Here is a 72,089-nt window from a genome sequence, read left to right as displayed (position 1 = left end):
CCAGGTCAAGGAAAGGCTGGGTCTTGCGCACTACAAAGACTTTCCTTTGAAGTTTGCCTACTTGAAAGGCAGTAAGGGGTATACATATTGGACCTCTGACACACCATTTTGACTGAGCGCATTCTGCCAGGAAGAAGAGCTGGATACTGTAGGAGGGACTGCCACTCTATTGCTTTGTTGGGCTAGCCTGCTGCTTGCTGCTTCTGTCCTGGAAGTAAAAGGACTGGACTTTACTTTCAATTTCCTGCTTCCAATGTTTTCCAAGGGCTTGTATGTGCTTGCCTCCTGTTCAGAAGTCTCATGGCCATCAAATACTTCACATGCCAGTGCCTGGGCTCTTCTGTTGAGAGTCCTGACTTACCAAGTGCAGCCAAATCCAGTCCATGGGCTCTTGGAAGTGGATTCTGGTGATCTTGAGAAACAAATCCACGCATCGACTCCCAACACTTGTTTTCTTATGCTCCGCTAAATCTCACAATCAGATTATCCCTAGGTTCAAGAAAAGAGCTTGGGCAGGCAGAAATCTTTTGGTTGGGACAAATAGACTCTGGAACTCTCTCCCCCAGAAATTGAAGGATGCGACTCAACTCTTAGCATTCAGGAAGGCGCTGAAGACATGGTTGTTTTACCTGTAACCATTTGTCTAGATCGAACGATGTCTGTCGGTTTTGAGGAGCTAGCGCCTTGACACCTTCGGGTAATTGACTTGTGCTTTATAAATCTCATTTCTTGACGCATCGTTGCAAAAGAGTGACACATCGCCGCTGCCTGTCCAGAAGTGCGGTTCCTGATTGGCGCTTTGAACATGGCTTACACAGCAGACCCCAGCTTGCCATCGCAGCGCATCAAAAAAAAATTACTGAAGTTTCGAGCACTGTGTCACCGACGTCTGTGACACCCACTCCGACACTACTGTAACAACTGCTTTGCGGCTGCAAAATCGCAGCAGCACCTGTTTCGCCGCTGTCTCATTGATGCAGCATGTTTGGATTTTCACCTCTTCGCCCGTGGGCGCTGATTCTTCATCGACACCACACCACATCACCTCCCTTGTCAGTAAGGAACCAACATATCACCTCCCTGCCAGTAAGGAACCAATGTATAACCTCCCTTACCTAGCTGTAAGGAGCCGACAGATCACCTCCCCTGTCAGTGAGGGACTGACGCATCACCTCCCAGTGTAGTCAGGAATTCATGCACCACTTTTCTTTTCCGGTACCTCGCCTCCACTGCTCCTGCTTCATCTTTGATTTTTGATGCATTTGAGGTACTTTGTGCTAAAAGAAATGCATTCATTGATTTCTATGGACTAAACATAATGTTTTAAAAATGATATTGGGACTCATGTATGTTGAATTTTTGTTGTTTTTGTCTTGTTTTAATCAGATAAATATTTGCTATATTTCTAAACTGGTGTGGACTCCTTTTGTAGTGTTTTTACTGTTTTACTGTGTCTGTGTACAAATACTTTACACATTGCCTCTGAGATACGCCTGACTGCTCATGCCAAGCTACCAAGAGGGTGAGAAGGTGTTATTTTAGCTTTGTGACTCCCTTACCCCGACTAAATTGAGAGTCCCCTCTTGTATAGGGGGCAAACCACTGCCAAATAGAGACCCCATTTCTAACAGGCATGAATAGCATGCCCTATTGATGTGATATGAGTTGGTCAGTAAAGGCTTTAGTCTGATGTTTTTAGACTCTATGAAGTGAGTATGTATGGATGTTGTTTTAAATAGTTTGCTGAATTCAAGAAGTCTGGCTTTGCGCCTTCTGGAGGGATCTAATGATTTCCAGTCCTTGGACTCCTTGCGATCTGCCTTTTTGTGTCTGAAGCGCGATTCTTGGTTGGGTCATTTTAATGATATCTGGTTAATGTGCAGTGAGTAACTATATTCTCTGGATAACGCTGCCCCAGGTACCAGTATGTTTTGCACATTGTACATAGAATTCCAATTTCAGCCCATATTAAGTCATAAAATAGAGAGTTTATGTGCTTGCATCTTTATACGTTGGGATAAAGACTAACCATGTGACTTCACTCATGTAAGTCGATTCTTCAAGCTTTTTGGTAGGGTGTGTAAGTGTAAATATATATATATAAGTTTATTCGATCAATAGTTTGATCATTTACATCAGCATAAATCACAACCAATAAAAATTCATTGCAGCGTAAAAAGTCAGATTTACAATAAAACAGAGTTTTGCATCTCTCCATCAGTGTAAAAATATATGACATTTTAAAATTCCATATAGGATTAAAAGAGGAGAATTCCAGATTTATATCAAGTCTAAAATGTGAGAGTTCAAAGTTTCTAAGCCTCAGTAATCCACTAATAACCCTAAAGCCAGGTTGCTTGCATAATCATTTATCTTTACTCAGAGTAATTTATTTATCATTTTTTATCTTGTCCACCAGGCGTGAAGCAAGTATCTCGAAATTGTATATACGATCCACCTTGTAGTATCAGACCTAAAAATACATAGGGTTTCAGAGGGGCGTGAAAAAGATAGCAAACGACAGGCAGGAATTATCCAGGTTTTCCTGAGACTAGCATAGGCGGGACAAAGAGACACAAAGTATTCTAGGGTCTGAGGTGAGGAGTGACAGGAGGGGCACAAAGATGTTACAGAGGCATTTGCCCAGGAACTTTTCCTAAGGTTAAGAGGGAGTTCCCCATACCTGAATTGGATATTAAGCGTTCGTGCATGCAGTGGTTCAACATCATCCATAAACATTTCAAAAGCAAAGCACCCCTTAACATTCATACAACTGGAGGTTAAAGTGCCATGTGCATTGACATCAGTGCATTGTAGATCAACGTACTCCCAGTACCTTTTTTTAAAAAAGGGACCATTTTTTTCGTAATGGGCTTTGGGTCCTCCCACATGAACCCCAATAATTTAGTAAACCAGTCCTTGACCTTATTGAACCAGGCAAGGCGTCCTGATTGTTTCTGTAGTATCAGTAGCTCTTCCAAGGCCACCTTTACTGGGACCTGTGTGCTCCTGGTCCATAATCTTACCCAAAACAAAAGTGACCTGAGAATAGCAAAATAATTAATGTGTTTAAGACCAAGGTCAAGTTGTAACGGCATTAGGGGGGTGTTCACTGGTAGATTAAGGATTGCCCTTATGAATTTATTCTCAGCAAGTACTAAGTGCTTCAGGCTCTGCAGCCCCCACAACTCAGCCCCATATTAGGCTGCGCCTAGCGCTTTTGCCGTATGTAGTTCCAGAACCGGAGAAGAGGGTCGAAAGCTTAAACCCTTTACTCTCCTGGCTATTGCACAATCGACATGCTGACGGGTTAGAACGCTGTTTTCTTTTTGGGGTGTCCACGCTAGACTGTCACTGATTCGGACTCCCAAGCAATCAAACACCTTAACCTGTTCCAAGACCTGGGAGCCCAAAATCAGTTTGCCCTTGATGGATTTGTAGGGGTTAAATGCCATATATTTTGTTTTGGAGCAATTGATTTCTAGGCCCCTGTATTTTCACACTTTCGCAAAGTTGTTTAGGACATTCTGGATCCCCATTGGCGTCTTTGATATAAGCAGCATATTGTCTGCAAATAGCAAGGAGGGCACAACTCTCCTATAAGCCACTTTATGTACAGGGTAAAAAGGGTTTGGACAAGAACGCAGCCCTGTAGTGCTCCCTTAGAGACCAGAATGTTGTTGGATAAACTGTCATCAAGATTCCACCTGACTTTGGCGTAATTATCTTGGTGCAGGCAATCAGAAGTTTGAGTAAATGTATAGGGAGTCCTAAATCTCAGAGGGAAGCCAGAGATAAATATGGTCTATGGAGTCAAATGTCATTTTAAGATTAATGAACACAACATACAAGTGACCCCTCCTAATTGTCACTTCTTTCCATATAAGCAGGAGAAATCTAAATACCTGGTCAAGAGTGCTTGTGAAAGCCCTAAAAAACCTGCCTGCAGATTGGATAATATGTTATTTTCCGCAATCCAATCTTGGAACCGAGGTAAAATAATTTTACTAAAAACTTTTTGAGAGACATCTATAAGGCTGATTGGCCTGTAATTCGCTGGTGTTCCCTTATCTCCCTTTTTAAATATCGGGATTATTCCCGCACCACTCCAGGTCGCAGGTATGACTCCACCATGCAGAATAGCATTGAAAACAGTTTGTAGCAGAAGACCCCACATAATAGGCTCCGATATGAACAAATCTCCCGGTAGGGTGTCAAACCCCAGAGCTTTCCCATTCTGCCAGGAGTTAATGGCTATAACAGTTTCCTCTACTGAGAAACTAATTACATCAGATTGTGCTAATTACTCTAGAAAACTGTTGATCTAGACAGGAATCACCCACTTCACCTGTGTAGAGCTTCATGAAGTACTCCTCCCAAACATGGGGCTGAATATAAAAATCTGTTTCAATTTTCTGCTTGCGTGGCCCTTTTGACAAGAGGTGCCAGAATAATTGTCAGGCCTTCTGCTTTGAGGCTTCTCCAAGGGTACGCCAGTTCTCTGACTCCCAATCCCTTTTTGCCTCTGCCTGTGCCTTTTTATACAATTTCCTTCAGTTTATAATGTCTATCCGCATTTCTTTCTTAACTGCCATAACTAGTTTGTCTCTTGCTTGTCTACAAGCATCATTCTGCCATGGGGCAGTGCTCCGTTGGATTAGATTAAGATTGCACTGTTTATTGAAGTAGGGTTTTAGGGTAAAAGTTAATTGATGAAAAGTGGCCATAATATCCCCGTCACTAGAGTCTGGATTACTCATGACAGGAAGGTTCTGTGCCACATAGGCATAGATTTTGAGGAGGAGACTCCCATTGGCTAGTATCTGTGGCCATTTTACTCTTTTGTTGGTATCATTGGTAACAACAGGGGCCACCATCTGTCGGAATTCGCCACACAAAATTGCAAGACTAGATACCGTCAGTGCCAGAGCATTGTGATCGCTATCCTTCCGATTTAATACGATCATGTAGTTTACATTTGGCCATAGGTCAAGATCTATCCGAATATAATTGATCCTGCTCCTAGCTTTCCTCCTCTTAAATGTAAAGCAAGCATTTATGTCCGAGTGCGTACGCCCATTACAGGCTTGGACTCCATAGGCAAGGGCAAAAGATAGTACCTGTTGCCACACCTTAGTGCATTTCTTATTCGCTGGAATCTGGAGCTTGTTGACCCCTCTAGCTTGATCTTCATCCTGCACTAACTCCTGTACGTAGTCAATTGGCTCAAAAGTTGTGTTAAAATCACCAGCGACTATGAGATGTTGCTCTTTCCTAGATGTATCAAGATAGTGGGTTAGTGAGGTTATCGTATCAGAGGGCTTGTGGGGGCTCCTAAAGCGATTATATAGATTAAACAACCTGATATGGATATTATCTTTCAGTGATGTCAGTTCTGAGCCAAGTATCTCCTCTGGTCCTAGTTTCAATAACTTAATTTTGCATGCCAGGGTAGTCGTAAACCCAGATGAATAATCCACCAGCTGGACGACCAACTCGAGAAAATGTGGCCTTATTACTAAAAGTAGTAAACCCCAATCTGTGTACCTGCTCCTCCGCCCAAGTTTCTTGGAACAGACATGGGTGGAATCCATCCACTAAATTACACCATTCAGGGTCGTTTAGTTTTGGCCTTATTCCCGCAATATTCCAGGATAAGATTTTCAAATCCTGATAATTTTCTATGCACTGCTGGGATTGATATCTCGTTGTGGGATTTACTCTCTCTACGTCTGTTTTAGTTCGGGGTGACATAACTTGGTAGCTGGACCACAATGTACAGTTTCACTAGAGTTCTTAATTTTAGTAGCACCTTCCAGCTGGATAGCAGGGAATGCCTCACAAGTCATTAATATAATTCCGTGGATTCAGGGTTTAGTCAGTCGGGGGTGTCCAGATCAGTGAGGGCTTGGTATCTATGTCTTGTTTCGAGCTGGAAGAGCTCAGGGCTCGACTTTGGGTTCTCAGCGTTAAACACATTTAGTTGGGAGATTGAGCCTGTGGATTTAAGATGCCTATGTAAAAAAAACAAGTGGCACAATGCTAATCCCTGGACTAGGCCCCTGATTAGATGAAATCGCAGCTGTCCTGCAAGCATTGGTGACCTGCAATTAACAACTACACAGTCTCCAGGTGAAGTCTTGCGCAAGTGTGTGCGGCAGTTGCGGTATCTTACCGCATGGACCCTATTAAATAATTTTTTTCCACGAGGATCGTTGTTTACAAACAGACTTCGTTTTTCACATTTATCAGTCGCTGTTTCTCCTTGCCGTGCGCTACAATTACCAGCGCCAGCTTGTCTAAGTTGTTCCTTTACCAACGGAAGAAAGACCCTTCACTCAGTGGGAGAGGTGTGGCGCCGCGGCCAGGGCGACTGACGCTGGAATCTGGGGATCACGGTTCGAACCCCGGCTCCGGCGGCAGGTTAGCCCAGCACCATGTGACTCTGGGCAATAGCTCGCTTAATCTTCCCGACGGCCCCCAGCGCCTAGAGACCCTTACGGGTGATTGTGCGCTTTACAAATGTGGATTACTCATATCTTTACCTGCTCCAATCATCTGCAGATTCCTTTCGGACCGCCTCCGCTCCCACACCCGTCGCTTGGGACGCCTTCTCCTTTCACTCAGCACTAGTACCAAACCAAGTAACCTGGTCCTGCTGATGACCTGAAGTCAGACTGGTCAAAACGCCGTCGACCATCCAGCGCTACTTTTGGGTCCAATGTGGTCAATTTAAATAACTTAAAATAACTAACAACATATTTACCTCCTTTTGGTATTAAGCACAAATGTTGTTGTACTTTCTGCACCGTTCACGCTGTTCACTCACCTTTTTGTGTCACTGCGCCGTTCACTGTCAGCAGCACGTTCAGTGCACAACCCACTTATAGTTACTTATACATACAATGTACTGTAGAGCTGTTATAACTACATGCAAATAAGAACCTTTGTTTCTCTAAGAATTTCTTTTGGGCTCCCTTTATTCCATTCCTCCTTGTGATTAATTCTGTTTCTGAATTTGCCATCTGAAATAATTTCTAGTAGAGACATTGTTCTTTGTACGCATACTTTACCCGGGTCTCGACTGGTTCAACAGGTATACTCCTCAGGGCTGCATGGGAGGCGGATGTTGAGGTTCTTGGGAACGAGGACTGTAGAAAGGCCCTCGAGGCGCCTTGAATGACTGCAGTAGTGGCTCGGCTCAGGCTGATCCAGCTTAACTATCTCCATAGGGTATATTTTACATGCCAATTGACTCTAGTGCATGGGTGTGAACGACTCCCCAAACTGTCTTCAGAGTGGCACTGGGGAAGGCACATTTATTCATACAGTGTGGAGCTGACCTGATTTGCAGAAATTCTGCCTGTTATAGCAGGGTTTTCTCTTGGTCGTTCCCAATGGATGCAAAACTTACCCAACTACATCTCACTGATGATTTGGGTGGCAATAGGTACCGATTATCTCTCATGTGTTTGGGACTGACTTTAGCAAAGCCTGACAAGGCATGGGAATGGATGGCTGGGACTCCTCTGTCCTGGCTGTTGGAAAGATAAGAATGTTCCATTCTATGGGTCTGGACGTGGCAGTATTTAAAGCAAGGGATTACCCCCAAAAGCAACGCAAGATAGGGCAGGGATGGGCGGATTACCGGGGCATAGAGTTGGAACCCGTTCCTCTCAGGTATCAATCGATTAATGATGATGACATCCAGGAATTTATGAGTTGAGGGCGGACGGGGTGGGTGGGTGATACTGATTGTCACATATGGCTTTGTGTTGCATTTTGTCGATGGATGTCGGTTGGGGGGGCATGTGTGTGCAGGCATATGAATTGTCCTTTGTAATTTTATGTGTCATTTATCTGGTGATTTGGCCATTGTGTTTTCTGTTTAAATTGAAAAATCAATAAAATGTGATTAAAATTAAAAGAGCAATTTAATTTTGGATCTCAGGACGACCGCGTTACCTACATTGGCCAACTGCTTGTCCACTTTTTCTATATCTCCTGTTCTAGAAATATGCAGGGCTAAGGCTGTCAATACAGTGCTCTATGGTTTGGACCTCTGGGGCCATCACTGGTTTGAAGTGTTAGATAAAAGAAAGAATAAACCCTTTTTGAAGGTCCTAAGAAGCACTCAGACTCTTCCATTGAGATTTGATTGTGCATGAAATCCCATTTCCCTTATTTCCAAAGATGAAACCTCTCTTGTGCTGGATATGCTTGTGTACTGTAGACGAGATGCCGATAGAGAAGCAGTACTAGATGTCATAACCAGACCAGGCGCCCTAGAGATTATGTGTATATACAGGAAAAACAGTGGTTCCTGTGGAATGATATACTATGAGGTTATGATACATAAGCACAACGTAATATAGAGGGTTAGATAATGGCACAGCGCGAAGGAACCACAAACACACCAATTCTAGTGTAGTATATTTTATGGATTTTTTTAACAATAAAGTTAGGAGTAAACATTATACATCAAAACAACATTTGTGCATAGTGTCCCAAGTGACAAAGGGAACCTCAACCTAAGTGACAATGTGAATATTATATACAAGGTTTCCACAGTTTGTACAAGTCGACCATTATCAAAAGAATTCTATGTGAACAGCAGCTACATACAATGATATGTGCTGGGAAAATGGTTTGCTTCTTCTGTTTGTCAACAGGTTTTCGACCCTCAAAACAATGTGGGGTCTCTTAAGGACTATTGATGAAGGGACATCTGAATTTATGATTGCGCAGCCTTGTGAAAATGATGTGCTACACGTGATCAAGCTGACGGATGCGGCTTTTTCTGAATCTACATGCGGAGCACTGTCCCACTTTTCTAATCTTCTACCGAGAGAAACTCCCAGTGTATTGTCACTGTTAATCCACAAAGGGATTCTACAACGCTACAGCTTTGGCATAAAATTAATTGAGCCCCTCTGGCCTACCTACATACCCCATTGGATTGACAGCCTCTCCTCACATTGAGTACCCTGACGGGTCCTCATGTGAGTGAACCCTTTTTAATAATAATAATAATAAAACCATTTTTAAAGCGCTTGGTTACACCTATGACGGTGTGTCCCCGCGCTGTAATGCTACTACTCCCAGATGAGAAAGAAAGTACAAGGGTATTATTTATTTGGGGAAGAGATAAGTTTTTAAATATTGTCTAAATCTCGTTTCGGAGGGCTCCATACGAAGGTTTAGGGGAAGGCTATTCCAGTGTTTGCAAGCCAAGAAACGGAAGGAGCTACCTCCCATTCTGGTTTTGTGAACACGGGGAAGTTGGAATAACATCACTCCGGCGGATCTGAGATTTCGGGTGGGGCGGTGGATAGTAAGGAGTCTTTGCAGATAGTTGGGGCCTTTTCCCTGGGCAATACGATGGGCCATACAAAGTGCCTTAAATTTAATGCGCTCCACAATGGGGAGCCAATGAAGTTTACGCAAAGCTGTCTTACCGGATGCCCTGCGTGGGAGATTGAGTACCAAGCGGGCTGCGGCATTTTGGATACCCTGTAGCTGTTGAATGCCTTTTTTGCTCAAGCCAAGAAGAAGGGCATTACCATAATCCAAATGTGGCGTGACCAGGGCATGGATAAGTTTCTTCCTGGCACCGAAGGGGAGCAGATCGAGAACTTTACGGAGAGTTTTCAGTATTCCGAAGCATTTTCCAGTAGTTTTATTAATTTGTTGCTTAAAGGAAAGCTCAGCATCGATCATAATTCCCAAATTTTTGACAGCCTCTGCTGGACGGGGGATTGGCCCCAATTCCGTCGGCCACCAATCCTGCGACCAGGTGGAGGAGGCCTTACCGACCACCAGCAACTCCGTTTTATCGCCATTTAGGCGGAGGCAGTTGCTATTCATCCAACCTGCCACCGCCCGCATACAGTTGGAAAAATTAGCGGCTTCCTCAGGCTGGTTGTTGGCGAGTTGGATTATTAATTGGGTATCGTCAGCGTATGTGACGATATCCACACCATAGGATTCCACAATATGTGCCAGAGGCTCCATATAAATATTGAACAGCGTGGGGCTCATACTTGAGCCTTGTGGAACTCCATGCCTCAATTTACGAGGGGATGATTTGTAAGGAGGGCAATGCACCTGAAAATTCCTATTTTCCAAAAAGGATTTTATCCACTCCAAGGCTGGACCCTCTATTCCCATATCGGAGAGGCGTGACAGCAGCCTTTCTCTATTCTTCACGTGTGGCACATCATTTTGTTTTGAGGGTCGAAATGCCCTCGACAAACAGAAATAGCGAACCATTTTCCCAGCACATATCATTGTATATAGCTGCTGTTCACATGGAATTATTTTGATAATAGTCAACGTGTACAAACCGTGGAAACCTTGTATATAATATTCACATTGTCACATAGGTTTATGTTCCCTTTGTCACTTGGGGCACTATGCACAAATGTTGTTTTGATGTCTAATGTTTATTCCTAACTTTGGGGTCAATTAGGATGATGGACGGATCGCCACTGCCATGCAGGCGGTGGCGATCCGTCCGCCATCCTTGCCCGTCCGCCACCTATTTCCCCCCGCCATATTACAATGGCGGGGGGACCGAGGCGGACGGGAAGACCGTCCTCCGATTTTCCGCCGCGGTCACCTTGCGACCGCGGCAGAAAAGCTCTAATATGGTGGCGGTGTCTATCAACCACCGCCAGCCATATTAGGATGTGCTGGGGTCTATGCCTTTCCGTGGCATACGGTCCTTGCATTGGGGGCCCATTGCGGGCCCCCAGGGTGAAGGGGGTGGTGGGGGGTGCCTAGGGTACCCCCCTGCAGTTGCATGCACAATGCGGCAGGCACCGCGCGGTGCCTGCCGCTTTGTGCATGCAAATGCACAGCATGCACTTTTACCTTTGCGGGGGTTGCTGCTTAAAGCAGCACCCATCGCAATGTTAAATATACGGGATTTGACCGCCAGAGTGGCGGTCACATCCTAATTCTAAATTGAGGGAACGCCGCTGCCCCTGCGGACGGTCCCTCCACCTCGGGGGTGGCGGACGGACGCAGGTCCGTCCGCCATCATAATCGACCCCTTTATTGTTTAAAAAAATCCATAAAATATACTACACTGGAATCGGTGTGTTAGTAGTTCCTTCGCGCTCTGCCATTATCTAACCCTCTATATTACGAGTGTACTTATGCATCATAACCTCATAGTATGTCATTCCACAGGAACCACTGTTTTTCCTATATAACTATTACCCTGGTTCATTAGTGAGTAGGGTTCACCTGTTTCTCTTGAATTAGAGATTATCTGGGCTGCCTATGTAAAATCCTCCTTAAAAACCTTGAGCCCTGACTGTTCTGGTTGGATCCCTAGCAGATTCCTAGACACGGTTCACTAATATTGCAACTAGATATTGAGAAATATTGACATGAAAATGCTTGGCATCGCCTGTGAGTTTTTTTCAGATTGGTTTTTACATTCAAATGAGATCTACTAATTGAGGATTTGCTAAATTAGATCACTTCCCCTCAGAAGAAGGTCCTGTCCATCAGATTTAGACTTGGTACACTTCCATTGCCCACTTTACCTTTAAATGGACATGTGATTGGTCCAGCTCTCATCTTTGGCGTGTAATAGCTAGCCTGAAAGTGTGGAACATCTCTTGTTCTTTTGCAGATTTTACCATTACATAAGATCTAAATGGATTGCTCCTTTTGGCCACCTTATGGGAATGTCAACGCGGAGGGAGGCATTGAAGATATGAAAATCAGAGGGAGCATTAGCTATCTTTTTCTGATTGGTAAAAATGCCCACAGTTCGACCCATTTCATCAACCATGGTCAAAAGTTTATGTGTCACATGGTTTGGAAATCTACCCCAACAGAGTTCTCCAGCAGTTGGGGTGCTGTCAGCTCCTCTCAGCCTTTTGATGTTTGCCCTGGGAGTCCCACTACATCTATCTCTAACCACCATGTGTGGCCCATTGAAAGAAATGGACATTACCCACACACCAGTTGTTACATGTCACACGGCACACAGAGGCTTTACGGGTTTTAAATTCACACACAATATATTTTAGTTTTTGATGTGGCTCATTTTCGTCTATTAAACTCGTGTGTGAGAATCAAAATGTTATATTTAATCTAAAGTGTATTTACTGTGTACCCTATAAAGCCAATTAACTCACACCAAATATCTTGTTCGGCTGTTACCCCTTTGGTCGGCCCGGTTGCCCCGCCCGCTCTTGGACTCATGTACTTTGGGGTTTATTTTTCCCGGTTCTTTGTCAAACTGTTCTAGGAGCTGGATTGAGCAGTCGTGTATCGCCCTTGTGTGTTCCTGATAGTAATCTCTTTTTTCACTTAGTTCCTTTAGTTGGACTATTTCGGGTGTACATTCCAACATACATAATGATGAGTGGGTTACTTTTATTAAGGGATACAATGTTGTTTTTCCTCAGGAGACAAGGTCAGGAGAGGATGTTGCCCTCAATGGGTATATCGCATATACCATTGCTGCCTCTCCATCTGATGGGGCGGAACACAGGGTGGGTTAGATGCAGGGGTTAAAAATATCCCCATTATGGTTGGGCAAGGTGTTTATGCAAGCCTTCGAGTCAAGGTGGGGTTGCAGACACGTTATCTTTATAATTCCTTTTTAGGTCGAGCATTTGAGACCTCTTGTATATACTTTAGTATATATTTATTATGTACTTATATGTCAATGTACTTTGTGGGCTCTGGAGATCAGCCTTAGGACTTGTCTGCTTCCGCTTAGGGACTTTTTTCTGTTCAGCTGCCTCTATTTAACTGTCTTGATAGAATACGACCAGAAGAGGTCAGTAAATCACCAGAATTGCTTTCTGCTGAGGGACTTTCTTTTTTTATTTTTCTGGCAACTTCTTCTTTTTAACTTTCTTGATAGAAAATGACCAGCAGAGGTCAGTAAAATACCAGAATCACTTTAGCATTCTCTAGATTCCAGTCCATAGAAATTGTCTTCCACGAGCACCCGCAGACAATAATATTTGTTTTAAATCTTGTATTTTCAGTGATATGACCACTGAAGACCCTGATTTTATATTAAAATCAGAGCTTTGGACTACACCATTTCCCGCTGAAAAGCAATATTTCTCTCCATGTGTTTCCATACCTGGCATGTCACACAGTTTGGTGCTTACTTTCCCTCCATGTTAAAGAACAGTAGAAGTTTCAGCACCCAGGCCAATGTGCTGCATAGCTAAATACATATAAGGTCCCTAAAGTATTTATGAAGCAAAATAACTCGTTTAGCTGATGTATATTATCAAGATTTTGTGCATTTAATTTGCGGCATACATTTTGTATTTACTTACATTAATGGGCCAATGAACCAGAGCAAACAATAAAGTAAAGGTTTTTGGCTCCCACAGGGTTTGTCCATTAAAACCTCACTGTTTACTTTAGTGCGATGTACAGTAATAAAAGCTCTGTGCAGTGCAAACAAGAATGACACCCCACAATGGTAAAGCATTAAGATTTTATTGCGTATTTGAAGTTTCAACATTGGTTTAATCAATTACAGAACTACAAGCAAGGCATTCTTCCTTTCTTCTGAAACAGTAACACAGTGTACAAGACAAGGATATAGATGGAAGACAGACAGAAGGCAAAGTAACACAACACCTGGATATAAACCTACCCACAGCCCCTGCCCTCATCCAAGGGACAGTATCAATGGGAACTCTGCCCTCATCCAAGGGACAGTGTCACGGGGAGCTCTGCCCTCATCCAAGGGACAGTGTCACGGGGAGCTCTGCCCTCATCCAAGGTACAGTGTCAAGGGGGCGCTCTGCCCTCATCCAAGGGACATTGTCAAGGGGGTCAGCTGGTATTGTCAAAAGTAAATCAGGCTTTGTGTCTGGCTCAACAAATACCCTTATCAGACACTCATGATGTGCTGCGGCCTCCGTATGATCCCTAAAGAGCCCCCACCGCTGAGCAAGCTAGTTGGTATTGCCAGAGCTGGGCTATGCAAATCTATCTTCAGAAGACATGGGGTAGATCTTATCCAGACACAAGTGTCTGTCTGCCACAATTAATCTGCAATGTACAATGAGTTACTGAATGCTTTGGGCTCACACAGGGCTGTCTAATATTCTGTCTAAAGGGGTATGATCAGCAAGATGCAGAGGTGTCAGCGAAGCACATCCTTCCCTCATCGAGGGTCCTTCTTGCAGTGGACTCTGGAAAGGATTCTTGATGCCGGTCACAGAAGAGCGAGATCTGTCCGGTGCCTCCAGTGACAAGCGCAGGCGGAGCAGGAGCTTGTCATTGAGAGCTGATGGTGGAGGAGCAGATTAATCTAAGGAGCAAATGAAGAATAAAATAAATACAGTCTTGAAGCTGTAAAGATATAGACAAGCTAACAACCCTCCATTGTAACAACTATCCTCATCTACCTACTGTTCGCTCCTACAATGTATATGCACGAGAGTTGATAAAAACCAATGCTTGAGGGAGTAAAACATAACTTCAGAAAACTGTAGAGGGGATTGATCAAGCGCCATTTTATACTGAACGCACCGCTGGTGTAAATCATTCCCATGTAGAGTCAGCAGTAAGAGAGGCCTTTGGAAGGCACACACCGGTCTCATAAACATGTCCCAGATCCAAGTGAGTGTTGGCCTTGAGTAAAGAAGAGTCTGCAGGGTCTCAGTACCCACCCAGGCATCCTGTTCATGGCCAAGAATAGGAGGGAGTGCACCTGGAGAGGGATGGATCAGGGGGGCAGCAAACCTGCTGAGATCCTTTCTATTCCCACTGGCTGGAAGCAGGTTTACAGATTCTGCACTCTCTCTTCAAATGCATATATGCTTGTTGGTAAAAACCATGGCAGTGGTACATCACCCCCCCCCCCTCATCCTCATCTCCCTCACTCACAAGAGCCATGATGAGGAAGGTAGTACTTGTGTGATGGACGTTAGCGATATTTATTTATTTATTTGTCAGTGCGCTTAACGTAATGCTCAACGGCTGTGCATCTGGATCTCAAACATCATGGTGAAAGGAATCTCATTACAATAACATAAGAGGGAAAAAATATGTTATGACTAATCCTAAATTCAGCATCAGTGAAATTGCAGAAACACCCAGGCTGAAAGGGCGTTAAGTTGGAGAGGAAGAGATGGGAGCAAAATCAGTTGAGGGGGACTAGGAAAGGAGAAAGAAAAAGAGTCAGTGAGCGGGGGTTGCAGGTCAACATAGAGTTTAAACAGGTAGGTTTTTTGTTTTTGATGAAATTTGAATATTCCCAAGACATCAGAGGCCTTTCGGAGCAGAAAACAGGAGCTGCCCCAAAGAAGGAGTGAATAAGAGTTAGTTACATGTTCTTCCTTTCCTTATAATTTACCATGGGGAGAATCCTCAGCTCGGGTGGTGATCTCCCTCATCACTGATGACATGGTCAGTGACATCACTGATAACATCACTGATGACATCTCAAATGACATCACTGACGACATCATCCAGCGACTGTGTGTTTCTGCACACCGCCATGGTCTCCGGTCCTGACGAAAGCCTGGCAATTACCATTCAAAGGCTAAAACATGTAGACCTGACCTTCTAAACCTTGGATGCACTTGAGCAATTTACGCAATCACAGCATCCAGCTTAACTTTTTAACCTGGCCTTACTCTCCACCTGATTAAAATTTTCTTGGGAAGCAGTAAGCCCATTTTAATCTTACCTTATGCACCAGCACTTATCACCCAAAAAAACCTGCTCCGCTGCAATCAGGTGTTCTAGCACACCGGAGAGGCACTCGGTGGCCTCTCTGCCGGGGGCCCAATGATGAAGCATGTCACCAACTAGGTTGGTGAGTGAGGGCCCTTTTAACAAACATGAGTGATTCCATTTAATACGCTCCTCTGTTTTTGTAGCTTCACTCTTTCATTATATATATATAGACTAATAAAGACTAATATAGATATTCACACGGATTAGTCACTAACCCATACATTCAGTAAAACACGTTTAATCACTCACTTATACAGTCCGTCACGCACCTGCTTATACACGCCAAGGTGTATTGAAGAATGAGTGGGTGTATGAGTGTCGGAATGGATGATTTAGTAGGTGTGTGACTGACTGTATAAGTGAGTGATTAAACGTGTTTTACCGAATGTATGGGTTAGTGACTAATCCGTGTGAATATCTGTATTAGTCTGTCAGTAGGTGTGTAAACAGCTGCATGGGTTGGTGAGGAGCTACTCGAGTGTCTATATGGGTAATTGATTGGTTGTCTGAGTACCTGATAGGATGCCTGAGTGTCTGTGTGGGTGGGTGCGGTGTGTATGACTCCCTGCATGGATGTGTGAGTGGGTGATTCACTGGGTGTATGGGTTCAAGAGTGCAACTGCGAGGGGCTATATGGGTAGGTGAGTGTGTGTATGGCTGTGTTGGTGAGTGAATAGATGTCTGAGTGGTACATATGTGAGTAACTACATATGTGAAAGGCAGTATATGTTAGTGTTGGAATATATAAGCTACTATATGTGAGAGTGAGTGATTGTGAGAGTGGCTGTATGGCTGAGTGTGTGCTTGTGTCAGTGATTGTATAAGAGAGTAAGGGCCATAAGTATCAAAAACGCGTTTTGCGATTCTCAAATTGCGATTTTTAGGGAATCGCAATTAGAGAATCGCAAAATGCAAAGTATGTAGGATTTGCTACAAATTTTGCGAATCCTACATATTCCTTATTTGCGAATCGCAAATTGAAATTCGCAAATAAGGAATTCCTTCCCATTCATTCCTGTGGGCTAGGAGCCCCATAGGAATGAATGAGAAGAAATTCTCAATTAGAGAATCGCCAATTGAGAATGCAATTCCAAGGGTGCCAGGGTGTCATAAGGACACCCTGTTGCACCCCTGAAATATGTGTGTGTGTACATGGCGCACATACATGCCCTAAGGGCATGCATGTGTGGCACTTTGAAAAAAGCAAAAAAGTGCTTTTTTCAAAGAATTTGCAAATTACCACCAACTGTCAGTTGGTGGCAATTTGCGATTTCTTATTCCAAATTCGCACAACTTAGTTGCTTTCTTCATCACATTTACGGAATCGCAATTTGTGATTCCTCAAATATAATTGCAAAATAGAGAATCGCAAATTTTGTGATTCTCTAATTTTCTCTGGCCTTTTGGGATGATACAGCCCAAAAGACCTTTACCGGTTCGCAAACGGGCCTATTCAGAGAATTGGCCTGGTTACGAATGAGAAAAGGGCTTGATACAATAGCCCCTAAGTATGTGTTGGTATCTGTATAAATAAGTGAGGTGGTGTTTGTATAACTGTATAGGTGAGTAAATGGGAGTGTGATTGATTGTTTGCATGACTGCCCAGGTGTGTGAGTAATTCAATGGGTGAGTGACGGTGTGTGAGTGTCTGTATGGGTGTATGAGTGCATATGATAGTCACACACATTTGGCATGCCCTAGGTACCACCATTTGAGATCTAGGCAGATAGCTTCTATCTGCAAACAGCTAGGTACCCCCTGTTACAGTGATGCGTTGCATGTCTTAAAACCTGACTCCAGCCTGCTAATTCTCTGTGCAGTTGCAAAATTTCTAGGTAAAATGTGGATTAGTAGATGACACGCATTGACCATGTAACTGACGTAACCCTTTTGTATTTTAATATTTCTTAAATTATGTTATATAAGTAGCTATCTAATAATTTAGTTTTGTACTAAACATGGAATTGAACTGCATGACGGGTCATGCCGTTAACTCTTACGGCATAGACTTTTGCTGCTACACTTCCTGGTCTTGATTATATTTGTTTTTACCGCTCTTATTATTGTCTTAGATAGTTTGAAACAAACCAGATTTTGGATCTTTGTAATCAATCTTCAGATCCTTTTGCACTTTAGGCACTGGCACTTTTAAGGTCCGTATTCGTCAATTGGGGGTCAGGCAGACTTTACTAACTCTAGGCTCCTGCTTTTGTATGATGGTTATTAATTCATTATATCGAATGCACATGCACTTTTGTGAACCCTTTCTCTCCCTCAGAGCTTTAGGAAGTCGGGACTCCAAGAAGGAAAATCCACGTTATTACGGACTGTTTTTAAAAAAAGTTGATTGTTTACTATGCCTGTACTGTCAGTCAGTCAAATCAATTTATTTGAATATTTAAAATCATAAAAGTACAGTACACAATACATAATATAATAAAATCATACGATCAATAAGATGTATGGGCGATGTTAAAAGAAGAATTAATACAACAGGATCAATTATAAAATACATCAAAGCTTAAAAACTCTTTTAAGAGAAATTTGATAGAAGAATAAAACACAAATTTTCATGTAATGTTTAGCATTGGATACCTTTTTTTTCTAAGACGAACTGATGCAACTACAAAACTGGCAATATTAAAAATATCCCATGTATCATTTAGCAGTTGAAGATAAAATAATGCCGGTCTAACCTGTAAAAAGGCCTTTCCCCTCAATAGAGGAACTAAAAATCTCCTGCGAATTTCATTGTAATAGTCACGAAACATTATAAAGTGCAGTGTATCCTGTGATGAGAAATTATCACAAGGATATGGACCTATGTCCTCTGGTTTGCACCAGCCCTGCAGATTACCCAGCGAGAAGTGAATTAGATTAAGAGAAACCTGATTAAAAGGCAGTGATGGAAAGGCTTAGTAACTAATCTCAGTTATGGCTCAATTAGTGGGGTAGTTTTTAACAAGAAATGAGCCCTCACTGAGTGTTTCCTTAACTCCTGTTTTTGTGCTCCCTCATCAATAAGTGCAAAAGTTGGGTTTTAACCCATTTCACATCCTCTTTTTTAATCCCGTCTGGAGCGTTAAAGAGTTCTGGGTGCCCCAATTTAAAGGACACCAGCTTAACATAGTGCAACCACGGAATACTACTGGCTTTATCCAGAGTAACACAGTCCCGAATGATTTGATGATTCAGTGTTAGATCTAGATTAAGCCAGGTCTTAAGCTAGCAAACCACTGGGGCCAACCTCACCAAAGCGGACACTTATCCAAGCCCCAGTTCTTGGTGAATTGCAAAGGTTGAGGTTGATTGAGGTACTGACAAAAGGATACGTAAAAATCTATTTTCAACTGTCTGCACCCCATCCACATGTTTATAGCCCCAGATGGCGGTGCCATTCATAGCAATAGCCAGGCATTTAGATCTATAAAAGATAAGCATGGCTTCCAGGGGCCTAGCCCCCAGGTGCTGGGCAAACCCCTGTACAGCTTCCGTTGATCTAACCATTGCACTTTTTTGGGCTTTTTGTTGGGGGACCCCCAGATAACAAAAAAAGGACACCCTGGACACCTCTACTCCATTACAGTGGAAGGATTTCACTTTTTTATTTCTTTGGCCCATTGACGTGACATGAGATTTTGTTATGTTCACTACAAAGAGGGAGGTTAAGCCTACAGCTATTCGGTCTACTGTTCCTCTCTTGTATACCTTGGTTATGACCGTCCTGATTGGAGCTTCTGCCCCCGCCTGGATCCCCTGGACTACTCCTGTCCTGTTCAATGGGCTAGATTTTGTTCTATCCAGAGATTGCAATTGAGATTGAGTACCAGGACGTTCCTCACCCATATGAAACCTAGACTCACTTTGGACCTGGGCTATTGTAGTTAAATTAGGGGTATCTAATGAGATTTTCGAGTCCCTCCAAAAGAATCAATACCCACCACACAAGTATTCAATGAGTCAATTATATCTTTAGCAATGCTTGTAAGTATAGATTCCATCCGCGAGCTAAACATGTCCTCCACCAGTTTCCGTATTATTAGTTGAGTATTCTTATCCACGACATCCTCATGTGTAGAATTGCTCCTTTTTTGGACCTTTATCACGTTTATTTACTTTTTTGGTGATCCTCCTTTTCCTTAGCCACATGGATGCTGAAGGTCTTCATGTGCTGTGCTGGGCCATAATGTTAATGGGTGTGGTCATGACGAGCTCAGCTCGTCATGAGCACCCTAGAGGTATATCGTCATGAGCATCAAAGGGGTTAGAGGCCCCACAATCGCCCCTTTTGTTGCCCTGTTCAAGTTTGTTAAATTATCTCCGATTACACCATCAGTACCCCTAGACAGAGAAACATCATGTGTTGATTCTCCTCTCACTACATTCAGACTTTTTATCAGCACGCTTGGCTCCAGGGGTACAGGTATTCTGGGGGAGACCTCATTTACAATATTCCCCTCCCCAAGATCTTAACTCATACCCAGTCCCAGTTCTTTTTCTGCATTAGCTATTTCCTTATTTAAGGCTCCTACCGCCAAAGTTAGATATGAAATAATAGACGCAGATTCCCTAGGGATTTCTGCTTTTAGCCCCCCCTCCTCCTGGCAGCAGAGTTCCTTCCGCTTACCCATAGCTGTTGTTGAAAAAATCGAAATTAGGGGGATGGCCCAGCCCAGCCTCTGCCTATCTCTGACGGGCGCAGACGGGCCCGCCCTTAGCCCGGGCTTCGCCCGGTGCGTGCCCGCAAAGCGGGTACCACGAGTTGTTTTAAACACCCCTGGGTGCACAGCAGCATCGTTTGCGCCTCCTGGCGCGATGTCAGGGCCTTCTGGGGGTTGGAGTCCCCTTCCAGTGGCAGGGGTAGACAGCAATTTGCGGTGAAGCGGCTCCCGCAAAGCGGGTGCTGCGAGTTGTTTTAAACGCCCCGTTGGCGCACAGCAGCAGCGCCTGCCCCTCTTGGCGGAAGTCAGGGCCTTCTGGGGGTTGGAGTCCCCTTCCAGTGGCAGTGGTAGAGTGCAATTAGATGCACAGCAGCAGCTTCGGCGCCTCCTGGCTCAAAGTCAGGGCCTTCTGGGGGTTGGAGTCCCCTTCCAGTGGCAGCGGTAGAGTGCAATTTGCGGCGACTTACAGAATTCCTTCCACATATTAGTAGGTCACTTGGGCATGTTCCAGAACTCACTCGTGCTGGTAGCCATCACGGAATGAAGAAGTATCCAATGCGTGGGTTGTGATCTACGAATCTGGTAGGTCTTGAACACGTGTGCTAGCTGTTGCTGCTGGGGGAATTCTAATGCTGCTGGGGTATTGTATGCATGTGATACTTTTATAGTCTCAACGGCCGAAATAAAGTTATTGACTGTTGGAAAACGAGACAGCATCTGTGAGGCCTGCACAAATAACATGACTACATTTGTCAATCACTGGGAACCAAACACCTAATTGTAGCACCTGACTCTCAGAGAGTAGCGTTGAAGAGCATATCTGAGGCTTACTCAAGGGAGGTGGTGTGGGCTAGTAATCGCCATTTGCAGGTGCGCAGAAATAACACTCAATATTTGATTGTCCAGTCTGTACTCTTATAAAAGTAAGAGTACATTTATTAAACACACACACTACTCAATACAATGCACCAATTTACAAATATACATAAGCAGTTGGAATTACTTTGTGACATTGCATAACATCTCCACCCCTCCCACGGGGGGGTCTGGTACCACCACTCCCATGTATGCAGATCATCTTGCCCCCAATGCCATTAGTTGAACATAACCTGGAGTGAGGGCCCTGCACACTGGCACCATCCCAGTGGCGACCCACCCCATTATCTCAACAAGCATTTAAAATAGGTAACCCTGCCTTGGTGACACACAACCCTGACTGAGCATTTCCAACTGACCATGAAGTATGCACCTCTACATCTTAAGGGCTAGCCGTCTGGGTTCTTCACCTAAGCGCAGCAGCAAGAATACATGTTTAAGCATGACTTTAGAATGAGGGTACTCATCACATTCGTGTATCATTAAACTGCATTGCGATTCCAGCCCCTAAAGGCATCACTGATGAAATCACAGGATTACGCATATACAGCCAGACACCCTAGCAGGAATGTCTGGCAACATAACCACACTTTGCTTATGACAACACCTTTATCATGTACTTCACATTAGACACATGAACTTCAGTCCCTCCAAAAGAAATTACAGCATTTCTGGTGCAATTACACCTCTTCACCTCTAGGGGATGCCCTTCTGAAGACATCCCCAACTCATCCTTTCACTCCTTAATGTACTTCTCAATACACCCTTAGCTGTAGAACAAAGGTTCCAGCCTAGAAGGTGTTAAATGCTGGCTGAGCCCTTGAGGGGTTATTCATTTCAAGTCCCCATGTGACTTAGGGAGGGACTTCTCTTCTTGCTGGGGGGAGACTGCGCTCCTCCAGCACCTCCCCAAACACCTTATTCATAATTGAGGGTAACCCCCCTCCTCTGGGGGCCACCAGGCACCAAAAACGCTGATTTCCCCATTCCTCGCAAGGCATTATGGGGCCCTTCAGGCTCCTTCTTATGAATACTATAGCAGCATCTCTCCAGCTGCGTTGGGTAGAGCCGTGATGTGGGCCTCCGGCTGTGGCGTCCCTCGATGCCCCAGGTGAGTGCAACGGCTCGGGGAAACCGAACCCCGGCCGCCTTTTCCAACTTTCGGGGGCCTTGTCCCAACCCTGGAACAGCACTTCCTTGCTGTTTCAGGGTACCGGTCCCAACCGGGACCCCCAAATGCCCGTTCAGTGGAGGGCAGCTCAGGGAGCCCACCCCCGGCTGCCCCCGCCGGCTCCCCGCTTGCCTAGCACCCTCGCCTACTGCCGCGGGAGCCATCTTCCTCTTCTGGTCTGCACGTTCTGGCGGGCAGGTGTTTGGGTCTTTGCTGGCTCCTCCGGCTTCCCGGGGGAGTGCAACGGCACTCCCCCACTCGCCAGCCAGTACCCGGGCCAGGGGATGGGATCCCGGGCCCCTGAACATCTTTGGGGTTGGCGTAATGGCGCTCCCTCATCCAGCATCGGCGGGGGCCAGGGTGGGCTCCTGGCGCTCCACTGGGGGGCATCTTCATGGGGAGCGCGATGGCGCTCTCCTACTTTGCTTTGGGGCTCAGGGATGGGGTCCCCAGCCCCTCTAGACCCTGTCTCCTCTGCATCTTCGGTACCCGGGGTTGGTGTCCCGGGCCCCTTGCGCACATTTCCAAGGGGGGCGTGACAGCGCTCTCCCTCCTATTCATATTTGGGCCCGGGGATGTGGTCCCTGGCCACCTTGCGCACATTTTCGCGTGGGGGGGGGCGCGACGGCGCTCCCCATCCTCCCACATCACCAGGAGCCAGGGTGGGCTCCTGGCCCCCTTCTTGGGTAACTTCACAGGGGGCGTGATGGCACCCCCGAGTTTGCTTCCTCCTGGGGCACCCACTGGGGCCTGACTCACCCGGGGCATAATTGCAACCGGCGGTGGAGCACCACACGCTTCGTCGTTGGTCCCAGGTGGGGTCAAAGGTCGCTTACCTTCTGGGGGGCATATCTCGGGCCCCCAGGCTGCAGATTCTCTCCATTTTCACGTCTTCTTTCTCCTGGTGGTGGCCCCAGCCACTGGGAGAACTCTCATTTACCCTCGGGGCCTCTCAGAGGGAGCATTCAGCAAGGAGCTGCCTTTCGCCTGTCTCTCCCCCTACGCCTCTCTTCTGCTTTCGCAAAGGCCCAGGTTGCTGCTCACTGGCTCTGGACTCTTCTTCTAGCGCTATTCTACCTTCTGGGAAAATCAGGGAGTTCCTCCTTCCAACTGCCCATAGCGCCAGGTTGAAGCACCCTCTGCCTCCGCAGCCAACACCCCAGAGAGAGCTTCTCTTCCTGTGCAAGCACTTTTTTAACATTGAGTAGTGGGCTGGCAGGAAGTATCTGTTTGTCCTATCAAACAGCGACACATCACTTCCCGCCCCTGCTCCCTCCTTCTTGTCCAGCCTCTTGGTTTGTTAAAAATGGAGTCGTCCAGGGTCTCTGGCCACATGGTCTCTGAAAAAGCCCCTTCCCCCCTCGCTGCCTTCCCTCCTCGGTGCAGCCTGGTGCCTGGCACTCAGTGATAGCTGCTGAAGGATGAGCCTGTAGCCCCACCCATCTACTCTTCATGGAGAAGAGGCCTTCGCTTGTGGAAGAAAGGTTATCAATCCATCCTGCTGAGGTCTGGTTATGGCTGGCTCAGAGAAATATGACAGATTTGGATGACCCAAAAGCAGTACAAATATGACTTTGGACTCTGCAGAATACTCTTTCTCACATCCGTTACAGTGGACTTTAGTGCGTGTCTGGAATCTGTAGGCCTTATGAAAGTTACTCTAGCGCATGGGATCCACATCCCCATAGGAGAATAATGAAGTAAAAAACAGTAAAACACACTGACTTTCCCTTGGCATGTTTCTTCCCAGTGTATAAAGCCTGATCCATGCCACTACCCCATTCTGCATAAGTCCTGCCACAACAGTCTATCTGTTCCTGCTCTTTGGCTGCACATGCTAGGAATCTCCCCAGCCCAGCCCCTACACATGTGCGCACGCAGGTACACATGTGTCTACTTGTAACCAGCCCGTGTCCTTTACTCCAGCTGCTGCGCAGTGGCCTGGTCAAGCCAGGGGAACAACAGTAAAATCCCCATGCAATCTCCTTCATCCTGAGTTCACTGTGGGTGAGTCTCAACTTATGAGGTTCCCTCAGAGTAAAAGCTCAACACCTAGGTGCTCAAAAAGCGAAAAATCCGGGCGGCCCATAGTGCCAGAACCACCTTCTAACATTGATTGACTGGCATATGATAGTGGATGTATTGATGAGTGACTCCATGTTTGAGTGACTATATGTGTGAGTGAATAGATGTGTATGTGGCCTAGGAATCCATGAGTGGGTATGTACTAACTGGTTTTTGGTGTGTCTATGGTTTAGAGAATGGTAGTCTGTATTTTAGAGCGGGTGTATAAAAGGTTATATTAGGGTGTTAGGACTAGAGGTGCATCAGATGATCATGTGGATGATGTCATCAGTAATGTCATTTGAGATGTCAGTAGTGATACCATCAGTGATGTCACTGACCATGTCACGAGTGATGTAAAATGGGACTTCATCAGCAGTGCATTGAGGGGGCGCGAGTTATAGTTAGCTCAACTAACTATAACAGACAGATTTCTCTGGTTTTGTACGAGTGAAAGTCCAACTAACTATAACATCCCTGAAGCCTGTGTTTTATTCAGTGAGTTTCTAAGTTTTTTTAAATGCTAATTTCTAACTATAACGTCCCTGAAACCTATAGTTTTTCAGTGATTTTGAAAGGCTTTTTAACAGCTAATTCCTAACTATAACTTTCCTGAAACCTCTGTTCTTTTAGTGAATTTCTAAGGGTTTTTAAATGCTAATTTCTAAATATGCCTACATAGGTAGGACATGTGCAGAAAGAGAAAGAAAGGACTAAAAAGAAGCAAGAGAAGTGCAGAAAAAGGCAACATAAGTCCAGAAAGAGGAAGAAAGGTGCAAAAAGAAGCAAGAGAAGTGCAGAAAGAAGCAACAGGGGTGCAGAAAGAAGCCTACTTTGACTGTACCCTTACACAGACTCATAGAAAGTAGCCTAATCACTAATCCTTCTCCCAAGATGTCTTAAACCTCACTTTTCTCTTGAAGGTTTACTATTCATCGACTGTTCAGAATTTGTTGGCCTACCAAATGTAAAACAGCAATCCTAACCATATCACTTTTGCAAGTCTGACCAAGTTTGCATGTGTCTGTCTCTGCTTTTACCTGTTGACATTTTACATAAAATTAAACATACAAAAACGTGAATATCCGTATTTCAAACAGCATACTCTGTAAATTTGTGTACAAGAAGGTGCATGTATTTCTTTCTCCTCCTAATACAGGGCACATGCATATTCAATAGTACATTTGAGGGGCTCTACACACCTACAAAAACGTGTCTGCCTGCGCAACCGAATGAAAGAGCAGAACTAACAAGATTTGACCATCTTTAAGGGAAGCTACCCCCATTTTAAGCTACCATCTTCAGATCCATAACACGTGAGAATACATGTACAAGTAGACATATACCTCAGTCACGAGAGCACGCAGACCTTTAAACTCAACAGCTTGCACTTCCCATTTAAATATTGAAACAGGCAAGAGAAGTACAAAAGGAAGCAAGAGAAGTGTAGAAAACAAAGAGATGCAGAAAGAGTAATACATTTGCAGAAAGAGGCAAGAAAGGTGCAGAAAGAGGTAAGAGAAGTGTAGAAAGAGACAAGAGAAGAGTAGAAAGAGGCAAGAAAGGTGCAAAAACAGGAAAGAGAACTGCAGAAAGAGGCAAGAGAGTTGCAGAAACAGGCAAGAGAGATGAAGAAAGAGGGAACGGGTACAAAAAGAGACGAGAGGTGCAGAAACAGGCAAGAGAGGTGCGGAAAGAGGGAACAGGGGTACCGAAAGAGGCAAGAGAAGTGCTGAAAGAAGTAGCAGAGGTACAGAAAGAGGCAAGAGAAATACTGAAAGAAGGAACAGAAATGCAGAAAGAGGGGAGAGAAGTGCAGAAAGAAGCAACAGAGGTGCAGAAAGAGGCAAGAGAAGTGCAGAAAGAGGCAACGAGGTACAGAAAGAGACAAGAGAGGTGCACAAAGAGACAAGAGAGATGCACAAAGAGGGAAGACAAGTGCAGAAAGAGGCAAGACAGGTGCAGAAAGAAGCAAGAGAACTACAGAAAGAACCAACAGAGGTGCAAACAGAGACAAGAGGGGTGCTGAAAGAGGCAAGAGAACTGTAGAAAGAGGGAAGAGAGGTGCAGAAAGATTGATGCAGAAAAACCCAAGAGGGGTCCAGAAAGAAGTAAGAGAGGTGGAGAAACAAGCTAGACAAGTGCTGGAAGAAGCAACAGAGGTGCAGAAAGAAGCAAGGGGGTGCAGAAAGAGGCAAGAAAATTGCAGAAATAGGGAAGAGATGTACAGAAAGAGGGAATGGGTACAGAAAAAGGCAAGAGGGATGCAGAAAGAAGGAACAGATGTGTAGAAAGAGGCAAGAGAAGTACACAAACAGGCAAGAAAGTTGCACAGACAGGCGAACAAGGTGCAGAAAGATGGAACAGGAGTACAGACAGGTGGGAAAGAGGTGTGGAAATAGAGAAGAGGGATGCAGAAAGAGGCAAGAGGGTTGCAGAAAAAAGCAAGAGCGGTGTAGAAAAAAGCAAGAGAAGTGCAGAAAGAACCATCAGAGGTGCAGAAAGAGGCAAGAGGGGTACTGAAAGAGGCAACAGACGTGCAGAAAGAACCCACAGAGGTGCAGAAAGAGGCAAGAGAGGTGCAGAAAGAGGGAAGAGGGGTGCATAAAAAGGCAAGAGAGGTGCAGAAAGAAGCTACAGAGGTACAGACAGTGATAAAAGAAAGAAGAATGTTGCAGAAACAGGCAAAAGAAGTGCAGAAAGAGGCAAGAGAAGTCCTGAAAGAAGCAACAGAGGTGCAGAAAGAAGCAAGAGAAGTGATAAAAAAGACGAGAGTTGCAGAAAGGAACAAGAAAGGTGCAGAAAAGGAGAAGGGTAGAGAGAGGGAAGTGAAGTGCAAAAAAGAGTGAAGAGATGTGCAGAAAGAGGGAAGGGAGGTACAGAAAAAGGCAAGAGGGTGCAGAAAGAAGGAACAGAGGTGCAGAAAGAGGAAAGAGAAGTGCAGAAAAACAACAGTGGTGGAGAAAGAGGCAAAGAAAGTGCAGGAAGAGGGATGCAGAAAGAGGCACAAGGGTTGCAGAAAGAGGCATAAGGAATGCTGAAAGAAGTAACAGAGGTGCAGATAGAGAAAGAGAAGTGCAGAAAAAAACAACCGAGGTGCAGAAAGAGGCAAGGGAAGTGCAGAAAGAGACAAGAGAGGTGCAGAAAGAGGCGTCAGGGGTGCAGAAAGAAGCAAGAGAAGTGCAGAAAGAAGCAACAGAGGTGCAGAAAGAGGGGGAAGAAGGGTGGAGAAAGAGGCAAGAGAAGTGCAGAAACAAGCAACAGAGATGCAGAAAGTGGTAAGGGGTGGAGAAAGAGGCATGAGAGGAGTAGAAGCAAGCAAGATGAGTGCAGAAAGAAGCAACAGAGATGCACAAAGGGGGAACAGGGGTGGAGAAAGTGGCAAAAGGGTTGCAGAAAAAAAGCAAGAGAAGTGAAGAAAGAAGCATGAAAAGTGCAGAAAGAGGCAAGAGAATAGCAGAAAGCTGCAAGAGATGCGTAGAAAAATCCAAAAGAGGTACAGAAAGAGGTAAGAGAACTACAGAATTAACCAACATTGGTGCTGACAGGCAAGGGGATGCAGGAAGAGGAAAGAGGGGTGAAGAAAGAGGCAAGGGGCTGTAGAAAGAAGCAAGAGAGCTGTAGAAAGAAACAAAAAAATGCAGAAATAAGGAATAGAGGTGCAGAAAGAGAAGAGGGTTGAAGAAAGAGGTAAGTGGTGCAGAAAGAAGCAAGAGAGCTGCAGAAAGAAACCAACAAAGTGCATAAAAAAGGAACAGAGGAGCAGAAAGAGGCAAGAGGGGTGCAGAAAGAGACAAACGGGGTGCAGAAAGAAGTCAATGGTGCAGAAAGAAAACAAAAGAAGTGCAGAAAGAAGGAACAGAGGTGCAGAATGAGGCAAGAGGGGTACAGAAAAGGGCAAGGGGTGCAAAAACAGGCAAGAGAGGTACAGAAAGAAAAAACAGAGGTGCAGAAAGAGGCAAGGGGAGTACAGAAAGAGGCAAGAGAGGTGCAGAAAGAGGGAAGGAGGGTGGAGAAAGAGGCAAGAGAAGTGCAGGAACAAGCAACAGAGATGCAGAAAGTGGTAAGGGGTGGAGAAAGAGGCAAGAGAGCTAAAGAAAGAAGCAAGAGGATTGCACAAAGAAGCAAGAGGAATACACAATGTGGGAACAGGGGTAGAGAAAGTGGCACGAGGGGTGCAGAAAGAAGCAAGAGAGGTGAAGAAAGAAGCAAGAGAAGTGCAGAAAGAGGCAGGAGAAGAGCAGAAAGCTGCAAGAGATGCATAGAAAAATTCAAGAGAGGTGCAGAAAGAGACAAGAGAACTATAGAAAGAACCGCTATTGGTGCAGACAGAGGCAAGAGGGGTGCATGAAGAGGGAAGAGGGGTGCAGAAAGAGGCAATGGGGTGTAGAGTGAAGCAAGAGAGCTGCAGAAAGAAGCAAAGTAGAAAGATACAAAAGGAATAGAGGAGCAGAAAGAGGCAAGAGGGGTGCAGAAAGAGACAGAAGGGGTGCAGAAATAGGGAAGATGGGTGCAGAAGCAGTCAACGGGGTGCAGAAAGAAGTAAGAGAGGTACAGAAATAAATAAAAGAAGTGCAGAATGAAGGAACAGAGGTTCAGAAAGAGACAAGAGGGGAGCAAAAAGAGGGAAGAAGGCTGCAGGAAGATTGAAGAGGGGTGCAGAAAGAAGCAAGAGAGGTGCAGAAACAAAAAAGAAGTGCAGAAAGAGGCAAGAGTGGTGCAGAAAGAGGGAAGGGGGTGTTTAAGAGACATGAGGGGTGCTGAAAGAAGCAAGAGAGGTGCAGAAAGAAGCAACAGAGTTGAAGAAAGAGGCAAGAGAAGTACAGAAACAAGCAATAGAGATGCAGAAATGGGTAAGAAGGGTGGAGAAAGAGGCAAGAGGGGTGCAGAAAGAATCAAGAGAGGTGCAGAAAGAAACAAAATAAGTTCATAAAGAAGGAGCAGGGGTACAGAGAGAGGCAATAAAGGTGCAGAAAGAGGGAAAATGGTTGAAGAAAGAGGCACAAGGTTGCAGAAAGATGCAAGAGAAGTGCAGAAAGAAGCAACAGAGATGCAGAAAGAGGGAAGAGTGGTGCAAAAAGAAGCAACAGAAATTCAGGAAGGGGGAAGAGGGGTGGAGAAAGAGGCAAGAGGGGTGCAGGAAGAGGTAAGAGGGGTGTAGAAAGAGGGAAGAGGGCTACAGAATGAGGCAAAAGGGTTGCAGAAAGAAGTGAGAGGTGCAGAAAGAAACAAAAGAAGTGCAGAAAGAAGCAACAGAGGTACAGAAAGAGGCAAGAGGGGTACGGCAAGAGGGGTGTGAAAGCGGCACATGGGTGCATAAAGAAGTATGAGAGGTGCAGGAAGCAGCAACAGAGGTGCAGAAAGAGGGAAGTGGGGTGGAGAAAGACAAGAGAAGTGTACTAAGAAACAACAGATGCAGAAAGAGAGAAGAGGGTTGGAGAAAGAGGCAAGAGGGGTACAGAAAGAGGGAGAGGGTCGCAAAAAGAGGCAAGAGAGGTGCAGAAAGAGGCAAGAGGGGTGCACAAAGAAGCAAGTGAGGTGCAGAAAGAGGCAACAGAGGTGCAGAAAGAGGCAAAAGAGATACAGAAAGTAGAAGAAAATTGCAGAAAGTGGCAAGAGAAGTGTAGTAAAAGAAAGAAATGTACAGAAGGAAGCAACAGAAATGCTGAAAGTGGCAAGAGTGGCTTGCACACCATTAGTACCAATTTAACACCCACATTTAGCAATAGAAAACAGGTGACCATTCTAGGTTTGCAAAGGACCTTCACCATGGTGTAACACTTGTCGCTGCATTTTTGGTAATGTTTGAGCCGTTTGAGCTAGAAACAAGGCTTTTTTTTGTTCAAATCTGTAGATTAAGCAGCAGATGATGGATTATGTGGCTAATGCGGAAAATGTTTAATTGTGCAAACGTCAGTGCAGCCAACCAGTCGCATTATTCCAGTGGCCCTGCTCCTTCCTCTGACTAGGTCCAGAAGTGCTCCTCAGTGATTCCTTTTTTTTGTCTCATTGAGTTCATAGTTTAGCTTCCATGGAAACGAGGAAGACGAAACCTGAGGTTATCACTCCATAACACAGATTACCATACCACATAATTACTCTCCATAACATATAGTCCCACTCTGCATAATACCTATGCACTAAATACCACATACTTTCTATTCACATAATTTCACTGCACAACATACCACATAATTCCACTACACACAACACACATCCACTCCACTCCAAAAAACATTAGTAAAAATGTTTACATTTGCAACACCAACGTCTAACTCTTGAAAATGCGACACCTATTACATTACAAATGCTCCTTTAACTGTTAGTCGGGTTTGCTGAGTGGTGGAGAAAGGGGGGCTTGGCCTCCGAAGACCTCTTAGCAAACGCGATGTACGACCTGTTTTCTCATCGCAAGATTAAGGAATCGCAAAATTTGCCATTCCTTAATTTTGCATAAGCATGTAAGGAATCGCAAATTGCGATTCCTTAAATGCTATGTATCAAGCACCCAAGTTGTGCGATTTCTCATTAAGAAATCGCAAATTACCACCAACTTCAAGTTGGTGGTAATTTGCGATTTCTTTCACAAATGCACTTTTTTGCATTCGTAAAGGTGCCATGTGGCGCACATACATGCCCTTAGGGCATATATGTGCATAATATGCGCACACATGTTCATTTCAGGGGTGCATCAGGGTGTTCTAATGACACCCTTGCACCCTTGAAACTATTCTCAATTTGCGATTCTCAAATTGCCAATCGCAAATTGAGAATGACTTCACATTCATTCCTATGGGCCTCCTGGCCCATAGAAATGAATGGGAAAGTATTCCTTAATTGCGATTTTGCAATTTGCGAATCACAATTAACGAAAACTAAGAAATCGCTAAAAGATTGTGATTTTCTACATACATCCCTTTTTGTAATTCTCAAATAGCGATTCTCACAAAATCGCTATTTGAGAATCGCAAACGGGGATTTTCATACAAATGCCCCTCAGTCTTACTCAATGTCAGTCAGTCTCATTTATTCTCACTCAGTCTCAATCATCCTCATTTACTGTCACTCAATCCCACTCTGACTCAATTAGTCTCTCTCAAGTTCACTGTGACTCACTCATTCTTGCTTAGTCTCGCTTAGTTTCCGAAATTTCATTTGATTTTCCTGCCATTCGAAAACTGCACTGACTTTCTGCCGAAAGGCAAATTCTGTTTAAGGCCCTATGTATCGATCATGAAGCACTTTTGAACCTTGGCCCAGAAGTCATCAAATACCTGTTCCAGCGCTATGTCCCTGCCAGACAGCTGCGTTCTGCCAACCAGAACTGGCTGGTAGTAACCAGGTTCAGAAAGGCAAAGTGGGGAGGAGGAGCCTTTGCTGCAGCAGCATCCAAACTTTGGATCACCCAACCTATATTATTGTCTTGTCTAGAGTCACATCCCCTCTTTCATGAATCATTAAAAACCTGGATTTTTGCCCTTTAAAGTACTGACATCTACGTTCCTGTGACCTGGCTTCAGCTACCAGCGCCTTGACGCCTTTGGGCATTGTTAGTGCTTTACAAGTTGATTATTCATTCATTCATTCAGTTTAAACCCAGATCCATTCATTATAATTCAGTTAATATCCCTCAGACTCACTTATTCACATCATTCTCACTCTGACACACTTCAACTCACTCACTTACTTAGTGTCACTCATTTTTAGTTATTTCACTCAGTCTCGCTCATTCTCACTCTGAATTGTCTAGTCTCACTCAGTCTCAGTCTCACTCATTCTCAATTACTTTGACTCACTCTATCTCACTCTGACTCACTCTATCTCACTCATTCTCACTCTGACTCACTCTATCTCACTCATTCTCTGACTCACTCTATCTCACTCATTCTCTGACTCACTCTATCTCACTCATTCTGACTCACTCTATCTCACTCATACTCACTCTATCTCACTCATTCTCTGACTATGACTCATTCAGATAGTGGCTCATCCAGTCCTTCTCTCTCACTTTCATTCATCCTCACTTGTGGTCACTCTTCCTGTCTCTCATTCTCACTCACTCTGACTCACTCCTTCACTGACACTCACACAGTCACACATAGACACACAGACATTTCGCTCATACATGCACTCACTCACAAGAACACACTCTCATGCATACATACGAAGCGTTTAACCGGTTCCATAATGATGACAGAACCGCTCCGTCATCAGCCGCGGTGGTGCTGTGCTGATGACGGAGCGGTTCCGTCATGGTCCGCCCGACGCGCCTGCGCAGAGCTGATTTCGCGCCTGCGCGGCGCGTTCTATTAAGCGGGCGTGGCCATGACGGAACCGCTCCGTCATGAGCACAGCTCAACCGCGGCTGGTGACGGAGCGGGTCCGTCACCAGCATGCGCCCGCCGCGCGGCCCCCACCGCCCCTTAGCACTGCGGCGGAATAGTCGCCGCAGCGATGTGGTTAGAGGTTGTTTTGTATTCTCCCTGTTGCCTGCTTTGTTCCTATTTGGAGTCCTTCTTTCTGCTATCACGGCAGGAGCATGAACCTTAAACCTCGGACTCGCAGTCACAGATCTGAGCTTTCAGTTGTCACTTTCACCCCACCGTTTGCCAACTATGGCCCACATGTATCAAAGCAAAAACCAGTTTGCAAACAGGCAGATTCTCAGAATCTGTGCCTTTGCGACCGATATTTTTGCATTTGGGATGCATCATCCAAAATGCAAAAATCGCAATTTAAGTAATCTCTAAATTGAGATTACTTCAATAGCCATTGCATTTAAGGAATTGCAAATTGAGATTCCTTAAATACAATGCATTAAAGTAAAAAAAATAGCGATTTCGCTAATAGGGGGAGCAAAATACCATGAAGTTGAACTTTATGGTAATTGGCAAAAACTTTGAAAAATGCACTTTAGTGCATTTTTCAAAGTTCCATTTTACTCACATACATGCCCTTGGGGCATGTGTGTGTGCAAGATGTTCTCATATGCAGATTTCAGGGGTGCAACACGGTGTCCTTTTGACAACCTGGCACCGTTGAAATTGCATTCTCAATTAGCGATTCTCTAATTGAGAATCGCAAATTGAGAATGTTCCATGTGTGGAGGAAGCTTGCACTGCTGCAGCCAGTGCTGCCCCTGTTCTATGTATGCAGGAAGCTTGCACTGCTGCAGCCAGTGCTTTGCCTGTTCTATGCGTGAAGGAAGCATGCACTGCTGCAGCCAGTGCTGCCCCTGTTCTGTGTGTGTAAAGGAAGCTTGCACTGCTGCAGCCAGTGCTGCCTCTGTTCTGTGTGTGCAGGAAGCTTGCAATGCTCCTGCCAGTGCTGCCCCTGTTCTATGCGTGAAGGAAGCTTGCGCTGCTGCAGCCAGTGCTGCCCCTGTTCTGTGTGTAGAGGAAGCATCCACTGCTAAAGCCAGTGCTGTGCATGTTGCTGATGCTTGTACTGGTGCTACTAGCTCTGTTTCTGCAGTAAATGTGGACTGCTGCAGCCAGTGCTGCCCCTGTTCTGTGTGTGCAGGAAGCTTGCACTGCTAAAGCCACTTCTGCCCCTGTTCTGTGTGTGGAGGAAGCTTGCACTGCTGCAGCCAGTGCTGCTCCTGTTCTGCGTGCAGGAAGCTTGCACTGCTGCAGCCAGTGCTGCCCCTGTTCTGTGTGTGCAGGAAGCTTGCACTGCTGCAGCCACTGCTGCCCTGTTCTGTGTGTGGAGAAAGATTGCACTGCTGCAGCCAGTGCTGCCCCTGTTCTGTGTGCAGGAAGCTTGCACTGCTGCAGCCAGTGTTGCGGTGTGTGGAGGAAGCTTGCACTGCTGCAGCCAGTGCTGCCCCTGGTCCGTGTGTGAAGGAAGCTTGCACTGTTGCAGCCAGTGCTGCCCCTGTTCTGTGTGTGAAGGAAGCTTGCACTGCTGCAGCCAGTGCTGCCCCTGTTCCGTGTGTTGAGGAAGCTTGCACTGCTAAAGCCAGTGCTGCCCCTGTTCTATGCGTGAAGGAAGCTTGCACTGCTGCAGCCAGTGCTGACCCTGTTCTATGCATGAAGGAAGCTTGCACTGCTGCAACCAGTGCGGTCCCTGTTCTGTGCGTGAAGGAAGCTTGCACTGCTGCAGCCAGTGCTGCCCCTGTTCTGTGTGTGGAGGAAGCTTGCACTGCTGCTGCCAGTGCTGCCCCTGTTCTATGCATGAAGGAAGCTTGCACTGCTGCAGCCAGTGCTGCCCCTGGTCCGTGTGTGAAGGAAGCTTGCACTGTTGCAGCCAGTGCTGCCCCTGTTCTGTGTGTGAAGGAAGCTTGCACTGCTGCAGCCAGTGCTGCCCCTGTTCCGTGTGTTGAGGAAGCTTGCACTGCTAAAGCCAGTGCTGCCCCTGTTCTATGCGTGAAGGAAGCTTGCACTGCTGCAGCCAGTGCTGACCCTGTTCTATGCATGAAGGAAGCTTGCACTGCTGCAACCAGTGCGGTCCCTGTTCTGTGCGTGAAGGAAGCTTGCACTGCTGCAGCCAGTGCTGCCCCTGTTCTGTGTGTGGAGGAAGCTTGCACTGCTGCTGCCAGTGCTGCCCCTGTTCTATGCATGAAGGAAGCTTGCACTGCTGCAACCAGTGCGGTCCCTGTTCTGTGCGTGAAGGAAGCTTGCACTGCTGCAGCCAGTGCTGCCCCTGTTCTGTGTGTGGAGGAAGCTTGCACTGCTGCTGCCAGTGCTGCACCTGTTCTGTGTGTGAAGGAAGCTTGCACTGCTGCAGCCAGTGCTGTCCCTGTTCGGTGCGTGAAGGAAGCTTGCACTGCTGCAGCCAGTGCTGCCCCTGTTCCGTGTGTGGAGGAAGCTTGCACTTCTTTTCTGCATCTTAATAAAGTTCGAAGCAACCTTTTTTTGCACCGGGGCCCCTAACCATGGCTACGGCATGCCATGTATTGAGGTTCATTATTATATAGATATGTCTCCCGACCCTTAGCATCAGGGATGACGTCTGTCTGTCAGGTGCGCCTGGCCCTGCTCTGGGTCACCTGTGAAGTGTGAAGTTGTGATGGGTTTATTCTCAGAGAGGCACAGGCTGGACTCTGACAATGCCCTGGAATGCGCCCTCTGCCTGCAGCCCCACCCGTCTGGATGTATGTTCAGTTTACACTTATGGTAAAGATCAGGCCCCGCCCCCAAAGCAGCCGGAAGTGTGTGAGCCCCCTCCCCCCAGGCGTTGCCATGGAGACCCCTGCATTGTCCCCTTACCTATTACAACGCAACGCAGGACGCAGCCTTCGACGAGGCAGCATATCCCCACATCGCACTCTTCGTTCTCGCCGCAGTCATTTTCGACACCACCTTGTTCCTCCTCGCAGATCGCCCGCGTAATATCTGTCAGAGGACAGCCGCCGGGTGGCTCTGTAATGAACAAAATGAAAGAATGGGTGAGTCTGCGGCCTCATCATTCAGATCATTGGAGCCAGATTGTACAATGCAGACGAGGGCTGAGCACCGGCAGGGACTCCACAGAGCAGGCCCGGCTCGAGCGGGTGGGCGGGTGGGCCAGGCCCACCCAACCAGGAGCCTCGGGCCTCGCAGTGAGGGCTGGAAGACACACACAGACACACAGACACACAGACACACACAACCAGACACACAGACACACACACACACACAGACAGACAGACACACAGACACACAGACACACAGACACACAGACACACAGACACACACAACCAGACACACAGACACACACACACAGACAGACAGACACACACACACACACACACACACACGCACACAGACACACACACAGGCACACACACGCACACACACAGACACACAGACACACACACACACACACACAGACACACACACACACACACACACAGACAGACACACGCACACACGCACACAGACACACACACAGACACACACACGCACACACACAGACAGACAGACACACACACACACGCACACACGCACACAGACACACACACAGACACACACACTCACACACACAGACACACAGACACACACACGCACACACACAGACACACAGACACACACACACACACACACACACGCACACAGACACACACACAGACACACACACACACACACACACAGACAGACACATGCACACACGCACACAGACACACACACAGACACACACACAGACACACACACAGACAGACAGACACACACACACACACACGCACACACGCACACAGACACACACACAGACACACACACAGACACACACACGCACACACACAGACAGACAGACACACACACACACACACGCACACACGCACACAGACACACACACAGACACACACACTCACACACGCACACACACAGACACACACACGCACACAACCAGACACACAGACACACACACACAGACAGACAGACACACACACACACACACACACACACGCACACAGACACACACACAGGCACACACACGCACACACACAGACACACAGACACACACACACACACACACAGACACACACACACACACACACACAGACAGACACACGCACACACGCACACAGACACACACACAGACACACACACGCACACACACAGACAGACAGACACACACACACACGCACACACGCACACAGACACACACACAGACACACACACTCACACACACAGACACACAGACACACACACGCACACACACAGACACACAGACACACACACACACACACACACACGCACACAGACACACACACAGACACACACACACACACACACACAGACAGACACATGCACACACGCACACAGACACACACACAGACACACACACAGACACACACACAGACAGACAGACACACACACACACACACGCACACACGCACACAGACACACACACAGACACACACACAGACACACACACGCACACACACAGACAGACAGACACACACACACACACACGCACACACGCACACAGACACACACACAGACACACACACTCACACACGCACACACACAGACACACACACGCACACACACAGACACACAGACACACACACACACACAGACACACAGACACGCACGCACACATACACACACACAGACAGTTTTAGAAATGATCGCAGCCGCACCGAGTACTTCACAGCTCTTTACATGTTAACGAGGCTTTGTTTATTTTTTCACCCCTTCATCTCTGCATGGCGAAAGGCGACAAATCCTTTCTTTGACCTTGGTAACCTTTGGTAACCTTTGCCTGCTGTCCTGCTGCGTTATTTCTTTTTCTATGCAGCCCAGGAGAAAATAAGTTTGTTTATTCCTAGTCACCTTTCCTGACCCCTGCAGGCTCATCAGGTTGTGACACAAAGTTTGACTACTTTACTAGATAAGAGAATGTGTTATTTTCTTTTTTAAATCTGCTCAGGCCCAGCAGGACACATACTTCGTATCTGCTTCATTTAAACAGTTTTTATCATTATCATGCAGGACAGCACGTTGGTGAGGGAGAGGATCAGCTGGGTGTCGTCGGCGTAGGAGATGATGTTGAGGTTGTGTTGGCGTGCGATGGCTGCGAGGGGGCTCATGTAGACGTTGAAGAGGGTTGGGCTGAGCGAGGAACGCCGCAGATGACTTCGGTGGCTTCTGACCTGAACGGGGGGAGGCGGACTCTCTGTGTCCTTCCGGCGAGGAAGGAGATGATCCATTCCAGTGCCTTCACCTGGATTCCGACATTGCTGAGGCGCTGCACTAGGGTGCGGTGGCAGACAGTGTCGAAAGCTGCGGAGAGGTCTAGGAGGATGAGGGCCGCTGTGGATGGAGTTCATCGTGCGGATGGTGTCTTCGGTGCTGATCGGGGTCCAGGCGCGGAGGGTGGTGGTGGGGGGAGGTGGTTCGTTCATGGCGTGCGTCGGTTGAGTGCTGAAGCTGTTGTGTATGTCCGCGATCTTGTTGTAGAAGTAGGAGGCCAGGGAGTTGCAGAGGTCTTGTGAAGGGGTGATGTCGTTGTTTCCGGCGTTGGGGTTGGAGTGCTCTTTAATGATGTTGAAGAGTTCCTTGCTGTTGTGTGCGTTGCTGTCCAGTCGTTCCTTGAATGCAGTTTTTTTGGTGGCGTGGATCAGTTGGTGGTGTTTTCGGGTGGCGAGCTTGAGGGCAGTCATGTTGTCCCGTGTTGGGTCTCTGCGCCAGGCTTTCTCGAGGGCTCGGCAGTTCCTCTTGGAGCTCTTAAGTTCGTCGGTGAACCATGGGGCTTTCTTGCTGCTGGGTCTGCTAGGCGGGGTCTTCAGAGGGGCGAGGTCGTCTGCGCAGTTGCTGATCCATTTTGTGAGGTTGGTGGCCGCCTGGCTGGGGTTCGTTGCGCCGGTGGGAGGGTTCTTGCTCAGGGAAGTCGCGAGCTGGTCGGCTGTGATCTTGTTCCAGCTTCTGCGTGCAACCTGTTGCTGGTGGTGGTGTATCGTGGTCCTTCTGAAGCTGAAGTGGACGCAGCTGTGGTCCGTCCAGTGGAGTCCGGTGGCGTGGCTGAAGGTGATGTCCTTGCTGGATGAGAACAGTGTGTCCGGCGTAGTGGGTGGGGGTGGTCACCAGCTGCTTGAGTCCGAGGTTTGCGAGGTTGTCCAGAAGGGTGGTGGTGTTGCGGTCGCTGTTGTTCTCCAGGTGGAAGTTGAGGTCCCCGAGGAGGATGTAGTCAGCGGAGGGGAATTGTGTGCGTGGTCCCGGGGGTCTGTAGATGAGGGTGCCTCTGAGGGTCGTCTTGGGGTTGATGTGGATCTGGAAGTGCAGGTGATCGGTGGGTGCGAGGGTGTTGTCGGTGTTGGTCGTGATGCGGATGGTGTTCCTGTGGATGATGGCGATGCCTCCTCCTGTCTGGTTGACGCGGTCCCTCCGGATGATCTTGTAGCCGTCCGGGATGGCGATGGCGATGTCAGGACCTGAGGAGGCGTTCATCCAGGTTTCCGTGAGGAAGGCGACGTCCGGGGCTGTGGTATCGAGCAGGTTCCAGAGCTTGACGGCGTGTCTGTGGACGGAGCGGATGTTGAGCAGGATGCACTTCAGGTGGCTGCTGCTGGTGCTCGTCTTGGTCGGTGCTGGTGTAGTGCAGGTCCGGATGCAGGTGAACTTGCAGGAGTGGCAGCAGAAAGGTCCGAGGGTGCGCCTCGGGGTGGCTCGGTGGCAACCAGGGATCCGGCCAGCGTTGAGTGCGTTGAGCTCGGAGGCGTCGTAGGTCCGGCGGGTAGGCTGGTGTCTGCGGAGGCCAAGGGTCCTGGCACTGGGCGCGGTCCAGGCGCGGACGGGCGCAGACGGGCTTACCTTTGGCGCGCCTTCGGCGCACAGTCGGCGCGCCCGCTGCACATCAACGTTGCGCGTTTGCCACTCTGCGAGGGGGAGGCCTGAGGGCAGTCCCTAGCAGGCAGCGGGCAAGAGGCAGGGGCAGGGATCAGACAGGCAGCAGGGTGACCTGGCCCCCGGAGACGGTGCGATGGCGGGGTCGGGGATCAGGCAGCCGGCAGCAGGGAGACCTGGCACGCGGGAACGTGCGAGGCAGGGGCAGGAGGTAGGCAGCAGGGAGACCTGGCAGGCAGGCGTCAGGCAGCAGGGGGCCCTGGTACACGGGGACCGTGCGACAGGTGGAGCGACCAGGAGGAGAACAGTTTGTATAGCCCCATACCTCTGCGCCGAAGTTCCTGTTGGTATACATTGGGTCTTATAGATATGTAACATTGATATAATGACCTCAGCACTTTGTGGTTGGCGGAGTGAGGTAATGGAGTTTATGGCTTTGCTCAGTTTGTTTCTACCCTGTGCAACATGTGGTTGCCATGAGCCAGAGTCAGCGAACAGCAGACCTAAATACGGAAAAGTGCTTGTGCATTTTAAAACATTGTCCCCTATTGAAATGCCATTGATCTTATGCTTTTTTGGGCCACAACACATTATACATGATTTGGTAAAATTAGTACAAAGCCCCAGATCGGCCATATAGTTAACAAATACAGTGAATAAAATTCTTAATGCGTTAGGTGTGCGGGCCATGAGTACCGCGTCATCCGCGTAGAGAAGAGTGGGAAGTGGTCTGCCATTAACTTGCGGGACATCAGATGTTAATTTACACACACAATTGCTTAAATCATTTATATACAAGATAAAAAGCAGGGGGGCTAGGACGCACACCTGTCTGACCCCCCTGCCAATAATGATGTCACTGGATACCTCGCCAAGGGTGTTCAAACTAACACGGGCTCTCAAATCACTGTGTAAGTGGGCCAAAAAATTAACTAAGTATTCGTCTAAACCATAATTCAACAAAACAGTCCATAAACGAGAACGGTTAACAAAATCAAAAGCCGAACTCAAATCCATAAATCCTAAATAAAGTGGCGACTTTTTTGCAATGGTGTATTTTGTCAATACCAGATTTCAATTTAGGCATTGTTCCACTGTGCCCACATGGCTTCTAAAGCCAAGCTGGCATGGATGTAAGATGGATTTTTCATCCGCCCAGATTCTGATCCTATTAAAAAGGACCCTGCCTAAGATTTTTAAGGTGTTATCGATTAAGGATATCGGTCGATAACAGGCAGGGTCTAGTCTATTGCCTTTTTTGAAAATGGGCACAATGGTACTGTTAGACCAAGTTACTGGCGGTGAAGTGTGGGACAAATGATTAAAAATATTACAGAGTAATGGTGCCCAAAAATCTGGTTCCGATTTAATTTGGTCGATGAATAGATCGTCAGGGCCGGGGGCCTTGTTCCCTGCACTCTCTGCAATGGCTTCTTCTACCTCTGTTAAGGTGATATTGAGTGAGGTTAATCCAGAGACCGGGCCCATGATGTTAGGTGGCACCTCATATATTTTCGAGAAATGTTTCACCCAATCTTCCCCTGGTATGTTACAACTTATCGGGGTGATGTTGGATCCTAATGATCTTAAACTTTTTATCTCACTCCAGAAACCGGTGACATCCCTCAATGTTACAAAACGCACAAGGGAGTCCCAGTGTTCTCTTAATAACTCCTCTGTTCTTGTTTTTAATGCATGTTTATAGCTGGTCCTCAATCTCCTCACAGCAGACTGATCTCGTGGGGCTGCTGTGAGTGCTCCCCTAAGTTCACGATTAGCTTTAGAACAGAGGGAGTCGAACCACCGTGGTTGGTTATTGTCTGTGGTTCGAACTGGTTTGGAGATTTCATTTTTTATAACCTTACAGAGGTCTGTAAAGGCCTCTATAATTACATGGTCGGGGCTATCAGAGGATAGGCAGACTGGCACTAGATGGGGATGTGTTTTGATAGTGCGTGTCAAAACTCCCTTGTTATCCACCCCCCTCCAGACCACCCTAAGTCTATCTGTGGAGGCTACTAAGTTTTGGGCGCCAATTTCTCTCACATTCCCCTGTTTTTTAATAGATTTTAAATTAATTTAAATGGGGTAATGGTCACTATATGGGACATCAACCACCTTGGCCTTTAATAGGAGATCTCCTAAAATGGAGGATAGGAATACATAATCTATGGTGGTTGAGCACCCTCGCCCTACATAGGTTGGCTGAGGTTCATCAGTCTCCATTTTTTTTGCCTCATTCATTGCATTAATTAGGTCACGAGAAGATAAGTGATCGAGTAATTCTACACCTCTTTTACATCTAGGAGTTCTTAGGTGGATATGGGCATTAAAATCACCCCCAATACAGATGCCAGCAAAGTTGCCATATTTATGTCCGTCCACAATCTCATCTATAAAATCAAATAGTCTAATAAAATTAGGATTAGGGTAGGTTGAGAAATCATTGTTATAGAAATTAATTATACATAGCTTTATCCTGCTAATGTATGCCAAAGCCTGAAAACTGTTGTCAGGGACAGTTAATAATTCAGTTTTAGCACCTGCTGTAATTTTGGCCCAGATGGAGAGCCCCCCACTTGGACGGCCCATAGAAGAGGAGAGGGCATTTTGGTTGTAACAGCTGTACCCCTCCAAGAGCAAAGGAGTCATGCACCACGTCTCTTGGAACATCAAAACATCGAAGTTAGTAACCCACTCTGTCCACTCTTTAATTTGTGTTTTAGCTTGAAGGCCAGCAATGTTCCAACTCAGGATGCTCATGTTTTCAGTGGGTACTACGATGTCAGTGTCCTGGGAAGATCTTAGGTGATTAATTGATTGGACCCGTGTTCTTGCTTCATTGTGCACTATTATAGTGGGGCAGGTCGTCGTTTCTACTGTAAAATCAATTATGGGTGGCTGCTCAGTTGGTGTAGTATCTAATGGGGCTGTAAGTGATGGTCATTCAAAACTAGTCATCTCCGCTAGGGCACTAAATCTGTTAAACAATGGGTATGGTGGAGGTGCTTGTTTGAAAGATCTCTGGAGGGGCCTGTAAAATTAACGGTAGATGGGCCGGAGTAAGTGTTATTGTTGTTGAGGATGTATTTGGCTGTCCCAGGGTGACGAAAGTTGATCACAATGCAGTCGCCATCGATGTTCTTGAATAGGGGACCAGCCCAACTTACACGGCGGGCTGACAAGATTTCATTTGAAATGTCATGACCCACCCCTTTATGTTTACACAGCCAGTCTATGCATTTATTATTTAGCTGGACCCAAGACTCGCCTTGACGCACATTGAGTGGCAGAACGCCAGCTAAGACTAGAACGTATGGGCATGCATCTGGTGGTAAATGCAGAGTGGGTCCCATGCGTTTTACAGGCTTTGGTGTGGTGGCCGGTCCTTTATCAGGGGCAGTGATGGTTATTGCGCCTGATTTTGGGGCGGCAGAAATGGTGACATCCTTTGGCGTCCCACCAGCCACACTGGTAGAACTGGTGGGACTGGGGAGTACTGCTGTCATGGCTTGGGTTTGCTGTGGTTTCCTAGCAATGGTAGTTTTCTCAGTAGTATTGCTTCTAGGTGTAGCAGTAGGTGCAGATGTTAGTGTAGATGTAAGTAAACCGGTACTGGTGCTGCCTATGTTTGGCCCTTTGCCCATATTAGCCTTACAGATAGACTCTATATCTTTCACTAGGCGTTCTCCTCTCAGTAGGTCAAGGCTAATCTGTCCTTTACGTTTAACATCTTCTTTCTTAACAAGATTTTCCAGCCTGTCTAGTTGTTTAAAAATAGTATTAAATTGTTTGATCATTTGACTTTCCATTTGTTTAAAAATAGCATCTACTGTAGTTTCAATCAGATTCCCGTTAGTTTTTGGTTGGCTGATGCTGTCGAGTACTGACTCTGTCTGGGTGTAAATAGAGGCATGGTCATCAATTTCCAAGATTATAGGAGGTGCAACTATGACCACATCATCGGTCGGTATGGACTCGCTCGTGTCAGTGCCACCCATTGGGAGGTCTTTGTTCACTTTGGACCACATACTTTGGGGTATCGGCTGGCTCTTATTGCGAGGGGGTTGTTTCCTCTTGTTTCCTGTTGGTTTAGGAACCCCTCTTTTTCTTTTCTCGCCGTCCGGTTTGTTGATCGGTATTGGGGGGGTTGCTGTATCTAATGGAGCTTCCCCTATCCCGTTAGAATTACTCCCACCCGAAGGGGGTTCCGTCAAATTAACTGGGAGTGGTTGCTTTAAAACCGTAACCACAGGAGAAAGTGGAGCGGCATTATTGGGGATTAGCAAAGATGTTTCAGAAAGTGTACTTGCTAGGCCCATTGACATCCTCCTCTCAGTGTCGGCGATTTCATTAGTAACCATATTGAAGGCGTTTTCCAGCATACTTTCTAATGAGGTATGTGACACAGTGAATCCCTCAGAGACAGGAACCACATTTACGGTGTTTCTTTTCACCATTTTGGGGGATGTTCGATGAACTCACCTAATGCTGGGGCTTAGTGGGGAGGCCCAGCCCAGCCTCCTCAGGCCTCTGAGGGCCACGGAGGGCCCGCCCTTTGCCGGGGCTTAGCCCGGCGCACACCCGCACGCGTCCCGTGATGCGGAGGGAGCGTCCTGCTGAAGTAGCGCCTCCGGGCGCGCTGTGGCCGGATGCAGGAAGTGGCCGCAAGGCTCCCTGGGAGCTGTAGTCTCCAGCCGCAGGATGGCGTGCAGTGGCGGCGAGACTTACAGCGTTAGGGCCCCAGGAGCGTGTTGGCGAGCGTCTGCCCTGCAGGTAGGTTTTCCCCTCTCTGGCCGGTTGATTTTGCCCTCGCTCCACCGAGGGAGCGTCCTGCTGAAGTAGCGCCTCCGGGCGCGCTGTGGCCGGATGCAGGAAGTGGCCGCAAGGCTCCCTGGGAGCTGTAGTCTCCAGCCGCAGGATGGCGTGCAGTGGCGGCGAGACCCACAGCGCCAGGGCCCCAGGAGCGTGTTGGCGAGCGTCTGCCCTGCAGGTAGGTTTTCCCCTCTCTGGACGGTTGATTTTGCCCTCGCTCCACCGAGGGAGCGTCCTGCTGAAGTAGCGCCTCCGGGCGCGCTGTGGCTGGATGCAGGAAGTGGCCGCAAGGCTCCCTGGGAGCTGCAGTCTCCAGCCGCAGGATGGCGTGCAGTGGCGGCGAGACCCACAGCGCCAGGGCCCCAGGAGCGTGCCGGCGAGCGTCTGCCCTGCAGGTAGCTTTTCCCCTCTCTGGCCGGTTGATTTTGCCACACACTACACTGATATGAGTAGCGCTGTACAATGAAATGCCTATGAGAGAGGGGCTATGTAAAGATGAGGGGCACTGTTGGAGAGTAGTAGTGAGGGAGCCAGATGACGAGTTCAATAAGGGGGCTACAGAGAGATGAGGGGCACTGGTGGAGGGTGGCAGTAAGGGAATCCGAGGAGGAGGTCAATAGGGGGAGGCTATGGGGAGATGAGGGGCACTTGTGGTGTGTGGCAGTGAGGGAATCCGAGGAAGAGGTCAATAGGAGGGGTAATGGAGGGATAAGGGGCACTGTTGGAAGGTGGTAGTAAAGGTATTTGCTGAGAAAGAGGTTATTGGTACGGCGCCAAAAAAGACTTTCGCATCAGCGATAAAGCTGGCATTGTCATTGCCTTTCTGTTTTTGTTTATGTAATTAGCAGTCGGGTCATAAGGGCTACTATGGAACATACTTTAAAGTGCGTGCTAATTATATTTACTGCTATATTCAATGTTTTAAGTATGAAGGTGATTTTACTGATGTTTTTTACTGGGAAAAATGAAAGTGGAGCCCAATGGTGCCTGATATGGGCCTGAGGCCCAAGGTCATCTGTGAGGTAAGGTGCACTGGAGAGGAGTAGTGGATAATCAAGCCTGTAAGGGAGTGCGCTGCAGAGTCGGTGTGTAGGTGGAGGTAGTATTGAAGAGAAATTCTCCCTGGAGGCTCGCACAGAGAGGAGTGCCACTTGCCTGATACTCCCACCTCAGAAACCTCCTATTCCCATCAAAGTAACATTACATGGAAAAAAAACACTTTTTGAAAGTGATAACATTAAAAAAAGATTTGCAAAAGAGTGAGTTTTACTGGGCCTTGTAAGACTAAAAAGAGATGAAGGAGGGCCCTGAAGCATAAATGCAACAAATCAAGTTCGCAGTGGCCCACCCAAATAAAAATTCCTGGAGCCGGGCCTGCTACAGAGTCCAGCCTTACACAGTGCACCAAAAGCATTAGTGTGCAGACACGCCTATCCATGAGCATGCGTCAGTGTGCAAGACAACCCTGAGGAAGCGTCAACGCGGACACAGCTCCCTCACAAGACAGCTCGCACCCTCTCCCTCATATGCTGCAGCTGCACACAACTCCCTGCCCCTGAAGCTCGCATCCTCTCCCTCATCTGCTGCGGCTGCACACAGCTCCCTGCCACTGAAGCTCGCACCCTCTCCCTCATGTGCTGCAGCTGCACACAGCTCCCTGCCACTGAAGCTCGCATCCTCTCCCTCATGTGCTGCGGCTGCACACAGCTCCCTGCCAAGGAAGCTTGCACCCTCTCCCTCATGTGCTGCAGCTGCACACAGCACCCTCCCAAGGAAGCTCACACCCTCTCCCTCATGTGCTGAAGGTACACACAGCTCCCTGCCACTGAAGCTCGCACCCTCTCCCTCATGTGCTGCGGCTGCACACAGCTCCCTCCCAAGGAAGCTTGCACCCTCGCCATCATATGCTGCAGCTGCACACAGACCCCTCCCAAGGAAGTTCGCACCCTCTCCCTCATGTGCTGAAGCTGCACACAGCTCCCTCCCAAGGGAGCTCGCACCCTCTCACTCATGTGCTGCTACTGCACACAGCTCCATCCCAAGGAAGCTCGCACCCTCTCCCTCATGTGCTGAAGCTGCACACAGCTCCCTCCCAGGGAAGCTCGCACCCACTCCCTCATGTGCTGTGGTGGCACACAGCTCCTTCCCAAGGGAGCTCGCACCCTCTCCCTCATGTGCTGAAGCTGCACACAGCTCCCTGCCACTGAAGCTCGCACCCTCTCCCTCATGTGCTGCAACTGCACACAGCTCCCTCCCAAGGAAGCTTGCACCCTCTCCCTCATGTGCTGCAGCTGAAAACAGCTCTCTGCCACTGAAGCTCGCACCCTCTCCCTCATGTGCTGCAGCTGCACACAACTCCCTGCCACTGAAGCTTGCACCGTCTCCTTCATCTGCTGAAGCTGCACACAGCTCCCTGCCACTGAAGCTCGCACCCTCTCCCTCATGTGCTGCAGCAGCACACAGCTCCCTCCCAAGGAAGCTCGCACCCTCTCCCTCATGTGCTGCAGCTGCACAGAGCCCCCTCCCAAGGAAACTCGCACCTTCTCCCTCATGTGCTGCCGCTGCACACAGCCACCTCCTAACGGAGCTCGCACCCTCTCCCTCATGTGCTGCAGCTGCACACAGCTCCAAGCCACTGAAGCTCGCACCCTCTCCCTCATGTGCTGCAGCAGCACACAGCTCCCTCCCAAGGAAGCTCGCACCCTCTCCCTCATGTGCTGCAGCTGCACACAGCTCCCTCTCAAGGGAGCTCGCACCCCCTCCCTCATGTGCTGTAGCTGCACACAGCTCATTCCTAAGGAAGCTCGCAACCGCTCCCTCATGTGCTGCAGCTGCATGCAGCTCCCTCTCAAGGAAGCTTGCACCCTCTCCCTCATGTGCTGCAGCTGCACACAGCTCCCTCCTAAGGAAGCTCGCACCCTCGCCCTCATGTGCTGCGGCTGCACACAGCTCCCTCCCAAGGAAGCTCGCACCCTCGCCCTCATGTGCTGCAGCTGCACACAGCTCCCTCTCAAGGAAGCTCGCACCCTCTCCCTCATGTGCTGAAGCTGCACACAGCTCCCTCCCAAGGGAGCTCGCACCCTCTCCCTCATGTGCTGCTGCTGCACACAGCTCCCTCCCAAGGAAGCTTGCACCCTCTCCCTCATGTACTGAAGCTGCACACAGCTCCCTGCCACTGAAGCTCGCACCCTCTCCCTCATGTGCTGAAGCTGCACACAGCTCCCTCCCAGGGAAGCTCGCACCCTCTCCCTCATGTGCTGCGGTGGCACACAGCTCCTTCCCAAGGGAGCTCGCACCCTTTCCCTCTTGTGCTGAAGCTGCACACATCTCCCTGCCACTGAAGCTCACACCCTCTCCCTCATGTACTGCAACTGCACACAGCTCCCTCCCAAGGAAGCTCGCACCCTCTCCCTCATGTGCTGCAGCTGCACACAGCTCCCTGCCACTGAAGCTCGCACCCTCTCCCTCATGTGCTGCAGCTGCACACAGCTCCCTGCCACTGAAGCTCGCACCGTCTCCTACATCTGCTGAAGCTGCACACAGCTCCCTGCCACTGAAGCTCACACCCTCTCCCTCATGTACTGCAACTGCACACAGCTCCCTCCCAAGTAAGCTTGCACCCTCTCCCTCATGTGCTGCAGCTGCACACAGCTCCCTGCCACTGAAGCTTGCACCCTCTCCCTCATGTGCTGCAGCTGCACACAGCTCCCTCTCGAGGAAGCTCGCACCCTCTCCCTCATGTGCTGAAGCTGCACACAGCTCCCTCCCAAGGGAGCTCGCACCCTCTCCCTCATGTGCTGCTGCTGCACACAGCTCCCTCCCAAGGAAGCTTGCACCCTCTCCCTCATGTACTGAAGCTGCACACAGCTCCCTGCCACTGAAGCTCGCACCCTCTCCCTCATGTGCTGAAGCTGCACACAGCTCCCTCCCAGGGAAGCTCGCACCCTCTCCCTCATGTGCTGCGGTGGCACACAGCTCCTTCCCAAGGGAGCTCGCACCCTTTCCCTCTTGTGCTGAAGCTGCACACATCTCCCTGCCACTGAAGCTCACACCCTCTCCCTCATGTACTGCAACTGCACACAGCTCCCTCCCAAGGAAGCTCGCACCCTCTCCCTCATGTGCTGCAGCTGCACACAGCTCCCTGCCACTGAAGCTCGCACCCTCTCCCTCATGTGCTGCAGCTGCACACAGCTCCCTGCCACTGAAGCTCGCACCGTCTCCTACATCTGCTGAAGCTGCACACAGCTCCCTGCCACTGAAGCTCACACCCTCTCCCTCATGTACTGCAACTGCACACAGCTCCCTCCCAAGTAAGCTCGCACCCTCTCCCTCATGTGCTGCAGCTGCACACAGCTCCCTGCCACTGAAGCTTGCACCCTCTCCCTCATGTGCTGCAGCTGCACACAGCTCCCTCTCGAGGAAGCTCGCACCCTCTCACTCATGTGCTGCAGCTGCACACAGCTCCCTGCCACTGAAGCTCGCACCCTTGCCCTCATGTGCTGCAGCTGCACACAGCTCCCTGCCAAGGAAGCTCGCACCCTTGACCTCATGTGCTGCGGCTGCGCACAGCTCCCTCCCAAGGAAGCTCGCACCCTCGACCTCATGTGCTGCAGCTGCACACAGCTCCCTCCCAAGGAAGCTCGCACCCTCTCCCTCATGTGCTGCAACTGCACACAGCTCCCTCCCGAGGAAGCTCGCACCCTCTCAATCATGTGCTGCAGCTGCACACAGCTCCCTGCCACTGAAGCTCGCACCCTCTCCCTCATGTGCTGCAGCTGCACACAGCTCCCTGACACTGAAGCTTGCACCGTCTCCTTCATCTGCTGAAGCTGCACACAGCTCCCTGCCACTGAAGCTCGCACCCTCTCCCTCATGTGCTGCAGCAGCACACAGCTCCCTCCCAAGGAAGCTCGCACCCTCTCCCTCATGTGCTGCAGCTGCACAGAGCCCCTTCCCAAAGAAGCTCGCACCCTCTTCCTCATGTGCTGCAGCTGCACACAGCCACCTCCCAAGGGAGCTCGCACCCTCTCCCTCATGTGCTGCAGCTGCACGCAGCTCCCTGCCACTGAAGCTCGCACCCTCTCCCTCATGTGCTGCAGCAGCACACAGCCCCCTCCCAAGGAAGCTCGCACCCTCTCCCTCATGTGCTGCAGCTGCACACAGCTCCCTCTCAAGGGAGCTCGCACCCTCTCCCTCATGTGCTGCAGCTGCACACAGCTCCCTCTCAAGGGAGCTCGCACCCTCTCCCTCATGTGCTGCAGCTGCACACAGCTCCCTGCCACTGAAGCTTGCACCCTCTCCCTCATGTGCTGCAGCTGCACACAGCTCCCTCTCGAGGAAGCTCGCACCCTCTCACTCATGTGCTGCAGCTGCACACAGCTCCCTGCCACTGAAGCTCGCACCCTTGCCCTCATGTGCTGCAGCTGCACACAGCTCCCTGCCAAGGAAGCTCGCACCCTCGACCTCATGTGCTGCGGCTGCGCACAGCTCCCTCCCAAGGAAGCTCGCACCCTCGACCTCATGTGCTGCAGCTGCACACAGCTCCCTCCCAAGGAAGCTCGCACCCTCTCCCTCATGTGCTGCAACTGCACACAGCTCCCTCCCGAGGAAGCTCGCACCCTCTCAATCATGTGCTGCAGCTGCACACAGCTCCCTGCCACTGAAGCTCGCACCCTCTCCCTCATGTGCTGCAGCTGCACACAGCTCCCTGACACTGAAGCTTGCACCGTCTCCTTCATCTGCTGAAGCTGCACACAGCTCCCTGCCACTGAAGCTCGCACCCTCTCCCTCATGTGCTGCAGCAGCACACAGCTCCCTCCCAAGGAAGCTCGCACCCTCTCCCTCATGTGCTGCAGCTGCACAGAGCCCCTTCCCAAAGAAGCTCGCACCCTCTTCCTCATGTGCTGCAGCTGCACACAGCCACCTCCCAAGGGAGCTCGCACCCTCTCCCTCATGTGCTGCAGCTGCACGCAGCTCCCTGCCACTGAAGCTCGCACCCTCTCCCTCATGTGCTGCAGCAGCACACAGCCCCCTCCCAAGGAAGCTCGCACCCTCTCCCTCATGTGCTGCAGCTGCACACAGCTCCCTCTCAAGGGAGCTCGCACCCTCTCCCTCATGTGCTGTAGCTGCACGCAGCTCCCTCTCAAGGAAGCTTGCACCCTCTCCCTCATGTGCTGCAGCGGCACACAGCTCCCTCCTAAGGAAGCTCGCACCCTCGCCCTCATTTGCTGCGGCTGCACACAGCTCCTTCCCAAGGAAGCTCGCAACCTCGCCCTCATGTGCTGAAGCTGCACACAGCTCCCTCCCAGGAAAGCTCGCACCCTCTCCCTCATGTGCTGCGGTGGCACACAGCTCCTTCCCAAGGGAGCTCGCACCCTTTCCATCATGTGCTGAAGCTGCACACATCTCCCTGCCACTGAAGCTCACACCCTCTCCCTCATGTGCTGCAACTGCACACAGCTCCCTCCCAAGGAAGCTCACACCCTCTTCCTCATGTGCTGCAGCTGCACACAGCTCCCTGCCACTGAAGCTCGCATCTTCTCCCTCATGTGCTGCAGCTGCACACAGCTCCCTGCCACTGAAGCTCGCACCGTCTCCTTCATCTGCTGAAGCTGCACACAGCTCCCTGCCACTGAAGCTTGCACCCGCTCCCTCATGTGCTGTAGCTTCACACAGGTCCCTCCCAAGTAAGCTCGCACCCTCTCCCTCATGTGCTGCAGCTGCACACAGCTCCCTGCCACTGAAGCTTGCACCCTCTCCCTCATGTGCTGCAGCTGCACACCGCTCCGTCTCGAGGAAGCTCGCACCCTCTCACTCATGTGCTGCAGCTGCACACAGCTCCCTACCAAGGGAGCTCGCACCCTCTCCCTCATGTGCTGCAGCTGCACACAGCTCCCTGCCACTGAAGCTCGCACCCTTGCCCTCATGTGCTGCAGCTGCACACAGCTCCCTGCCAAGGAAGCTCGCACCCTCTCCCTCATGTGCTGCAGCTGCACACAGCTCCCTGCCACGGAAGCTCGCACCCTCTCCCTCATGTGCTGCAGCTGCAGACAGCTCCCTGCCACTGAAGCTCGCACCCTCTCCCTCATGTGCTGCAGCTGCACACAGCTCCCTCCAAAGGAATCTCGCACCCTCTCCCTCATGTGCTGCAGCTGCACATAGCTCCCTGCCACTGAAGCTCGCACCCTCTCCCTCATGTGCTGCAGCTGCACACAGCTCCCTCCCAAGGAAGCTCGCACCCTCTCCCTCATGTGCTGCAGCTGCACACAGCTCCCTGCCACTGAAACTCACACCCTCTCCCTCATGTGCTGCAGCTGCACACAGCTCCCTCCCAAGGCAGCTCGCACCCTCTCCCTCATGTGCTGCAGCTGCACACAGCTCATTCCCAAGGGAGCTCGCACCCTCTCCCTCATGTTCTGCAGCTGCACACAGCTCATTCCCAAGGAAGCTCACACCCTCTCCCTCATGTGCTGAAGATGAACACAGCTCCCTGCCACTGAAACTCGCACCCTCTCCCTCATGTGCTGCAGCTGCACACAGCTCCCTCCCAAGACAGCTTGCACCCTCTCCCTCATGTACTGCAGCTGCACACAGATGACTCTCGAGGAAGCTCGCACCGTCTCCCTCATGTGCTGCAGCTGCACACAGCTCCCTACCAAGGGAGCTCGCACCCTCTCCCTCATGTGCTGCAGCTGCACACAGCCCCCTCCCAAGGAAATTTGCACCCTCTCCCTCATGTGCTACGGCTACACACAGCTCCCTGCCAGGGAAGCTCACACCCTCTCCCTCATGTGCTGCAGCTGCACACAACTCCCTCCCAAGGAAGCTTGCACCCTCTCCCTCATGTGCTGCAGCGGCACACAGCTCATTCCCAAGGAAGCTTGCACCCTCTCCCTCATGTGCTGAAGCTGCACACATCTTCCTGCCTCTGAAGCTCTCACCCTCTTGCTCATGTGCTGCAGCTGCACACAGTTCCCTCCCAAGAAAGCTTGCACCCCCTCCCTCATGTGCTGCAGGTGCACACAGCTCCCTGCCACTGAAGCTCGCACCCTCTCCCTCATGTGCTGCAGCTGCACACAGCCCCCTCCCAAGGAAGCTCGCACCCTCTCCCTCATGTGCTGCACACAGCCACCTCCCAAGGGAGCTCGCACCCTCTCCCTCATGTGGTGTAAGTTTCACACAGCTCCCTGGCACTGAAGCTCACACCCTCTCCCTCATGTGCTGCTGCTGCACACAGCTCCCTCCCAAGGAAGATCGCACCCTCTCCCTCATGCGCTGCAGCTGCACACAGCTCCCTCCCAAGGGAGCTCGCACCCTCTCCCTCATGTGCTGCAGCTGCACACAGCTCATTCCCAAGGAAGCTCGCACCTGCTCCCTCATATGCTGCAGCTGCATGCAGCTCCCTCTCAAGGAAGCTTGCACCCTCTCCCTCATGTGCTGCAGCTGCACACGGCCCCCTCCCAAGGAAGCTCGCACCCTCGCCCTCATGTGCTGCGGCTGCACACAGCACCCTGCCAAGGAAGCTCACACCCTCGCCCTCATGTGCTGCAGCTGCACAATTCCCCCTAACCAAGGAAGCTCGCACCCTCTCCCTCATGTGCTGAAGGTGCACACAGCTCCCTCCCAAGGGAGCTCGCACCCTCTTCCTCATGTGCTGTGGCTGCACACAGCTCATTCAAGGAAGCTCGCACCTGCTCCCTAAAGTGCTGCAGCTGCACACAGCTCCCTCCCAAGGAAGCTCGCACCCTCTCCCTCATGTGCTGCAGCTGCACACAGCTCCCTCCCAAGGAAGCCTGCACCCTCTCCCTCATGTGCTGAAGCTGCACACAGCTCCCTGCCACTGAAGCTTGCACCCGCTCCATCATGTGCTGCAGCTGCACACAGCTCCCTCCCAAAGAAGCTCGCACCCTCTCCCTTATGTGCTGCAGCTGCACACAGCTCCCTCCCAAGGAAGATCGCACCCTCTCCCTCATGTGCTGCAGCTGCACACAGCTCCCTCCCAAGGAAGCTGGCACCCTCGCCCTCATCTTCTGAAGCTGCACACAGCTCCCTGCCAGGGAAGCTCGCACCCTCTCCCTCATGTGCTGCGGCTGCACACAGCTCCTTCCCAAGGAAGCTCACACCCTCTCCCTCATGTGCTGAAGCTGCACACAGCTCCCTCCCAGGGAAGCTCGCACCCTCTCCCTCATGTGCTGCAGCTGCACACAGCTCCTTCCCAAGGAAGCTCGCACCCTCTCCCTCATGTTCTGAAGCTGCACACAGCTCCCTGCCAGGGAAGCTTGCACCCTCTCCCTCATGTGCTGCGGCTGCACACAGCTCCCTGCCACTGAAGCTCACACCCTCTCCCTCATGTGCTGAAGCTGCACACAGCTCCCTCCCAGGGAAGCTCGCACCCTCTCCCTCATCAGCAGCGGGGGACAATCCTCCACCATAGCAGAGGAGCCGCCCCTGGGCAGTGTGTAGAGAAGCCACACAGAGTCTGTACTCACGAGCTGCGCACATCTGGAGCACGGAGCCCAGCACAAGGGCCAGGGCGAGCAGGTAACAGCCAGTGATCTTCATCTTGATATCCGAGGGATGCTCTGAACTCCAAGTGGTGGAGCCGCCATATTTATAGGCCTCTGCCTGTTTGTTTTGCAAGGCTGGCCAATAGGGGGCGGAGGATGGACCTGTTTCTTCCACTGACTCCACCTCCCATTGAGTCCCCGCCCCCTGTCCTTGCCTGCCCCGGTGTTTGACGTCCTGGAGCCGGTGCCAGCATTTCCAGCGCACAGCAGAGCCCAGCAGGGTGTGTCCACGCGGGCACAGTTCCATTGTAATACACGCACCCCACAGCTTGAGAGTCAGGGCTGGTAACACTCCTGCTGGCAGAGACCTTTGACATGGGCAAAGCTCGAGAGTCAGGACTAGTAACACTCCTGCTGGCAGAGACCTTTGACATGAGCAAAGCTTGAGAGTCATGGCTGGTAACACTCCTGCTGGCAGAGACCTTTGACATGGGCAAAGCTCGAGAGTCAGTGCTGGTAACACTCCTGCTGGCAGAGACCTTTGACATGGGCAAAGCTCGAGAGTCAGGGCTGGTAACACTCCTGCTGGCAGAGACCTTTGACATGGGCAAAGCTCGAGAGTCAGGGCTGGTAACACTCCTGCTGGCAGAGACCTTTGACATGGGCAAAGCTCGAGAGTCAGGGCTGGTAACACTCCTGCTGCAGAGACCTTTGACATGGGCAAAGCTCGAGAGTCAGGGCTGGTAACGCTCCTGGCAGAGACCTTTGACATGAGCAAAGCTTGAGAGTCAGGGTTGGTAACACTCCTGCTGACAGAGACCTTTGACATGGGCAAAGCTCGAGAGTCAGGGCTGGTAACACTCCTGCTGGCAGAGACCTTTGACATGGGCAAAGCTTGAGAGTCAGGGCTGGTAACACTCCTGCTGCAGAGACCTTTGACATGGGCAAAGCTTGAGAGTCAGGGCTGGTAACACTCCTGCTGGCAGGGACCTTTGACATGGGCAAAGCTCGAGAGTCAGGGCTGGTAACACACCTGCTGGCAGAGACCTTTGACGTGGGCAAAGCTCGAGAGTCAGGGCTGGTAACACTCCTGGCAGAGACCTTTGAGGTGAGCAAAGCTCGAGAGTCAGGGCTGGTAACACTCCTGCTGGCGGAGACCTTTTTCACGGGCAAAGCTCGAGAGTCAGGGCTGGTAACACTCCTGCTGGCAGAGACCTTTGACATGGGCAAAGCTCGAGGGTCAGGGCTGGTAACACTCCTGCTGGCAGAGACCTTTGACATGAGCAAAGCTCGAGAGTCAGGGCTGGTAACACTCCTGCTGGCAGAGACCTTTGACATGGGCAAAGCTCGAGAGTCAGGACTGGTAACACTCCTGCTGGCAGAGACCTTTGACATGAGCAAAGCTTGAGAGTCAGGGCTGGTAACACTCCTGCTGGCAGAGACCTTTGACATGGGCAAAGCTCGAGAGTCAGTGCTGGTAACACTACTGCTGCAGAGACCTTTGACATGGGCAAAGCTTGAGAGTCAGGGCTGGTAACACTCCTGCTGGCAGAGACCTTTGACATGGGCAAAGCTCGAGAGTCAGGGCTGGTAACACTCCTGCTGGCAGAGACCTTTGAAGTGGGCAAAGCTCGAGAGTCAGGGCTGGTAACACTCCTGGCAGAGACCTTTGATGTGAGCAAAGCTCGAGAGTCAGGACTGGTAACACTCCTGCTGGCGGAGACTTTTGACACGGGCAAAGCTCGAGAGTCAGGGCTGGTAACACTCCTGCTGGCAGAGACCTTTGACATGGGCAAAGCTCGAGGGTCAGGGCTGGTAACACTCCTGCTGGCAGAGACCTTTGACGTGGGCAAAGCTCGAGAGTCAGGGCTGGAAACACTCCTGCTGGCAGAGACCTTTGACATGGGCAAAGCTTAAGAGTCAGGGCTGGTAACACTCCTGCTGGCAGAGACCTTTGACGTGGGCAAAGCTCGAGAGTCAGGGCAGGTAACACTCCTGCTGGTAGAGACCTTTGACGCGGGCAAAGCTTGAGAGTCAGGGCTGGTAACACTCCTGCTGGCAGAAACCTTTGACATGGGCAAAGCTCGAGAGTCAGGGCTGGTAACACTCCTGCTGGCAGAGACCTTTGACATGGGCAAAGCTCGAGAGTCAGGGCTGGTAACACTCCTGCTGGCAGAGACCATTGAGATGGGCAAAGCTTGAGAGTCAGGGCTGGTTACACTCCTGCTGGCAGAGACCTTTGACATGGGCAAAGCTCGAGAGTCAGGGCTGGTAACACTCCTGCTGGCAGAGACCTTTGACATGGGCAAAGCTCGAGAGTCAGGGCAGGTAACACTCCTGCTGGCAGAGACCTTTGACATGGGCAAAGCTCGAGAGTCAGGGCTGGTAACACTCCTGCTGGCAGAGACCTTTGACATGGGCAAAGCTCGAGAGTCAGGGCTGGTAACACTCCTGCTGGCAGAGACCTTTGACATGAGCAAAGCTCGAGAGTCAGGGCTGGTTACACTCCTGCTGGCAGAGACCTTTGACGTGGGCAAAGCTTGAGAGTCAGGGCTGGTAGCACTCCTGCTGGCAGAGACCTTTGACGTGGGCAAAGCTTGATAGTCAGGGCTGGTAACACTCCTGCTGGCAGAGACCTTTGACGCGGGCAAAGCTTGAGAGTCAGGGCTGGTAACACTCCTGCTGGCAGAGACCTTTGACATGAGCAAAGCTCGAGAGTCAGGGCTGGTTACACTCCTGCTGGCAGAGACCTTTGACGTGGGCAAAGCTTGATAGTCAGGGCTGGTAACACTCCTGCTGGCAGAGACCTTTGATGTGGGCAAAGCTCGAGAGTCAGGGCTGGTAACACTCCTGCTGGCAGAGACCTTTGACATGGGCAAAGCTCGAGAGTCAGGGCTGGTAACACTCCTGCTGGCAGAGACCTTTGACGTGGGCAAAGCTCGAGAGTCAGGGCTGGTAACACTCCTGCTGGCAGAGACCTTTGACATGGGCAAAGCTGAGAGTCAGGGCTGGTAACACTCCTGCTGTCAGAGACCTTTGACATGGGCAAAGCTTGAGAGTCAGGGCTGGTAACACTCCTGCTGGCAGAGACCTTTGACGTGGGCAAAGCTTGAGAGTCAGGGCTGGTAACACTCCTGCTGGCAGAGACCTTTGACGTGGGCAAAGCTTGAGAGTCAGGGCTGGTAACACTCCTGCTGGCAGAGACCTTTGAAGTGGGCAAAGGTTGAGAGTCAGGGCTGGTAACACTCCTGCTGTCAGAGACCTTTGACATGGGCAAAGCTTGAGAGTCAGGGCTGGTAACACTCCTGCTGGCAGAGACCTTTGACATGGGCAAAGCTTGAGAGTCAGGGCTGGTAACACTCCTGCTGGCAGAGACCTTTGACATGGGCACAGCTCGAGAGTCAGGGCTGGTAACACTCCTGCTGGCAGAGACCTTTGACATGGGCAAAGCTCGAGAGTCAGGGCTGCTTACACTCCTGCTGGCAGAGACCTTTGACATGGGCAAAGCTTGAGAGTCAGGGCTGGTAACACTCCTGCTGGCAGAGACCTTTGACGCGGGCAAAGCTCGAGAGTCAGGGCTGGTAACACTCCTGCTGGCAGAGACCTTTGACGTGGGCAAAGCTTGAGAGTCAGGGCTGGTAACACTCCTGCTGGCAGAGACCTTTGACGTGGGCAAAGCTTGAGAGTCAGGGCTGGTAACACTCCTGCTTGCAGAGACCTTTGACATGGGCAAAGCTCGAGAGTCAGGGCTGGTAACACTCCTGCTGGCAGAGACCTTTGACGTGGGCAAAGCTTGAGAGTCAGGGCTGGTAACACTCCTGCTGGCAGAGAGCTTTGACGTGGGCAAAGCTCGAGAGTCAGGGCTGGTAACACTCCTGCTGGCAGAGACCTTTGACGTGGGCAAAGCTCGAGAGTCAGGGCTGGTAACACTCCTGCTGGCAGAGACCTTTGACATGGGCAAAGCTTGAGTCGGGGCTGGTAACACTCCTGCTGGCAGAGACCTTTGACGTGGGCAAAGATCTAGAGTCAGGGCTGGTAGCATTCCTGCTGGCAGAGACCTTTGACATGGGCAAAGCTTGAGAGTCAGGGCTGGTGACACTCCTGCTGGCAGAGACCTTTGACATGGGCAAAGCTCGCGAGTCAGGGCTGGTAACACTCCTGCTGGCAGAGACCTTTGACGTGGGCAAAGCTTGAGAGTCAGGGCTGGTAACACTCCTGCTGGCAGAGACCTTTGACATGGGCAAAGCTCGAGAGTCAGGGCTGGTAACACTCCTTGCAGAGACCTTTGACATGAGCAATGCTTGAGAGTCAGGGCTGGTAACACTCCTGCTGGCAGAGACCTTTGACATGAGCTAAGCTTGAGAGTCAGGGCTGGTAACACTCCTGCTGGCAGAGACCTTTGACATGGGCAAAGCTTGAGAGTCAGGGCTGGTAACACTCCTGCTGGCAGAGACCTTTGACATGGGCAAAGCTTTAGAGTCAGGGCTGGTAACACTCCTGCTGGCACAGACCTTTGACATGGGCAAAGCTTGAGAGTCAGGGCTGGTAACACTCCTGCTGGCACAGACCTTTGACATGGGCAAAGCTCGAGAGTAAGGGCTGGTAATACTCCTGCTGCCAGAGACCTTTGACATGGGCAAAGCTCGAGAGTCAGGACTGGTAACACTCCTGCTGGCAGAGACCTTTGACATGGGCTAAGCTTGAGAGTCAGGGCTGGTAACACTCCTGCTGGCAGAGACCTTTGACATGGGCAACGCTCGAGAATCAGGGCTGGTAATACTCCTGCTGGCAGAGACCTTTGACGTGGGCAAAGATCTAGAGTCAGGGCTGGTAGCATTCCTGCTGGCAGAGACCTTTGACATGGGCAAAGCTTGAAAATCAGGGCTGGTGACACTCCTGCTGGCAGAGACCTTTGACATGGGCAAAGCTCGCGAGTCAGGGCTGGTAACACTCCTGCTGGCAGAGACCTTTGACGTGGGCAAAGCTTGAGAGTCAGGGCTGGTAACACTCCTGCTGGCAGAGACCTTTGACATGGGCAAAGCTCGAGAGTCAGTGCTGGTAACACTCCTTGCAGAGACCTTTGACATGAGCAATGCTTGAGAGTCAGGGCTGGTAACACTCCTGCTGGCAGAGACCTTTGACATGAGCTAAGCTTGAGAGTCAGGGCTGGTAACACTCCTGCTGGCAGAGACCTTTGACATGGGCAAAGCTTGAGAGTCAGGGCTGGTAACACTCCTGCTGGCAGAGACCTTTGACATGGGCAAAGCTTTAGAGTCAGGGCTGGTAACACTCCTGCTGGCACAGACCTTTGACATGGGCAAAGCTTGAGAGTCAGGGCTGGTAACACTCCTGCTGGCACAGACCTTTGACATGGGCAAAGCTCGAGAGTAAGGGCTGGTAATACTCCTGCTGCCAGAGACCTTTGACATGGGCAAAGCTCGAGAGTCAGGACTGGTAACACTCCTGCTGGCAGAGACCTTTGACATGGGCTAAGCTTGAGAGTCAGGGCTGGTAACACTCCTGCTGGCAGAGACCTTTGACATGGGCAACGCTCGAGAATCAGGGCTGGTAATACTCCTGCTGGCAGAGACCTTTGACATGGGCAAAGCTCGAGAGTCAGGGCTGGTTACACTCCTGCTGGCATAGACCTTTGACGTGGGCAAAGCTCGAGAATCAGGGCTGGTAACACTCGTGCTGGTAGAGACCTTTGACATGGGCAAAGCTCGAGAGTCATGGCTGGTAACACTCCTGGCAGAGACCTTTGACATGGGCAAAGCTTGAGAGTCAGGGCTGATTACACTCCTGCTGGCATAGACCTTTGACGTGGGCAAAGCTCGAGAATCAGGGCTGGTAACACTCCTGCTGGCAGAGACCTTTGACATGGGCAAAGCTTGAGAGTCAGGGCTGGTAACACTCCTGCTGGCAGAGACCTTTGACATGGGCAAAGCTTGAGAGTCAGGACTGGTTACACTCCTGCTGGCAGAGACCTTTGACGTGGGCAAAGCTCGAGAGTCAGGGCTGGTAACACTCCTGCTGGCAGAGACCTTTGACATGGGCAAAGCTTGAGAATCAGGGCTGGTAACACTCCTGCTGGCAGAGACCTTTGACATGGGCAAAGCTTGAGAATCAGGGCTGGTAACACTCCTGCTGGCAGAGACCTTTGACATGGGCAAAGCTGAGAGTCAGGGCTGGTAACACTCCTGCTGGCAGAGACCTTTGACATGGGCAAAGCTTGAGAGTCTGGGCTGGTTACACTCCTGGCAGAGACCTGTGACATGGGCAAAGCTCGAGAGTCAGGGCTGGTAACACTCCTGCTGGCGGAGACCTTTTACATGGGCAAAGCTTGAGAGTCAGGGTTGGTAACACTCCTGCTGGCAGAGACCTTTGACATGGGCAAAGCTCGAGAGTCAGGGCTGGTAACACTCCTGCTGGCAGAGACCTTTGACGTGGGCAAAGCTCGAGAGTCAGGGCTGGTTACACTCCTGCTGGCAGAGACCTTTGACGTGGGCAAAGCTCGAGAGTCAGGGCTGGTAACACTCCTGCTGGCAGAGTCCTTTGACATGGGCAAAGCTTGAGAGTCAGGGCTGGTAACACTCCTGCTGGCAGAGACCTTTGACAGGCGCAAAGCTTGAGAGTCAGGGCTGGTAACACTCCTGCTGGCAGAGACCTTTGACATGGGCAAAGCTCGAGAGTCAGGGCTGGTAACACTCCTGCTGGCAGAGACCTTTGACGTGGGCAAAGCTCGAGACTCAGGGCTGGTAACACTCCTGCTGGCAGAGACCTTTGACAGGGGCAAAGCTTGAGAGTCAGGGCTGGTAACACTCCTGCTGGCAGAGACCTTTGACATGGGCAAAGCTCGAGAGTCAGGGCTGGTAAAACTCCTGCTGGCAGAGACCTTTGACATGGGCAAAGCTCGAGAGTCATGGCTGGTAACACTCCTGGCAGAGACCTTTGACATGGGCAAAGCTTGAGAGTCAGGGCTGGTTACACTCCTGCTGGCATAGACCTTTGACGTGGGCAAAGCTCGAGAATCAGGGCTGGTAACACTCCTGCTGGTAGAGACCTTTGACATGGGCAAAGCTCGAGAGTCAGGGCTGGTGACACTCCTGCTGGCAGAGACCTTTGACATGGGCAAAGCTTGAGAGTCAGGGCTGGTAACACTCCTGCTGGCAGAGACCTTTGACATGGGCAAAGCTTGAGAGTCAGGACTGGTTACACTCCTGCTGGCAGAGACCTTTGACGTGGGCAAAGCTCAAGAGTCAGGGCTGATAACACTCCTGCTGGCAGAGACCTTTGACATGGGCAAAGCTTGAGAATCAGGGCTGGTAACACTCCTGCTGGCAGAGACCTTTGACATGGGCAAAGCTTGAGAATCAGGGCTGGTAACACTCCTGCTGGCAGAGACCTTTGACATGGGCAAAGCTGAGAGTCAGGGCTGGTAACACTCCTGCTGGCAGAGACCTTTGACATGGGCAAAGCTTGAGAGTCTGGGCTGGTTACACTCCTGGCAGAGACCTGTGACATGGGCAAATCTCGAGAGTCAGGGCTGGTAACACTCCTGCTGGCAGAGACCTTTTACATGGGCAAAGCTTGAGAGTCAGGGTTGGTAACACTCCTGCTGGCAGAGACCTTTGACATGGGCAAAGCTCGAGAGTCAGGGCTGGTAACACTCCTGCTGGCAGAGACCTTTGACGTGGGCAAAGCTCGAGAGTCAGGGCTGGTTACACTCCTGCTGGCAGAGACCTTTGACGTGGGCAAAGCTCGAGAGTCAGGGCTGGTAACACTCCTGCTGGCAGAGTCCTTTGACATGGGCAAAGCTTGAGAGTCAGGGCTGGTAACACTCCTGCTGGCAGAGACCTTTGACAGGGGCAAAGCTTGAGAGTCAGGGCTGGTAACACTCCTGCTGGCAGGGACCTTTGACATGGGCAAAGCTCGAGAGTCAGGGCTGGTAACACTCCTGCTGGCAGAGACCTTTGACGTGGGCAAAGCTCGAGAGTCAGGGCTGGTAACACTCCTGCTGGCAGAGACCATTGACAGGGGCAAAGCTTGAGAGTCAGGGCTGGTAACACTCCTGCTGGCAGAGACCTTTGACATGGGCAAAGCTCGAGAGTCAGGGCTGGTAAAACTCCTGCTGGCAGAGACCTTTGACATGGGCAAAGCGGGCTCTGGCCCGGGGCCCCAGCCTTCCAGGGGCCACTGATAGAGCCAGCTCTGTTCTACAGTCTTGTCCTGATAAGCTTGTTTTAAGTACCATGTTGCTTTCATTTATCTTTATTTTGGCTGATGTGTCCATTCTCTCTCACTATCACCATCGTTGTCTATTTAGGCACCGTTTGGCCCCCGCCGCACAGCTGTTCATGGTAACTGTTTTTTGTAATTCTGCAATGTGATTGAAACACAGATTTTCTTCAGATAAACAACTTTACTTGGTGATGCTCAAATGATTAATTTTCATGAAACACAATTCCCACACATTATTTCAACAGAAAATGTGCTTTCTGTAGATGAAAGTCCGCTACTACACTAGTGCTCATAAATGCATCACCAGCTTCATACCACACCCATGCCGCTCTTCTGCTGAAGGTGCATAGAACATGTGCTGCACTGTTTTTGGTATGACGCCTGGATCTTTCACAACCCCTATGATCTTAGGTATTTAATATTTAAAATCCTTGTCAAGTGCCACACATCTCACGTAGGAATAACACACTTTCGGGGCGTGGCTTAGGCGCCGACGAGGGATGGTGCGTCTCCGCTGAGCTCCGCGATGCAGTGACCCTTCAGCATCGATATCGGACCTCTAACTGGCTTGTAGAGGCTCCTGCTGCCATATATTGCCGTCGGAACATCCTGGGAAGCAGATGCCGTTCATGATGTTCGCCGGCCGAGTCTCCGACGTTTCCTATCCTTGCCGGTAACTTTCTCCACTTTTGGATGCGGGCGGCCGCCATTTTGTGCCGCCTAGCCCGCGTCCCTTTTCCCCTCATGAACTCAATACTTTTGCCGGATACACCGCTCATTGCTTCTGAAATATCGCGTTTCTACTGACTCTTTTGCCCCAATGTGATTTTAACGCGATTTTGCATTTTTTTTTTTATGTTGTGTGCAAATCTCTCCTCAGCTGCTCCTGCATTCAGTTTTGTGGTATTGACGGCCACCATTTTCTATGCTGATGAAAATGTCGTTTTTTTACCCCATTTTGCAGCATATGCTACGCTGTTTTTCTCATTCAGACTGATACCCAGTTCTTTTTGTTGGTGGCTGTTACTGGCACACTCAGTGCCTAATTCAAATCTCATTACACGTATCCACCTTCTCACTATTTTCCTTGAGTGTGATGAAATGCGTGTTGTACCTGCGTTCCTGCAAATGGCAATTTGGTTCCCAGCCACCCTCGCACTCTCAGTGTACTACCACCAATCTCTAACCTATGCTCTGGCGTAATTACTTCTTCACACCATATTGAAGTGCCTGTTTTGCTGTTTGCCACGCAGTATGACATTCATTTTACTGTGACTACTTCATATCTCTGCATATTCCTCCATGCCATCATGGAACTTATCAGTTTCTCCGTGGATACTTATCTCTGTTTGCCTTCTGCCTTTTATTATGCATATTGCATTTTTACGCATGTGTCTCTTTCTTACATCGTTTTGAGCGAGTCTAGCTGTCCTTTATAGTTTCAATTAGAAGTTTAGAATTAGAATCAGGGCTGGTAACACTCCTGCTGGCAGAGACCTTTGACATGGGCAAAGCTTGAGAGTCAGGGCTGGTAACACTCCTGCTGGCAGAGACCTTTGACATGGGCAAAGCTTGAGAGTCAGGACTGGTTACACTCCTGCTGGCAGAGACCTTTGACGTGGGCAAAGCTCGAGAGTCAGGGCTGGTAACACTCCTGCTGGCAGAGACCTTTGACATGGGCAAAGCTTGAGAATCAGGGCTGGTAACACTCCTGCTGGCAGAGACCTTTGACATGGGCAAAGCTTGAGAATCAGGGCTGGTAACACTCCTGCTGGCAGAGACCTTTGACATGGGCAAAGCTGAGAGTCAGGGCTGGTAACACTCCTGCTGGCAGAGACCTTTGACATGGGCAAAGCTTGAGAGTCTGGGCTGGTTACACTCCTGGCAGAGACCTGTGACATGGGCAAAGCTCGAGAGTCAGGGCTGGTAACACTCCTGCTGGCGGAGACCTTTTACATGGGCAAAGCTTGAGAGTCAGGGTTGGTAACACTCCTGCTGGCAGAGACCTTTGACATGGGCAAAGCTCGAGAGTCAGGGCTGGTAACACTCCTGCTGGCAGAGACCTTTGATGTGGGCAAAGCTCGAGAGTCAGGGCTGGTTACACTCCTGCTGGCAGAGACCTTTGACGTGGGCAAAGCTCGAGAGTCAGGGCTGGTAACACTCCTGCTGGCAGAGTCCTTTGACATGGGCAAAGCTTGAGAGTCAGGGCTGGTAACACTCCTGCTGGCAGAGACCTTTGACAGGGGCAAAGCTTGAGAGTCAGGGCTGGTAACACTCCTGCTGGCAGAGACCTTTGACATGGGCAAAGCTCGAGAGTCAGGGCTGGTAACACTCCTGCTGGCAGAGACCTTTGACGTGGGCAAAGCTCGAGAGTCAGGGCTGGTAACACTCCTGCTGGCAGAGACCTTTGACAGGGGCAAAGCTTGAGAGTCAGGGCTGGTAACACTCCTGCTGGCAGAGACCTTTGACATGGGCAAAGCTCGAGAGTCAGGGCTGGTAAAACTCCTGCTGGCAGAGACCTTTGACATGGGCAAAGCTCGAGAGTCATGGCTGGTAACACTCCTGGCAGAGACCTTTGACATGGGCAAAGCTTGAGAGTCAGGGCTGGTTACACTCCTGCTGGCATAGACCTTTGACGTGGGCAAAGCTCGAGAATCAGGGCTGGTAACACTCCTGCTGGTAGAGACCTTTGACATGGGCAAAGCTCGAGAGTCAGGGCTGGTGACACTCCTGCTGGCAGAGACCTTTGACATGGGCAAAGCTTGAGAGTCAGGGCTGGTAACACTCCTGCTGGCAGAGACCTTTGACATGGGCAAAGCTTGAGAGTCAGGACTGGTTACACTCCTGCTGGCAGAGACCTTTGACGTGGGCAAAGCTCAAGAGTCAGGGCTGATAACACTCCTGCTGGCAGAGACCTTTGACATGGGCAAAGCTTGAGAATCAGGGCTGGTAACACTCCTGCTGGCAGAGACCTTTGACATGGGCAAAGCTTGAGAATCAGGGCTGGTAACACTCCTGCTGGCAGAGACCTTTGACATGGGCAAAGCTGAGAGTCAGGGCTGGTAACACTCCTGCTGGCAGAGACCTTTGACATGGGCAAAGCTTGAGAGTCTGGGCTGGTTACACTCCTGGCAGAGACCTGTGACATGGGCAAATCTCGAGAGTCAGGGCTGGTAACACTCCTGCTGGCAGAGACCTTTTACATGGGCAAAGCTTGAGAGTCAGGGTTGGTAACACTCCTGCTGGCAGAGACCTTTGACATGGGCAAAGCTCGAGAGTCAGGGCTGGTAACACTCCTGCTGGCAGAGACCTTTGACGTGGGCAAAGCTCGAGAGTCAGGGCTGGTTACACTCCTGCTGGCAGAGACCTTTGACGTGGGCAAAGCTCGAGAGTCAGGGCTGGTAACACTCCTGCTGGCAGAGTCCTTTGACATGGGCAAAGCTTGAGAGTCAGGGCTGGTAACACTCCTGCTGGCAGAGACCTTTGACAGGGGCAAAGCTTGAGAGTCAGGGCTGGTAACACTCCTGCTGGCAGAGACCTTTGACATGGGCAAAGCTCGAGAGTCAGGGCTGGTAACACTCCTGCTGGCAGAGACCTTTGACGTGGGCAAAGCTCGAGAGTCAGGGCTGGTAACACTCCTGCTGGCAGAGACCATTGACAGGGGCAAAGCTTGAGAGTCAGGGCTGGTAACACTCCTGCTGGCAGAGACCTTTGACATGGGCAAAGCTCGAGAGTCAGGGCTGGTAAAACTCCTGCTGGCAGAGACCTTTGACATGGGCAAAGCGGGCTCTGGCCCGGGGCCCCAGCCTTCCAGGGGCCACTGATAGAGCCAGCTCTGTTCTACAGTCTTGTCCTGATAAGCTTGTTTTAAGTACCATGTTGCTTTCATTTATCTTTATTTTGGCTGATGTGTCCATTCTCTCTCACTATCACCATCGTTGTCTATTTAGGCACCGTTTGGCCCCCGCCGCACAGCTGTTCATGGTAACTGTTTTTTGTAATTCTGCAATGTGATTGAAACACAGATTTTCTTCAGATAAACAACTTTACTTGGTGATGCTCAAATGATTAATTTTCATGAAACACAATTCCCACACATTATTTCAACAGAAAATGTGCTTTCTGTAGATGAAAGTCCGCTACTACACTAGTGCTCATAAATGCATCACCAGCTTCATACCACACCCATGCCGCTCTTCTGCTGAAGGTGCATAGAACATGTGCTGCACTGTTTTTGGTATGACGCCTGGATCTTTCACAACCCCTATGATCTTAGGTATTTAATATTTAAAATCCTTGTCAAGTGCCACACATCTCACGTAGGAATAACACACTTTCGGGGCGTGGCTTAGGCGCCGACGAGGGATGGTGCGTCTCCGCTGAGCTCCGCGATGCAGTGACCCTTCAGCATCGATATCGGACCTCTAACTGGCTTGTAGAGGCTCCTGCTGCCATATATTGCCGTCGGAACATCCTGGGAAGCAGATGCCGTTCATGATGTTCGCCGGCCGAGTCTCCGACGTTTCCTATCCTTGCCGGTAACTTTCTCCACTTTTGGATGCGGGTGGCCGCCATTTTGTGCCGCCTAGCCCGCGTCCCTTTTCCCCTCATGAACTCAATACTTTTGCCGGATACACCGCTCATTGCTTCTGAAATATCGCGTTTCTACTGACTCTTTTGCCCCAATGTGATTTTAACGCGATTTTGCATTTTTTTTTTTATGTTGTGTGCAAATCTCTCCTCAGCTGCTCCTGCATTCAGTTTTGTGGTATTGACGGCCACCATTTTATATGCTGATGAAAATGTCGTTTTTTTACCCCATTTTGCAGCATATGCTACGCTGTTTTTCTCATTCAGACTGATACCCAGTTCTTTTTGTTGGTGGCTGTTACTGGCACACTCAGTGCCTAATTCAAATCTCATTACACGTATCCACCTTCTCACTATTTTCCTTGAGTGTGATGAAATGCGTGTTGTACCTGCGTTCCTGCAAATGGCAATTTGGTTCCCAGCCACCCTCGCACTCTCAGTGTACTACCACCAATCTCTAACCTATGCTCTGGCGTAATTACTTCTTCACACCATATTGAAGTGCCTGTTTTGCTGTTTGCCACGCAGTATGACATTCATTTTACTGTGACTACTTCATATCTCTGCATATTCCTCCATGCCATCATGGAACTTATCAGTTTCTCCGTGGATACTTATCTCTGTTTGCCTTCTGCCTTTTATTATGCATATTGCATTTTTACGCATGTGTCTCTTTCTTACATCGTTTTGAGCGAGTCTAGCTGTCCTTTATAGTTTCAATTAGAAGTTTTCAACAGGTCTCATGAGTTTGGCACCCTGAAGCATTCTGCCACTGGAGCTAAAGTTAAGCGGCCAAAAAATGATCCGCCATCTCCCATTGCTTCGCCAAATCCTGTTCTGGATTCTATCCTAGAAGAAGTATGTGGTCTTCAACCATTTATGTCTGCTACCAATTTTAAACTTAATCAAATTGAAGTAAAACTAGCTGTTATGGATGGTAAGGTTCTAGAGTTGGAGCAACGTGTTAGCGATATCCAAGATGTCTCCTCCAAGATCCCTTTGTTGGAACAAGAAATTCACAAATTGAAACTCCACACCCAGGACCTTGAAAATCGTAATCGGAGGAATAACCTACGCCTCTATGGTCTTCCAGAAAATGTGGAGGGGTCCGACATGGTGTCCTTTTTACAAAAGTTCTTGATGAACCTTCTTGATCTCCAATCTTCAGCGCATCCTCTTAATATTCAAAGAGCCCATCGCTTAGGCCGCCTTCAACGCAATGCTTCTAAACCCCGTGGTATTACTATGCTTTTTCTTGAGTTTACTGAATTGATGTCAGTGTTGAAGGCTGCTAAACTTAAAAGGCGTCTTATATGGTCTGGCCACAATATTTTTATCTCTCAAGATCTCACCAATGCAACGAATGCTCGACGCAAAGAATTTCTGAATCTTCGCCCTTAAATGAGACAATTGAACATCCAGTATGGCATCCTCCATCCATGTTTTTGTAAAATCACGCATAATGGTCGTACTCGCTCATTCGATGATCCGCAGAAGCTCCAGTCATTTTTGCAAAATGTGTCTCCCTCTGGCATGGACACTAATGATTAATATTTATCTTTCTTGTTGTCACTTTTGCGGTCTGGGCAGTCTTGAGTTTTATGTTCTTCATTTTCCCTCTACACCCCTATATCCTTCTGTATTCTCCGCTTTCTTGAGGTTCTGATTCCCCATGTACCCTTTGTGTTGCTCGTGGGGGTTCGCTTCCTCTTTGGCGTATCCATGCTCCTGCTGTTTTGATTTTTCTCTTCTCCTCAGACGAGGCTCCATTGCCTTGATCTGTTCACTTCTCTCTTATTTTGCTTCTACTCTTTCTTCCTTCTTCTTTCTTTCTCTCTCCCCTTCCTCTTTGTCTCCTTTACCTTTTCTACTCTCTTTTTGTGCGCATCTCTTCTCCTGGTGTATCTCTCTACTGGTTGGGCCCAACTTAAGTGTATTTGTTCTTGGTCCGCAATGTATTTCCTCATCAGTTCTTTTATAAACTTTTTGGAAGTTTTGGTATTCGTTGTAATATTTTTTGTCTTTCTTCTCCTTACGTGGTTTGTTTCTCTTTTCAGGTGTTATCCCGAAGTGTTTCACATCCCTTCGCATACTTCCTTCCCTACCCTCCATTATGTGTAAACTTGTTTCGTGGAATGTTCATGCTATTGGAAACCCGATTAAGTGTCAAAAGGTACTGTCTCACCTATCTAAAATTAATTCTCATATTGTTTTCCTTCAAGAAACGCACTGTTCTGATTCTGAATCTCTCAAGTTAAAGAGACAATGGGTTGGGCAGGTTGTTCACTCCTCTACATCCAACAAAAAAGGTGGTGTTGCTATATTGTTCCATAAATCTTTGTCTGTACAAATTTTATCTACTCAAGCTGATGATGATGGTCGATGGGTGATGGCAAAGATTGCTTTTCAAAATAAAACCTTTGATTAAAATTGAACATTTATGGCCCGGTTAAACCTGACCCTCAATTTTGGAATAGTATTACAATTTCACTTTCATCACTTGACTGTCCCAATGTGATTGTTGCTGGTGATTTTAATCAATTGTTGGACCCATTATCTGACAGGTTATCAAAATCTAAATTTAACCCAGATAAAACCCACAAAGCCTTTCAGTCTGCCATCACCTCTCAACCTTTTTATGATGTTTGGAAGACATGTAACCCTGACTTGCTTGAATATACCTTTTATTCTAATGTACACCACACGAGGTCTCGGATTGATTATATCCTTGTTAGTAAATATTTGTTGCCGTCCATTCAAGCCTCTGATATAGGTTCTATTTTTATTTCCGATCATGCCCCTGTACATGCTGTTTTTGATTTTTCCCAAACTTCCTCTCATTTTAGTCGATGGAAGTTGAACACTTCCCTATTATCTGATCCTGTTTTTATCAAAGAGGCCACTGCCCATCCTAATGAATTTTTTACTTTTAACAAACCCATAGAAACTAATGTTCCCAATAACTGGGATGCCTTCAAGGCTTCTTTCTGTGCTTTTGTCATCTCTTATGTTTCTCGTAAAAAGAAGGCAGCACGGAAAAAATATGAGGCCCAACTTAGCCATATTAAGGAGCTGGAGCACACATATTTCACTTTTAAAACATCTTCTGCCTTACGTCAGTTGATTAAAGCAAAGGCGTATCTCAATAAATTGGCTACAGCTGACGCCTGCAACGTGCTTCTCAAAATAAAATCCAAATATCATGGGGGTCAAAACAAAGCCGGTCGTATGTTAGCCAACTATTTAAAGATCAAATCAGAATGTAAAACGATTGGTCCTATTCTGAATGAATCCTCTAATAAACTGGTTTCATCGGAGGAAGATATTGCTGATGTTTTTCATAAGTATTACCAATCTCTTTATTCAGATTATACCTTCCCTTCTACCCGGAATTTACATAATTTTTTTGCTGGCCTTCCCTCTCCGCCTTCCCTGCCCGATGAATTTACTGCTTTAGAAGCAGATATCTCTTCCCAAGAGGTACTCAATGCGATAACATCGCTCAAAAAATCCAAGGCTCCGGGGCCCGATGGCCTTACTGTGGAGTTTTATACCACTTTTTCCTCCATTTTTGTCCCATGTCTTCTTATGCTGTTTAATTCTTTTATCTCTGATGCTAAGGCATCTGGCTCTTTTATGGATGCAGTGATTGTGCTCATCCCTAAACCGGACAAAGACCACTCCTACTGTAAGAATTACCGTCCCATTTCTTTAATAAATTATGACTGTAAAATTTTTGCAAAAATCCTCGCCACTCGTCTTGAAAATATGATCCCTTTGTTAATTAAAGCTGACCAAGTAGGTTTTGTCAAGGGTAGATTGGCATCTGATAATACAAGAATGTTTACTAATGTTATTTCATTTGCCAAAAAATATAAATCCCCACTTGCCGCCCTCTCTTTAGATGCCGAGAAGGCCTTTGACCGCATAAACTGGCAATTTATGTTTGCAACTCTTCAGTGGTTTGGTTTTGGGCCCTCTTTTATTTCTTTTGTTAAATTACTATATTCTTGTCCCAGAGCTAGTATTTTTGTTAATAATCACTTTTCCAAATTCTTTCCCTTATCAAGGGGTACCAGACAAGGTTGCCCTCTCTCCCCTCTGCTTTTCATTCTCTGCCTTGAACCTTTTTTAGAACGTATTCGTGTTAATACACAAATTAAAGGTTTTCAGCATAACTCCCATGTAACAAAACTTTCTGCTTATGCTGATGACGTATTAATTTTCATGTCTGATCCCATTAATTCCCTTCCTCCCTTCCTGGATGAAGTCCGGCTCTACTCTAGCATATCTGGTTATAAATTGAATCTGTCCAAAACTGAAGTGTTACCCTTGAACTCCTCCTGTTACCAGTTCATGTTTACTGACACTGAATTTGCTTGGTGTCCCTCCAAAATTAAATATATTGGCATTTGGTTCGCCCCTCCATACATGATACACTTAAGCTCACATTTGCTGCCCTCATTTTGACTTAAGTCACTCCTACTTAATTGGTCTCCTTTATTTTGGGGCAGACTTGACACTGTTAAAATGATGATCTCTCCCCATGGTCTGTACACACTATCCATGCTTCCTGTAAAAATTCCCCTCTCTTACTTTTCCCAAATCAATTCGGTTTGTTCAAAGTTTCTGTGGAACAACAAACACCCTCGTATACCTATTGCCAAGCTTATTTGTCCTAAAGTAGAAGGTGGGGTACGTTTTCCTAATTTCAAATTGTATCATTCTGCTTTTTTGCTCAAACAGTCTTTTGCCTTAGCTTATGACTTTGGGGACGTTCCTACTCCGACCTGGATTAGTTATGAACGCTCCCTCCTTAAAGATTTCCCCTTTCAGGATGTAATTTTCATGTCCAACAGTACCTTTTTGTCTGCGATTCCAACATTAACATACTCGAAATACCTGTTATATTACACCTTCACTGATGGTTTCACACCACTACAATGTTTTCTATATTCCTCTCTATGGTTTAATACATTCCTTAAATATAAGGGTAAATCTTTTTACTTTAAATATTGGAAAGAAAAGGGTATTCTTTATGTACATTAATTGCTATATCTTGGATCTGTTATCCCTTTTCCTACCCTTCAAACTACCTATCATTTACCCTACTCTTTCCTGGCTCAATATCCCATTATCTCCAATGCTT

The 72,089-nt window shown here is 49.1% G+C and overlaps 1 long non-coding RNA gene across 1 annotated transcript; it reads right to left on the bottom strand.

Moving 5' to 3' along the window:
• Positions 1-13,919: 13,919 nt before the first annotated feature.
• On the bottom strand, positions 13,920-54,177 carry LOC144762060 (uncharacterized). The gene is made up of 3 exons (XR_013596035.1): positions 54,092-54,177; positions 35,730-35,882; positions 13,920-14,314 (listed from the first exon to the last, which is right to left on the bottom strand). It is a non-coding gene; the product is annotated as an uncharacterized LOC144762060 (long non-coding RNA).
• Positions 54,178-72,089: the final 17,912 nt, after the last annotated feature.

Source organism: Lissotriton helveticus, chromosome 6 (genome assembly GCF_964261635.1).
Source record: "Lissotriton helveticus chromosome 6, aLisHel1.1, whole genome shotgun sequence".
NCBI lineage: Eukaryota > Metazoa > Chordata > Amphibia > Caudata > Salamandridae > Lissotriton > Lissotriton helveticus.
The sequence above is the reverse complement of the archived record's forward strand: the minus strand, read 5'-3'. Positions and strand labels throughout refer to the sequence as shown.